This window comes from Rutilus rutilus (genome assembly GCF_951802725.1).
Source record: "Rutilus rutilus genome assembly, chromosome: 15".
NCBI classification, from domain to species: Eukaryota; Metazoa; Chordata; class Actinopteri; order Cypriniformes; family Leuciscidae; genus Rutilus; species Rutilus rutilus.
Window position 1 is genome coordinate 6,646,775 of NC_140220.1, and position 72,089 is coordinate 6,718,863.

A 72,089-nucleotide genomic window follows, 5' to 3' on the forward strand; every position below is an offset into this window, starting at 1 on the left:
TTTTGGTTCAACATATCAGCTATTTATTAAAAATTGCCCTTAACTTGCACCAGAATTATTATTATTTTTTTTTTTCAGGAGGAGAGTATTTTTCCTGAGTAATATTGATTCTTTGGTAATTGATCAAGCATACATTGTATCTTCAAGGTACCCTAATACGTCTTCTACATAAAGAGTAATTGCTGAATTTGTGAACTTTCAAAGGGGGTGTACTCTACAATATTGTACTGTACAATAACAAATATTATAAAATAATAATAAAAACAAGCATTAGCTTGAAGTATGTTTTTAATGTTTTTTTATATATATATATTAAATATACATTCACATTCATTTTATGATGGCATTTTAGCCAAAATACTTCTGAACCATATTTGTTTATAATTAATTTGCCTGTTTATTCTCACCAGAGGAATATTTATATATGTGTACTATCAGCATTTATTCATACAAACTACAGTGAGCCACAGAAACACAGTGCTTCCGAACAAACTGAGTTTGCCCTCAGTAAATACAAAAATAAAAAACATTGGCTGTAGTGACATGAACACAAACATGCTATACTTAAACAGCATAATCATATTATTTCATATTTCATAATTCATAATTCATAACAGGATTCATTTTCTTTAAAGTCCTGAATCACGTACACTACCATTCAAATGTATGATGCGAAGCTGAAATTGTCAGATGATCATTCAGAAATCATTCTAATATGCTGATTTGCTGCTCAAGAAACATTTCTTATTATCAATGTTGAAAACATTTGTGCTGCTTAATATATATATTATTTTTTTTGATGAATAGAAAGTTCAAAAGAGCAAAATATATTTTAAATAATAAAGATTTTTACACTGGTACAAAAGATCTCTGACACATTTGGTGAATTTAATAACTTAATGCATCTCTTAATTTTCATTATTTAAAAAAAAAAATCTTACTGACCCCAAATGATTGAAGGGTAGTCTGTATAGAGAAACACAAGTTCATTCCCGCTTTGTTCATTTAACAACTCTCTTTCATTATCACTTCCTGAGTATTACAAAAGAAGAAAGGTTTGTTCTTTGTAAGCTTTGCACTTAAAGCATTTCATAATCTTGCCCTCAAGATTTGGCTAAATTCAAGCATTTTTATCTCTGTTTCGAGGTACTCCAATGAGGAATTTGAAGTTCTTCCCACAATTCCACCAAACACAACTTCTGGTCAGTCCATCTGTGGCTGAACCCACTCTAAATAAATAAGATTAAATTGCTTTTCTGGGCGAATAAATTATTGTTTTATCAGGGAATAACTAATATTCCATAATGTACTGTTTTATTAGGAAAGGATTTGGCGAACATATTTAGTGCAGTGAGTTTACACACAAAGACTTGATGTGATAGGACAAGTGATGCTCCAAACTCATTATCAAATATGCATGTTCATCTCAAATCTGAAATAGAAACAGTATGTGAAACAGCGAGTTTAAAAGCATGATTTGCTATGTGTCTGACGTAACAAATCAAATATTTATGTTAAGCTCTAAATGCTGATATTAACCCTAAAAGGTACACTATATTACTTTTTTTCTGTTCAAAACTAACAATTTAAACGAGTTAATATCATCAGTCCTTCTTCCAAAACATGTTTCTATCTTACCCTGCTTAGCTAAGCCTATGTTTTTATATTTTAGACCTGTCAGGATGGTTTTCGCTAGAAATTGTGTACATACGTCACTCGCCTGTCCGGCTACTCTGATGTGTGTATGGTGTGGGCAACACAGTCTCACTCCCTACTCGTCAAATGTCTGACGCATGGTCAAGGACCCCTGGCGTCAAGTTTCAACGAAAGAGGTGTACCCTTGACGTCGTTTTTCGACGCGGGGATCCGTCAGATAGACATTCATGTTAACAAAGAGGTGTACCATTTGCGACATTTGACGAGTAGGGAGTGAGACTGTGTTGGTGTGGGAGCGGTTTAGGTTAGTTGTCACTATGAGCGAAAAAGCTTGGGAATCACCCGTTTTAAACAAACGCCGAACAGAGGAGAGTCTGCTGGCAACAGAGCTATAATAGAACAAGAATCAACATTAGCTTTGCTTTTCGGAGATGTTTTTTTATTATTATTATTCAACTGGTGAGTAATGTTTTTTTATTGAGCAGGTAAACTGCCATATGTATCTCTCTAAGAGATCATTGTAAAGAATTACCTAAAAAAAAAAAATCTTTTCAAGGAAGTACCATGTCTATTAATAGGTATGGTAACGTCCTCAGCTTGAGATCCTTTCCATCTAAACTGGTTCTATCTTTTAAGCCTATAGTGAATGTTTTATGAGGTGCAGGATAACCATATTCATCCACACAGTCACACAGAGCAAAAGTATAACAAAATAATGTTCTTCCACAAAAATCATGCAGTTGTGTTTGTTTAACTGCTAGAGGTTACATAGTGTACCTTTAAATATTGAAAACTGGGTCCCTGCAACTACTCTGGCACCAACGTCCACTTTTTAAGGTTAATATTCGTATTTTAGGTCTATTTGTTGCTTTCATTAGATTTTTAATTATTATCAATGTTGAAAACAGTTGTGCTGCTTCATATTTTTGTGCAAACCATGACATTTTTTTTTTTTTTCAGGTTTCATTCATGAATAAAAAGTTTAAAAGAACATGATTTATTTGAAATAGTCATCTTTACGTTGTAGATGTCCTTATGGTCACTTTTGATCAATTAAGTCCATCATTGCTGAAGAAAAGTGTTCATTTCTTTAGAAAAAAATCTTACTGACTTTTGAATGGTAGTTTATAAAGTGTGAAATTGAATATTTTACAATATTTTAAAGGAAATATAAAGTATATATACTTAAATATAAAGGAAATTAAAGGATATATATTTATGTTTCTTCCCAAGTTTTAAACACAATGAAAATGTTGTTTCATAACAGGATATCATGTGCTTCAGCCTGCTGTGTGAACCAGTGCAGACACTCTCATCAATGGTGGGAACCTATACCTGCATAACAGCAAAGTGCCTGTTCTTTCCCACTGATGAGATAAACGTCCCACTGATGAGATAAATTACCACAGTCTTTTACAACACCCCAAGATACAAACAACCCGGTTCTGGCCACAGTAGAGTCATTCAATCACTGTTTATCAAAGCATCCACATGATTTTCTTTCTTTCCAGAGGACGGTTTAGTTGTGCTGGGTTTCGACAGCTTTCAAAACTAACCACCAAAATCAATCAAACATTTAAAAAGTTTTCATTTAACATGAAAATAATTTTGGACCACTATATGACTTGAAATTTACCCGAAAATGAAGATTCTGTCATAATTTACTCACCTTCATATTGTTCCAAAACCTGTGACTTGAAACTCTGAAAACTGAATAAGACACTTATGTGATCTTCAAGTGGAGAAGGAAATATTGTTATTAGGACTTTTATTTAAATTTTACATGCTGTATTTCAATCATTTTAAAGGTGTTGTGATGTACAAAACAACTTAGGCCCTGTTTACTCCTGGTATTAAGATGTGTTTTAGTCGATCGGATCACAAGTGGATGACTCTAAATACAGGTGTATGGGGTCTAAAATGTTTTGGGCTTGTCCACTTTCGATCACTTCCAGAGGTAAACACATTAGATCGAATTGTTTTCGTAGTGTAAATTCTCATGTGGTCGAATGTGTTTGAACAGCCACAAAAGTCCGTCTGCTCTCCGTCTACTGACCTAATGCAGAAACAGCATGAGAAGCGCACTACACTGAAAAAAATTACCATTTAAACTAACTTAATTCAATTATGGGCAGTGGTTCCACACAAGCAAATTATTTAATTATCAAATTATTTTTTATTAACATTAATGGAATTTTTTGAATCTGTGAACTGAATGAGAACGAATCTATGTGAAATAGTAATGTCCAACCAAATCAATGGAATTGCTTCCCTGTAACTTAAACCGGTTAAGTTTAGTGAACATGCTTTAGCATATTTAAAACTGCACTGAAAAATAAAAATGTGTAGGATTTACATGATTTCTCAAATGAATTTCTAGACTATAGCTAGCTATTAGCTAATTATAGCACTTATTAACATATTAAATGCTAAGATTTATATGCTCCTTCAGCCACAACTTATTTGAATCAGTCCACGTCCTAACCAAATGCTCCACTCTTCTCCACAATGGTAACCCACTGTAATATAAATGGTTCTAATAATTCCAATGTAATTGTACATTAAAGGGGTGGTATAATGCACTTTTCACAAGATGTAAAATAAGTCTTTGATGTCCCCAGAGTGTGTATGTGAAGTTTCAGCTCAAAATACCCCACAGATATTTGTATATAGCATGTTAAAGTTGTCAATTTTTTAGGGTGAGCAAAAACGCACTGTTTTGTGTCTGTTCCTTTAAATGCAAATGAGCTGCTGCTCCCAGCACAGGGGGCGGAGCTTTAAGAGCTTGCACTCACACAGACATGCACTGAAAATTTCAAAAACTTTCAGCCTTTTATGTTCAAATCGGATTCAGACAATGATGGAGAGACTCAAAGAAGAAGTGACGACATGTAGAAGCAGCAGGACGTTTCTGAATGGTTAGTTGATGAATTTATGTAGCTTATGTGTAGTTATCTTCTAGTCATTGATTAGCATATTCTGTCATGATAATCTATAAATCGTGTTCCGGGGTCGGAGTTTATGTAAATTCTAGGGTTGGTGATGTCACTAACCCGGGAGAAATGTGGTGTAGTCTCTACCAGCCGTTTTTTTGTAGTCCTTAAAAAGTGATTTATTTAAAAGAAAATATCTCCCTTTGCTTTGAACTTTGAGCGTTGTAACTTTGCAGATGTTTTTTATGCTCAAACAGCAGCATTACACACTAACTAAAGTTACAAAAGTGAAATCATAATCAACCACCCCTTTAAACGCAATTACACACTATCAAGTCTGCTCCTTTCCTCATTTTCTCAAAAACACATAAAATAACACTTAATTTCAACATTTATTCTCTCTTAATTCAGCTATTCATCTTCGCACGCCGTCTTCATCCAATACGTTGGAAATCGTCACATCCGTTGTTGTTTTAAACGCGAAATTAAACCCTTTACATTTAACGATTGATAATTAAGTATAGTGGTAAATGTATACAGGTTAAGGTATTAAACGCAATACAATAGCGTTTGGATGGTAAAAGAAATAGATGTGTGTTTATTTGGGTAAAAAGAACAGTGCCACAAAACCTTTTTTTTTTTTTTACTGTAGCCAGACGGGAGTTAAACTGTCGGCTGAAGACCCAAGTTTGATTTGAAGACAAAGAACATAACAAGAACAATGTTCTCTCAACATTCCTGATTCTAACACACACTCACAGCGTTCAGTGTGGTCTTACAGCTGTCAGAGCAGAAACAAAAGTTGATGCTCTCTGTATGTTTTTCCATCGTTTTCGGGTCCTTTTATATGTAAATTGCACAAGCTTATTTTGTCCATTAGATCGAAAGATCTGAAAAAACCCATACATTTACCCGCCCATAGAACCTCCCCTCGAAGAACTCAGGACACAAGTGGTTGAAAGTGGACAAAAGATCTTAATACCAGGTGTAAACAGGATTTTATAGACAACAAGTGTGTTAATCACTTTTCATGGTTTGCTTTATGTAACATTTAGTTTTGATACCATGTGTTTTTAATGCATTTCCTCCTAACAACGAAATCCTGACTCGTAGGTACAAGCTTCTAAAGTGCACTTGAAGGCAGCATAGAGTGCTGCAGTAATGATATATTTTTAGCCAACCCAGAAGTTTGCATCACCCGGGTTCCCTCGACGAAAACCCAATAGGATTTTTTTTCATTGGTTTTTGGATTATTGCAGAAAATAACAAAAGTTTAAGATTCGTACATGTTTTGATCACCATTATAATCTTCACAAATGAACACAGCTTTATGAATTTTGAAGCCTACATACAATCGGCAGAAGTAAAAAGCTAAACATAGGCTACAAATGAACTACACAACTTTGACATCACCATCACTAAGCTTCTGTCAACTCTTCTGACAAAGTCTTTATTTAAAAAAAAAAAAAAAAATCCTTGAAAGTTCGAGTTAGAATAGTTTGCAAGAGCTTGATTATAACCAGAACAAAGCTGTAAAAGTAAACTAGTGAATAGATGAATTTTCCTGTTTAGCTGATGACATTTTTAATGTCCCCGACAACCTCTGTTGTTAAGCAACAACCTTTTTTCAAGACAAGTAAAAGCTTTAAAGAAAATCACAAGAGGGTATGTAAGTGTATGTATTTTATGTCATAAATTAAAACATTTGAATATCTTGAATATCTTATTGTAGACATTTAACCAAAAACCCATTAAAAAAAAAACCCATTGATTTCAGGAAGATGGAACTGGAAGTGGGTTTTAGCCTACAAAAATATATCATTCCTGCAATACTCTATTAGCACTGGGTTTAAATACCCTGACACCATTGACACTACAGTACTGTCTCCTGACACAACGGTACTGTATTAGTTTAGAAGGCTTGGAGTATTGTGCACTGGTCATATTTTGACTAGTTTTATGATACTTTATGAGTGCTTTTTTGTCCGTTATGGTGTTTAGATCCACAGAAGAAAGACATATAGGTTTGGAACAGCAAAATGCTGAGTAAATAATGATTGGATTTTCATTTTTGGGTGAACTTTTAGAGTAAATATCAATGGTCTTGAAATATATTTGAGAGTACTTAGCATGAAACAACAGACTGCAAGAAATTGTAGTCTGCCTCGACCCAGATTCCACTCCAAAATATATTTTAGAATGAGATCATCCCCAAAATGGCTTAATTATAGAGATGAAAGCAAGTCAAGTTATATTGTTTCTTCACCATTTGGGTTGATCACATCCTGAACAAATGGTCAATTGTAGAATGGGGATGGGTGTGGGACACAGAGAACCATCTCAGACTTGGGGTGTCACAACTTCATTAACATACAGACCACAGCTGTTGCAACAAGAGCAACTTCATTTACATTAAGAGTGGTAAACTAACAGGATAAAAGGTTTAAGATTTGGATGTTCTGGGTTCATTCTGACGCCGATGAACCAAATGTGCTTTGTGTACCTTAATAAACTTCATTTTGAGATCTTCGACGTCCACATCCTTTTTTCTTACAAGACTATATATGATATCTCAATGAAATGCCCTTTATATAAAGCCATCACATAACACCTAAACCCCATGATAATACGGTGTCACACAGCAATGTGCTATGCCATACGTTGTGATGATTTGGATCCGTATTGCAGCTTGTGGAATAAATAAAAAACACACACACAACGAACCACTCCATGTGCTATTGAAGTCAGCATGAAATGGAAGTTGTGATAGTCTTTTTGTCCCCAATGTGACGTATATCTGAGTTAAAAGGCTTCTCAAACAAGAACAATTTTAGGGCAGGACTTGATTTTTTTTAGCAATGGGAATTGAGTGGATTGTTGGATGGTTGTGGTTTGCTATTGGTGGATCTCATGTGAGTGACAGGTTGTCCCGCCCTCATGCCGACTCACACGTCACCAGAGAAAAGAAAGTTGTTACTGCAAGAGGGAGGGGAAGTTATTTTGATTAAAGATTATGAGCTCACATGAATAAAAAAAAAATTATGATGTGCACAGAAAAATCATTTATAATAAATATTGCAATATTACATAAAAAAAAACAAGTCAATTTTGATTTCATGGTGACTTTAACCAGGCAAAAGTTCCAGTTAACTAATGTTCTGTACATATTCATTCATAAGAGCGCAAGAGTCACAGATCCTACTGATTCGGCATCAGTTGAGTCTCATTCTCCTCGCTCTTCTCTACTGTCGGTTCCACCGCTCCAGGTTTGGACTTGTTTGGGTCACACACCAGGAAGATGGTATTGTCCGGGTCGATTTTGGCATCGGATGTACGACAGATGTTGGATCTCCCGCAGAGGCGGCTCAGCTTGTTGACTTCTCGTTTGAAGTTCTTGCTGAATACATAGTAGATGAACGGGTTGTATATAGTGGACGTCTTGGCGAACAGACACGGTAGCATGCTGACCTCAGGAGGGATTGAATCACCAGGCCGGTAGATGGACCACAGGCTAATGATGCCATACGGCGTCCAGCAGCCGACAAACCCAATGCTGATCAACACAGCGATCTGTAAAAGCAAAGAATAACATGCTGAGATCTGTTTTGATGTTTGTTCCTGGCCAACATTGCATGGTGGGGCCAATATGGGCTTGAGATATGGGCCCTACATGGGTTTGTCCATGGGTTCCATGTTGGCCCAGCATGGGTTAATTCAGATAGGGCCGAAATAGGAACCATTGCCAAACCCATTTAGGGCCCATACTGGGGATAATTCAGATACTGCCAACATTGAACCCATTGATAAACCCATTTAGGGCCCATACCGGGGTTATTTCAGATAGGGCCGACATGGAACCCATTGACAAACCCATTTAGGGCCCATACTGGGGCTAATTCAGATAGGGCCAAAATAGGAACCATTGGCAAAGCCATTTAGGGCCCATACTGGGGCTAATTCAGATAGGGCCAAAATAGGCACCATTGGCAAAGCCATTTAGGGCCCATACTGGGGCTAATTCAGATAGGCCCAACACAGAACTCATTGACGAACCCATTTAGGGCCCATACTGGGGCTATTTCAGATAGGCCCAACATAGAACTCATTGACGAACCCATTTAGGGCCCATACTGGGGCTAATTCAGATAGGACCGACATGGAACCCATTAACGAACCCATTTAGGGCCCATACTTGGGCTAATTCAGATAGGACCGACATGGAACCCATTAACGAACCAATTTAGGGCCAATACTGGGGCTATTTCAGATAGGGCCGACATGGAACCCATTAACGAACCCATTTAGGGCCCATACTGGGGCTAATTCGGATAGGGCCGACATAGCACCCACTGACCAACAGATCATTATAAATAACACGGCCTATTTAATGTCTAGCAATGCTACAGTATAGTGATTGGCACCTCTTTCTGAATACATTCAATGCTATGAAAATATGAATGCTGAATGTGTCTGTAAACAACCTTCAGGTGATGTGAAGCTTCTGCGTACAGCAGCTTTGAAATGGTCTCATGTGGGTAGAACAATCACAGATAAGAACATGGGAAAAGAAAGCCAGTGATAATTTAATCATTTACAGTATTTTGGAATAACTGTTGCTTTCGAAAGCTCAAGGGCATTAGGGATGAATAGAGCTCAGTTTTGAATGAGTATTATGAGTTCCAATTCATACTACAGGGAGACATATCCCTCAGCGTCATTACACTAGGAATAAAAATGTCCAGGTTGAGATTGCTGAAAGAATCAGAGTTTGAGTGAGGTGTGATGTAAGGATTGGTAACTAAAGGTTGAACCCAATGTATTGTTTTTTCTTACGCTTGTCAAGGCTTTCCTTTTCCATATACTGACAGGAGACAAGGGAAACAGTCAAGCTCTTTAAAGTAGTCCATACAACTGTTTCACTACTCTAACTCCATACAACAGCATTGAGAGTGGAAACAAACTGAAATGAGTTTTCACATTGTTCACAGGAACTCTCATTAGTATGTGCACAACAGTCTTATTTTAGTATCATTGATTTACTATTATAGGTTTTGTTAATACAAACCCCATTTCCAGAAAAGTTGGGACATTTTGTAAAATGCAATAAAATCCACAATCAATGATTTGTTAATTCTCATGAATCTTTTTTTAACTGACAAGTACAATGAACAGTTTTCCAAAATTTTCTGACCAACATAATTGTATTTTGTAAACATTTGATTTTGATGGCTGCAACACACTACAAAAAAGTTGTGACAGAGGCAAAATAAAAGTGAAAAGATTATAGAATATCCAAGTTAAACTCTGAACTCTTTTGAAACAGTCCACAATTATCAGGTGAATAGGTAATATGTGAGGCCCTTGCCTGCTAGTTAACCTCACCGTGAGGGTTTGTGATTGAGTGTAAAAGGAGCATCTCAGTCTTTGCAAGCAAAGGTGGGTCATGGCTCACCACTTTGTGCAAAATATCATGAGAGAGTTATCAAACAATTCAAAAATAACATTTCTCAATGCAAGATTGCAAAGAATTGATGTCTTTCAACATCTTCCATACATAATATAGTGAAAAGATTCAGGGAATCCAGAGAAATCTCAGTCTTTGTATAGGGCAAGGCAGGAGACCTCCGTTGAATGTGCGTGACCTCTGAGCCCTCAGGTGGCACTGCATGAGAAACCGTGTTAAATATAGCCACATGTGCTCGGGAGTACTTTGGAAAACCATTGTCACTTAACACAGTCTGACGCTGCATCAAGAAATGCAACTCGAATCTCAGTTACGCAAGGAAAAGGCTATACATCTGTTCGATGCCGAGTTCTCTGGGCCCGAGCTCATCTCAGATGGTTTAGAAGACTGTGGAAATGTGTGCTGTGGTCAGATGAGTCCATGTTTCAGCTTGTTTTTGGAAAAAAACGGACATCCAGTTTTCAGTCCTAAAGATGAAAGGGACCATACAGACATTCATCAGCGACAGGTACAAAAGCAAACATCTGTCTTGGAATGGGGGTTCATCAGTGCAAGCGGCATGGCTGAGTTGCATATGTGAAGGTACCATTGACGTGTATGGATTGTGCAGAGACATGTACTGCCATCAAGATGACATTTTTCCTGGGAAGCAAGACCATGTCAGGCCTCATCCTGCACATGCTACAACACAGTGGTTTCTAGACACTGCCTGCCTGCAGTCCAGATTGGTCTCTTGTTGAAAATACAGTACATGGCCCAAAAGGAGAATCAGACAACGATTGCCACAAACTGTTAAAGTGGATGTCTTATATCAGGCGAGATTGGGTGTAAATTCCACTTGCAAAACTGCAACAATTAGTATCCTCAATTCACAGATTATTAAAAAGTGTAATTTAAAGGAAAGGTGATGTGACACAGTGGTAAACATGCCTCTGTCCCAACTTTTTTTGGAGTGTGTTGCAGCCATCAAAATCAAAATTAGTGTATTGATTTCTGGCCATTGTGACTTAAATATCATGACTAAAGATAAAAGCTAGAAAGCCTCTGACGTTCTTGGGTTTCATTTCACGTTCAGATGAAAGCTTAATGTGCAGATCTTATGTTTCACGTTAGCAGTGTAGCTGGTACACACTGTAAATCAAACACACTCACCACCATGAGCCGCCGCTGCATCTTAATCATGTTGGGTATGTGGTTGCTTTCGTCCATAGACTTGTAGGTGACGTATAGTTTCAGAGCGATACCAGAGTAGCACGACATGATGATGATGGCTGGGAGGATGAGGTTCATGAGGAAGATGGTAATGACAAAAGACTGGCTTTGTTCCTTCATGTCCCTCCAGGCCAGAGTACAGGACAGGCCGAAGGACTCTGGGCCGTATTTTCCCCATCCAATCAGAGGGAAAAGAGCCCAGAGTAGCGCGTACAGCCATGTGGTTGCCACAAGTATCGTTGCGCTCCTTTTGCTGATTTTCTCTTCTATGGACAGAGACAGACATTTCTAGGTATGAAAAGGGGATTAAAATGAAAAAAGTATGTATCATTTAGTTCTATGACCATTTTTCATGCTATGATTTTGAAGCTGTTTTTTCACTGTCCCTGTAATGAACTTGCAATTAGCTTGTGAAGTGGCAATCATTTTTCATTCATCTATAGGAGTGATTGAATGAACCCATATGGGTTGGTTGTTATGTAAATATAAATTGAATAGTTAGACAAACAAATAATATAATAATAATTAGGAAATAATTGTTGTGCTCATGCATATATTTTTAATATGTTTCATATATGTAATCATTTATTTGATTTGGTCCACATTGAATTCGTTTTATTTTTTTAAACAACAAAAATAATCCTGTTTTCTATTCAGTATGTTCCACTTATTTTATTGGTAGATACTCAGACATTTATCTTTGTAATGGAATCATTCCAAGACAAGTTAAGGCCTAAAGGCCTCAATCTCTGTAGCACATTTAGCCTACCCATACACAAAAGAAATATATGTAAATATATTTTAAAGTGTCAAAAATATATGTGGCATATATTCCAAATACATTGACGTTGACCACTTATATTGATCATTTTGAAATATATTCTGAAATATAACAAAAATATATGATGTTAAGTGTGAAATATATTTACATTTATAACATGTAATGTAAAATACTTGACAAAATATATGGTCATAAAATGTTTAGCTTGCTAAAGAAGGGTTGAAAATGTATTTTGATCATAGTAATTCCTCTACCTTTTCCCCTATACACAACAGTAGGCTACCATAGTTCACTACTGTATTATGACACACAGCTATAATAAATACTGTACTTACATTTAATTGACTGCAATGTAAAATGACAGAATGCTTTCCTAGGACTATTAGGCCATATCAGGTGGCACGTACCTAACACTAAGTGCAATTATTAGATTTATTGTTGTTTTATTGACATCTTTCCTGAAGTCATTTAAATATTGAAAATATGCACAATATTTATGATGCAAGTATAACAGTGACACTCCAACAGTGAAGTGCACTTAAACAATAGATAGAACTCAGTGTCTAACACTGCATACACACACTATTAAATATCTGTATTCAATACTGTAAAAATAGGAAAAAAAACTCTGCATTCTGTGTGTTGTTTCCTACATAAAATTGTCATTTTAGGCCAATTAAGTCAGTAAAGGGGCAGCCGTGGCCTACTGGTTAGGGCTTCGGGCTTCGGGCTTGTAACCGAAGGGTTGCCGGTTCAATCCCTGACCAGTAGGAAAAACGTGGGTGCGTGAAGTAGAGCACTGCTCTTCCATGCCCACATCAATGGCTGAAGTGGTCTATCTAAAAAATAAATTGAAAATGTGTTGTTTGTTTGTGAAAATGTTGACTTTTTAAATTTCTAAATATATTTACATATATTTAACTAAAATATATTTATTGGGCCAATTTCAAATATTTGCATATATTCCAAAAATATATTCTGAAAATATATTTCAAATACATTTCTTTTGTGTATGGGTACTGTAAGTGGTTGAACAATTATTTTGCTTACAAGCATCATCAAGAACACTAATATAAGGGGAATTTACAAACCGACCTGTATAACTGCCCTCATATTAAGCTGAGTTCACACTAAATGCCACAAAAATATGGGCAATTGTGTCTAGATGTGCCTGAACTTGGCAGAGAGAGCGGTTTGAAACCACTGCCATGTGTTTGTATGCTTCATTAAGACAGAGACAGAGCTGGAAACGTACTGTGCATACTGTGTCTTTTCCTAGAAAACTGTGGAATGTGTGATTTTCCAGATTCCAGATACACATCTATAAGCTTCTGCCAGTAAACTAACACAAACAAGAGTCTAGATCCTTTCATTTAGGGGGAGACCGGGGAGTGTTTTACCATGGGGTCAGTTGTAATAACTGAAGAGCTATGGTGATGTCATCAATATCATACACTCCCATCACCTTTTTGAGCTCACAGGAGAAGTGGCATGTCAAAAAAAGTAATTTTCAGGAATGAAAGTGAATTTTTTGCATATCAATCATTGTATTTTAGGCCCTGTTTACACCTGGTATTAAGACCACGCTGAACGTGTGTGTGTTAGAAATCAGGAGTGGTGAGAGAATATTGTGTTTAGTACGTTTTTAGTCTTCAAACCAAAGTTGGGTCTCCAGCCAAAGTTTAAATCCCGTCTGGCTAGTGCGCTTCTCATAATGTTTACGCATTAGGTCAGTAGATGGAGAGCAGACGGACTTTTGTGGCTGTTCGAACACATTCGACCACATGAGCATTTACACTACGAAAACAATCCGATCTTATCCGTTTTCGACTACCTCTGGAAGTGGTCGAAAGTTGACAAGCTCAAAATGTTTTAGATCACTTGTGATCCGATCGACTAAAACGCATCTTAATACCAGGTGTAAGGGCCTTAAGGCTGATTTATACTTCTGCGTCGGACCTACGCCGGAGCCTCTACGCTGTAGGCAACGCGTTGGTTTTCATTTATACTTCTGCGTCGTTGTCCGCGTTCACGCGCGCAGAGGGAGCATGTGAAACCCGAGGGAGCGGTCCTAGCAGACCAATCACAGCGCTTGCGTCCGCGTAGAGTTGACGCGTTGTTACATTTTTGGAGAGGTGCACGTCAGGGTATGCCGAAGGGTACGCACGCTACACACAGCCTAGCTACGGCGTAAGTTCGACGCAGAAGTATAAATTGGGCTTTAGGCTACGTTCACACTGTCAGTCCAAATCCGATTATTCGTGTATCCGAATGGAATCTGATCTAAAATTATTGACTGTCCACATTGTGTATCGCAACTGTTCAGATCCGATTTGTGTCCATGCCGCTCCATCGTTTTCCGGAATATCTGCATTGGTCTCTATAGCGATGGCGTTGCGTTGGTAGGTATACGCCAACAGCAACAACCGCACCATGGAGGGGTTTGCAATAGAGATGTTGTCTTATTTACAAGTGACAACATGTAGCCGCCGTGCTGGACTACTGCATCTTATGAGGCAGCGTTTGACACTTTGCAACACAACCTTGTTTCTACAGCCACTTTCAGCATGTTCCCTATTACAACGTCTCATGTTTACATTTTACGTGGCGTGAGAAAGTCACATAAACCACGCGAAATCTGATCAGGGCAGTCAGATTTCCAGAAATACAATTTGAATTTCAAACCACATATGAATGTAGCTCGAAACGGATTTGTAAAAATTGCATTTCATGTGATTTTTTTTTTGCCGTTAACACTTTCTAAATCTGATCGGATTTCAGTCAGATATGCACAAAAATCAGATTTGGACAGACAGTCTGAATGTTCCGGGACTGATCCCAGCTATGTTTCTAGGTCCCCATCATGTAAGGGTGCTGCTATGTAGTTGCTAGTGTGTTCTGGATGGTTGCTAGGGCGGTCTGAGATGTTTCCATAGTGTAGGTGGTTGCTGGGATGTTCAGGGTGGTTGTTAGGGCATTGCTAAGCAGTTGCTAGGGTATTCTGGGGGGTTGCTAGGGGGTTGCCAGGGCATTGCTATATGGTTGCTAGGTTGGGTGGTTGCTTAACTCAACACCGCCTACTGAATGAGCTCTTCTGGTGTCGTATCTCTTTTAGCTCTTTTATCAGGATTTGTCTGGCTACAAGAACAAACCAGAGATCCATTTATTTCTCTATACGGCAGTTTTCCCATGCCAAGTTTCATTTCAATAATTCAGTGTTTTTCTCCCGGGCATGAGATAGCCAAAAAACTAGATTAAGTTAGCTTTCTGAACTGTCATGTTGAGTTTGTGTGTAAATGACAACTATGTGCTGTAACAGAGTTCCCCAGCAGCTCTCAGCGTGAACACAACCCCTTACAGAGATGAAACCGGATCGCTCCGTCTGTCAAACAATTCCTGGATATCGAAACCTTGTTTTGCTATTGTAGTGGAAAAAATCAGAAATGATTGGCTGTTTGCACAACCTATTTGGAGGATGTCAGATGTGAGATATTATTTTATATTGTACTCTTAGTGGTGATCTCATTTGCTTTCTTTGCTGGGCTGTTGAAACTGTAGGAGGGAAGTACATTTGTCAACATTTAAAGGACAAGTTATCGTCATTGAAATAAATATTCGTTATTTAAATATGTTTGAGACTTATCAAAATGTATATATTTTTTAGTTTGTATTGGCCTACTAAATCTTCCTCCATGCTCTTTGCAAAAACAAAACAAAAAAACTCTGAATTGTAATATTTGGTGTATAAATTAACTCTCATGTTCTGTTTGAGGTCTTATATACCTCAAGGCTCATTTTAATAGCTTGAAAATTATGGTCAAGGGAATATTTCAGGTTTGGTACAAGTTAAGCTCATTCGACAAGCATTTGTGGCATAGGCTTAATGTTGATTAGGCTATAAAAATAAAAAATAAAAGATTTCAACTCATTTTTATTTTTTATACAAGCTTATAACTTTATAAAAGCACTTTACTTAGTTCTTCTGTGTATTATTTTGAGCTGTAAAGTTGTTTAAATCCTTTTTACAGTCGTTTTAGGGTTTTAGAGTTTACGGTGTTGCGTTTTCATGGCGACAAAGTTGTATAGAACTCTACACAGAAAAAGTTTGCGATGATTGATTAATAATAAAATCACATATTATTTGTCTTGTGTCTATACTGTTGAAACAGTGACATTTTATTGTAAGCGCCGCACTGAAACTCCGATTTTAATTGGAAATTGTAATAATTATTATATCAAATGCTGTTGATTAACCTTAAATTGTACTAAACTTGGAATATTCATTTAATACCTACAGATATTTACAAGATTTTTATATGAGAACAGATTATAAACAAAATGTCAGCTAACACGCATCAACCACCTTCCACGACAATTTGGGATATGTATTGGGTCTTATGGAAACCTGCATTACATTCTAAGATTCTTTGATTTATTTTACTGTGTTAATCTGCAATTTGCTTTAGCTAGGGTCAAACTGACTCCAAACAGAAATAAGTTACTAGAAAGGATATGAGTTACATTTCTGAAAAGTGTATGTGTGCATGTATAATATCTATAAACTGAGTTTGATTAGCTCAGATTAATGTATTGGAAAAATGTGAACTACTACCAATCTGAAACATACATCACTGTCATTCTGACCAGAACATTAAAATGGTAAGAAAAGGCAATTCATCTGTATCTCAGCCAGTAGCCTTGAGGTTGTATCACTCAATAGGAATCCATGCTGAATTCAGAATAGAAATAGGTCTAAGGATAGACCCCTGAGGAACTCACTGGGTGATTGGAGCGTCAAAGACACGATGAAGCGAACAATAGCCATAATTGTCAGGGTCATCATGCTAGCTGCTCCAAAGAAAAATCCCATCAGGCCGTAGTACACACAGGTGACGTCTCCACCTATCCAATGGTGGTTCCAAGCTGAGGCTACAGCCAGCGGGTACATTGTGACGGCTGCTCCCAGATCTGTCACAGCAAGATTCACGCTAAGAAGCTCTGGGGGCTTCATGTGGTTTGACCGCTTGTATGCCATCACAAGAACCATCAAGTTCCCCACAATGGAAAGAATTGCTGCATATGAAAAGATAACAAGGAGAAATATACATAAAAAGAATTAGGTGTGTACATATAGCAACATGTCATTCAACCGGTTTTACTCATTTGAAACAATGCCTTGTAATTGACTAAGAATCACATTTATAGTGCTTTGTTGGCAAAATTGGATATGGTAAAATATTAATTTTTCACTTAAAATAAATATTTCTGCAAGGCTGCATTTTTTTTTTTTTTAAATACAGTGAAAACTGTAATACTGGGAAATACTGTTACACATTTTTTCAGGATACTTTGATTAATAGAAAGTTCAAAAGACAGCATATATCCATATATTAACCATCCCATTTAGTTATATCTGTAATTCTTGATTCTGATTGGTCAATTACTGAATTCTGTTCTCAAATATTTTTGTATTGTCCGTGGCAAGCATTCTCCAACGTACCTGTAGCGGCAGTTGTGTCTTAGAATCACTTCATTCTCTAAAGTGACATGTATTAAATCAATAATTCATTTCCATTTATTTACTATTTATTTTGATACAAAATGAATGACATATTGCGTCTGGGTTTTGATTTTGAGATAATGACCAGCTGACTGTACATGTCCCTCTTTATTACTTACAGGATCTCAATGAGTAAACCGATGCTGTATCTAGAAATTAGTTCTATTTTGACTTTAAAATGTTTATTTCAATGCATATTGTGTATTGCATTTACATTTTTATTTATGCATTTGGCTTTTACCCAAAGTGACATGCATTGCCTTTAAGTTTCATTTGATCAGTTTGTCCATTTTTCCATGTTCTTGGCACTGCTTGGCTCTCCTCTACAGTTTAAACCACACTCCTCTATTGTATATTGTGTTTTGTTTAAAGTCAGGGGCAAATCCCAGACGAATTCTTCTGCAGTCTTATGTAACCCCATCTTCAAACAGTCTCTTGTGTCCTTTCTTTGTGTCTTCGACCTCTCTTTAATCTCAGCAACCAAACAGTATGTAATCTTGACTCTTTGATAACCTTCCTGTTGTGCCCTTCGGCCATGTACAGTTTCACACCGAGGTGTCGAGGTGCTTTATCGCCAAGTTATACAGGTCTGTTCCATTCATAATCAAACTGGAGCTTTTATAATAGTGTACAATAGCTGTGGGACTTACATTTACTGTGTGCATTTGGCAGATACTTTTATCCAAAGCGACTTTTATTGCATTCAAGGCATATACTGTAAACACTTCATGCATTCCCTGGGAATCAAACCCATGACCAACTCCACTCCACAACAACACTATTTTAATTTGCTGAATGTTACATTTGACTATAGCATTATCAGGTTTGATCTGTGCTGTGCTGGTGAAATCCTTCATCCAGTAGGTTGATCGCAGAGTATGTGGATTACATTAAATACGAGCCATCTGTAGTCATACTTTTAAAAGAATTACACGCAAGATTCTAGGATAAACGAATAGATCTCCCTGCAGCAGAAAAAAAACTGAATACCTACATCTGCTCCAGCAAAATTAACAACAGCTTCCTTTGCAAGGAACAAACTTATTTAGGGAACAGAGGACCTTCATTCAACAGAGCCTTATGGGTAAAGTGTGTATAAGTCATAAGCCATCAGCTTTACCCATTATCCTCAGCTTGTCAATAGGTTCAATGCTCCCAAGGATTCACCAAACACCTGCAGTTTGCTGTGACGTATTGAGGAGATTAAATGTCCCCAGTTGCAAAGACCTGAAAAATGATGTGGGGTATGAACTACTGCGTCAACATCCACAGGCATTTCTCAAAGCAGCCGAATGAGAAGCGACAGCCAAATCAGTGTGAAAGCACCTGAATTTCTATTTATGATGTCTCAATATGTCATTTACAACCCAATTTTCTGAAGTGTGTGGACTTTGAGGCATGAGAAGACTCAAGATTTGAAATGTCATCTGCTTTGGTGACCTGGAGGTCAAATCTGCAAATCGTGTAATTGAGGAGAATTAAATTAACCTCGAACTAAATTGAGCTGAATAATTGCCCACTGTAGAGCTGCTTTACAGCTGAATTGAATTCATTTCATAATTTATTAGCTTTGCAACAATGAAACAGTTACTAAACTAAACTGAATCAACATTAAATTAAATTGAGCTGATTACAATTGTCTTCTGTAGAGCTGCTTTACCGCTGAAATTTCATAATTAAGTTATTTTCTCTTGCCTCTCGAAATTCATGACATGACTCTCAGATTTTCTAAATAAATACTACATGAGTGAATTAAATGACAGGCATTTATCAGTTCAGAAATAGGGTGGACTGGGGATAGTTACACTTTTAATAGCAAATCAATTTCTGCGTAAAATCATACTTTAAAGCAATTGAACAACCCTTACTGCTCAGAAAAAAAGGAAAGTTCATTGAACACACCATATTGGGGAATGTTGTCACAATGGAACCTGCAAGAAAATATAAAGAGCAAAACAACTATGAAACAGCAAAAATGTAAATTTAACATAATATCACTATATCCATTGTTTTGGACCAAAAAAAATAAATATTTTAATTAATTAAAAATTGATTAAATTTAGATTATTACTTAAATGTGACCGCTTCAATTTGACATTTTTGAAAAAACTCCCTAATAAATCCACATTTGTCATAATGGCTATAGTTGATTCCTGATTAAATGTATAGTATGATTTTTTTAATTGTTTGTTTACTTCTATAGCCCAAAAAACATAATGATAATTTTCAGTGTTCTTTAGACACTATCATATCATTCCTGAAATGTATATAAAACCTCTTCCAAAGAAAGTAGAGGTGGAGAAATTACTGTAAGTGATTAATTACCAGCCTGCAAACTTAGCTCCTATTGTTATGAAAAGAGAAATCTCAAGAGAAAATTGTGGTAAAACAGCTTTTAAAGTCAGAGGGTAAATTAGATACTTAATGGTTTGCATATAAGCAAAATCACAGAGGATGCAGTGGTAACACTAATACTGACGCATCTGGATTAGTCTTAAACTATAGATCTGGCTCTCTTTGTGGACTTTACCTCTGCATTTAATGCGATACAGCCAGAGCTTCTACTGACAAAAATGACTCAAATGAAAGTTAATTTTGGTCTTCCAGTGAATTTCTATCAAACACAAGTGACTGTACATAACATACAGATTGAACAAGTGTCTTCTTATAAATACTTGGGTATGTGGATGCTGCTTAATCATGCAATGAAAAATATGAGAAGGGTCTAACATAATCCAATCGAGCACATATCCAATGCACATATAGATTATGTTTGATGTAAGATACAACAACGTTTTTCTGAGGATACTACAGTCATTTGGAGCAAATAAACATATCTTGCTATTGTTTTTTTAATCTATAATATAGAGTGTTATACAATATGGAACATGTGCATGGTGTAAGCTGTCTCTCTCTTCAACTTAAAGCTCGATTGGCTAGACTGCTATGTATTTGTTCAAAGATTGTGAGCCAAATGCTTGAGTCAAGTTTTCATATTTTCATATTTCATATACTAAAAAAATGGCAGGTAAAATGATGTCTAACCCTTCTCATATTTTATATGAGGAATAGCTTTTGCCATCAAACAGAAGATTTAGCAAATGCTGGAATGAACAGATTACGGAAATCTTTTGATCACCAGGCTGTTAACTTAATAGAGGTCGTGATCTATAGGCCTCTGGGTTCTGAAAACATAGAAATGACTAAACTGATGCACTGTAGCCACAGGTATTGTTTTGTGTTGTTTAGTCTATTGTGATGTATTAATTGATGTGGTAGGCCTATTGATGTGAGACAATAAACGCTGTAGGATGCGAGACATTTTTTTGGAATAAAATCCAATAATAAAGTGAAATTGAAAAAAAAAAAAAATTTAAAGGGAAAATTTCACAAAAATGAAGTTAATTCAATAACGCTATTTGACAACAGAGCCATTGCTAAAGAAAAAAGCAATTGTGTTGTTGGGCCAATGTTGATGTTTAAAAGCCTTGTAGTTGCTGAGATAGGCTATATTTAGACCCCATGAGAACTTCTCGCGTGTGACAACTAACACCGGTTTCTCCTATATGAAAGTAGGCTACCGACGCATCGATTGATAATCTTCTCTACAAACTCGTTTTCGGAATAACACATCCCTTCTGAGTCAATTATGTAAGAAGTTAATTTCAGTAATCTGGGCACCAAATCTACGCACCAGAATCGGTTACCAAAAAAGTTGGAGATCCACAAACTCAATCTTACCAATGAGCAGCAGGAACGCCCCAATTCCATAATCCACAGCGGGTGATAGTTTAGAGGAATAAATATCCATGAGGACAAGTGAGGTGTGCTCTTCAGCGGGAAGAGATGATGTTAATTAATTCCCAGAAATGAACGTGCTCGACATGGATCAGTGCAATTGGGAAAAAAGTTACAGAAAATATACGCGCCGCGTAATGATCCACACTGCTGTCATGTATTAGAAACATCTGTTGTCCAATAGAGATAAAGGACGCGATTAAATGAAGCTTCGACCACACCAACAGACCGAGAGAATGAAACGATGCCGTTGTCTTTGCTCAATAAGGAGTAAAACAGAAGAACACACCATGAGCAGTTAGTGGTGCGCGTTGGACACACTCACTCCAGCGCGACTGATATAACATCTCTACAAGAGTCCGCTTCAGTCAAGTCCTCAACAGACAACAGGAGGGGCTTCATAATCACTGGACCACTCTTGCGATTAGATAGATAGATAGATAGATAGATAGATAGATAGATAGATAGATCTGCTCCATCAAAATTAACAACAGCTCCCTTCCAACAAACTTGTTAAGGGAACAGAGATAGATAGATCTTTTTGAAATAAATAAACAGAGAAGAGTGAGAGATGAATGAGAGATGACCTTGATTCTCCCAAACAGATTTCCCTTATTATATATTAGTGTGTGTGTGTGTGTGTGTGTGTGTGTGTGTATACACTAAAGCTGTAAATTGCAATCATGCAATCCTCACAAAACACACTTGATTACAGAAACACAGTAAACACTGTATGAAAGAAACAAGTGGATTCTTCTGACATATATAGAGGAAATTAAATCAAATCAACAAGCATAAGTTGTAATTGTAATTTTTTTTCAAGAGTTGGGTTTCAAATTCCAACCCTAATTAAATTTAATGAAACAAACTGGGACTTCATCCCCAAGTAAAATATGAATCATTTACTATACTGCATTATCAAAACTGGAGCCATTTTGAAGTGCACTAAGACAATTATGTTCTGCTCTCTTTGATGTCTCTGAATGAAAATGAAAACTTAAATCCATCAAGAATAGTCAAACTGTGAGATTGAGCACATAAGCAGATAAGGTTTGTGTGCAGAGCAGAAATTTGTCAAATTATGCAATTAAAGCATGATGCTCTGAGGAATTTGAATGGGCACAATAAAAGCCATATGTTCATCTGCAATCTCATTTCGATTTCTTCAGCTGTTTGTTCTCTTACGTGAGGTTCTCTCGTATTGCGTAAGTTGCTTACGCTACGGGTAAAGTCATCTTTTCTCGAGATATGAAGCCAAAAAATTATCCTTAATTTTGTATTTATTGTCAACGCAGTGCGGCAGCCAGCAGACCATAGCAGGCTGTATAAGCGTGGTCATTGGCTGTCCTGCGGCAACTGCAGCAGCCTACCACTGAGCCCTGCGTGACGTCACGCCCAATGAGCTTGGCGCCCTCCACGTGTCACAGCCTGCCAGAATGGGTGTGGCTTAGCGTATATAAGGAAGGGCTCAACAGGCTGAACTCTGATTTTCATCTCTTCAGCGAAGCTCTACGCATCGCTGGATCTTGAGAAGCCGCCGCCGTCGAATCAAGCGACCAGCAAGCTTAGGAAAGCGACTTAGGAAGCCGGCCGTCTTTACCGCCTTCAGCCATCCGTGTCTGCCGCGCTATCCGGCGACAGTATCCTTTCTCTCTCTGTGTGTGTTCGCCGCTGCAACACACACTTACTATCTAAAAGAGTGCGAGGCGTTTTTCTCAAAATGCCTCGCTCTTCCTGTGGCTCGTGCCGAGCCCCGCTCAGCGCTGGAGACCGCCATGTGTTCTGGGCCGTGAACATGCAGCCATCGCTCTCTCTTCGGGCAGCTGCGCCGAATGCGAAGACCTTTCAATGTCGACCCTGAGGGCTCGACTTGAAGTGTTCGACGCCGAAGCTGTCACTCCGCCTGTCTCTGCTGGGCCGCGCAGAAAGAAGCGCCGCTCCCAGAGGCCACCGGAGACCGATGTGGCATTCAAAAGCTCGCCGGAACCTCTCCCTCGAGCTTCTCTCTCTCCTTCTCCGCCCCCCCTCCCGGACGCGCAGCCGCTGGCTCCCGCCCGCGCCGCCGCCGCCTCAGGGGATGAAGACGCCGCCGCTGACAGCTGCTCTATCCTGGCCTCTGACAGCGAGGAATGGTCCGGTTCTCACCACTCTGCCTCCTCGTCAGTCCAGGAGTCCGGCCGTACTCGGGCCGGTGTGGATGCAGAACTCCTGCGCCTCCTCACCAAGGCCGTCGACCAACTTGGCCTCGAGTGGTCACCGCCTAAGAAGCCTGCGCCTAACAGACTCGACGGCTGCTTTCTCCATCGCCGCCGCCAAGCGCCCGCATCCAGAACTGCACCCTTCCTGCCGGAGCTCCATGCTGAGCTTTCTAAATCTTGGAATGCACCATTCTCCGCGAGAGTCCACTCTCATGTCTCCTCTGCGCTCTCACAGGTTGACGGCGCCGCCGAGAAGGGGTATAACTCTATTCCCCCAGTGGAAGAAGCGGTTGCAGCGCACCTTTGCCCGCCCTCTGCTGGATGGCGCTCAAAGGCTGCCCTCCCGTCTAAAGCCTGCAGGACTACATCAGCCCTCGTCAGCCGCGTTTTTGCCGCCGCCGGACAGGCTGCCTCAGCCATGCACTCCTCCGTGAACTGGACGAGAAAGGCCCGGATCCTGCCTCCATCACGGATTTGCGCAGCACGATGGATCTCTCCCTTCGCGCTACTAAATCCGCTGCCCAGGCTTTTGGAAGGTGCATGTCCTCGCTGACCGTCACAGAGAGGCACCTCTGGTTGACGCTCGCCGACATGAGGGAGTCTGAGCGAGCCATTTTTCTGAACGCTCTGCTCTCCCCCACCGGCCTCTTAGGCCCAGCGGTTAACGGGATCGTAGACCGCTTCTCGGAGGTACAAAAGACCACGCAGGCTATGAACCTTTTCCTGCCTCGACGCTCGAGCTTCAAAATGCTCACAACCAGACAGATCCTCATGCAAATTCACCCGGGGGACTGGTTTATTTCCCTTGATCTGAAAGACGCTTACTTTCAGATTCAGATAATACCCTGTCACAGGCCATTCTTGAGATTCACCTTCGACCTTCAGGTATATCAATACACCGTCCTGGCGTTCGGCCTGTCTTTGGCACCCCGAACATTCACGAAGTGCATGGACACGGCTCTCGCTCCCCTGAGAAATCAGGGCATGCGGATTTTGAACTATTTGGACGATTGGCTGATTCTAGCACAGTCAGAGAAAGAACTTATTTCTCACAGAACAGTGCTTCTCAGCCACCTGAAAAGCCTGGGTCTCACGGTCAACTGGACCAAGAGCTCATTACTGCCCAGTCAGTCAGTCTCTTTTCTGGGTATAGAGCTGGACTCTGTGGCAATGACGGCCCGGTTGTTGACACAGCGCGCGCGCCGTGTTCAACGCCTGGCCGCGTCTTTCCAGAAGGGCAGCGTCGCTCCTCTAAAAACATTTCAGAGGATGCTGGGTTGTATGGCATCAGCTGCAGCAGTGCTTCAGCTGGGTCTACTGCGTATGCGCCCGCTGCAATGCTGGTTGAACGCTCGAGTGCCTCACCGAGCCTGGGCGTCCGGCGGCATGCGAATCAGAGTGACTCAGAGCTGCGTTTCAGCACTGAAACCCTGGTCAGCGGCCGACTGGTACCAGCGGGGAGTGACAATGGGAGCTGTCTCGTACCGAAAGGATATCTCGACAGATGCCTCCAACTTAGGTTGGGACGCTCTTTTCGAGGGCAGACCGGTCTTTGGCCTGTGGTCAGACCAGGAGAAAGTCCTTCATATAAACTGTCTGGAGATGATAGCGGTCGAGAACGCGCTGAAGCGTTTCCTCCCACACATACGGGGCCACCATGTTCTAGTCCGCTCGGACAACATGTCCGTGGTGTCCTACGTGAACCACCAGGGCGGTGTCAGATCCAGGAATCTCTGCAAACTGACAGAACGCCTTCTCAGGTGGGCTCTTCACTTGTTGCGCTCGCTGAGAGCCGCGCATGTGCCGGGCCACAGGAATGTCGGCCCAGACAGACTGTCCAGGGACAACATTCCCCCAAAAGACAACGCTCATTGCCTGAGGTTCCTCTCGAAGAGCGAGGACGCGCTGGCCCAAACCTGGCCCAGCTGCCCACTGTACGCTTTCCCTCCGATCTCGCTGTTACCACAGGTAATCAAGAGGATCAGGGAAACGCGCCACTCAGTGCTCCTCATAGCCCCGCGATGGGAGAACCAAACCTGGTTCCCAGAGCTGGTGAGGCTGTCGCACGTAGCCCCATGGCCGATCCCGGTTAGGAAAGATCTTCTCTCTCAAGCCGGCGGATCGATTTGGCATTCCCATCCAGAGCGCTGGTCTCTGCATGCGTGGATAATCAACGGATACCCGTTGCCTTGCCAGAAGGGGTCGTGAACACGATCACACAGTCTAGAGCTCCTTCTACGAGAAGACTCTACGCGTCTAAATGGTCAGTGTTCTCCAAATGGTGCGCTGAAAAGAGCCTAGACCCACGCACGTGTGGGGTTTCATGGGTGCTTTCCTTCCTTCAGGAGCTGTTGGACGAGGGCAGGTCCCCCTCCACGCTCAAAGTGTATGTTACGGCTATTGCAGCGTTCGCGGAATCGACGCGCGGCCGAGCAATAGGAAGGAACGAGCTCATCATCCGCTTCCTTAGAGGAGCCAGGAGGATGAATCCCCCGCGACCCCCTTCGGTTCCTATTTGGGATCTTTCTTTGGTCCTAGAGGCCCTGAAAGTGTATCCCTTTGAACCGTTAGAATCCGTGGACCTAAAGTACCTCTCGCTCAAAACCGTTTTTCTGATAGCTCTGTCATCATTAAAACATGTGGGGGATCTACACGCGCTATCTGTTAGCCCCGCGTGTCTCGAGTTTGAACCAAATGACTCTAAAGTTATCCTCAAACCGAGACATGGTTATGTCCCCAAGGCGATTGGCACTCCCTTCAGAGCGCAGATCATCTCCCTATCGGCTCTGCCAACATCCGATAGTGAGGGCAGTGATAACCTCCTCTGCCCCGTCAGGGCGCTGAGAGTTTACATCACGCGCTCCGCCGCCTTCAGGCGTTCTGAGCAGCTCTTTGTTTCGTTTGGTGGGCGCACCAAGGGTCTCGCCGCCTCGAAACATAGCCTGTCCAGATGGATAGTGGACGCTATCGCAGCAGCTTATGCGTCAAAACACCTGCAGTGCCCTATGGGCGTCAGGGCCCATTCCACTAGAGGCGTGGCCTCGTCGTGGGCTTGGTCCAGCGGGATTTCTATTCGTGACATTTGTATGGCGGCAGGCTGGGCCTCCCCCTCTACATTTGCTAGGTTTTATAACCTGGAAGTTCCCGCCTTGCTGGCTAGACTTTTATCAGTCTAAGTGGTGTGTATGTTCTGCCCAGTTTGTTTGTGTGCAGGCTACTCTCACGTGACTATTAGCTCTTCTGGTTGAGCTGCACTAGGGTGATATTCTCTATACATAGACCGGCAGAGCCGCTCTGTATTTCCCTATAATGTGCTTATGTACATGTGCTGCCCTGCGTTGCTGGCCGCCTGTTTTCCCACACGTTTATACATAGACCGGCGGAGCCGCTCTGTATTCCTATGAAGTGCTTATTACATGTGCTGGCCCGCATTGCTGGCCGCCTGTTTCCCACGTTTTGTGTTCCCCGGGTCTCCCTGGGACTCATGCAGTGGATGCTCTGCGCGCACGCGTTGACAAGGGGTTCCCGTAGCGTAAGCAACTTACGCAATACGAGAGAACCTCTCGTAAGAGAACGTACTCGGTTACCTAACGTAACCTTGGTTCTCTCTGGAAGAGGGAAACGAGTATTGCGTAACCTGCCGTGCTCGCGCTGCGAGCTTATTCGCTTCAGTTGATGAAAACCAGAGTTCAGCCTGTTGAGCCCTTCCTTATATATGCTAAGCCACACCCATTCTGGCGGGCTGTGACGCGTGGAGGCGTGACGTCACGCAGGGCTCAGTGGTAGGCTGCTGCAGTTGCCGCAGGACAGCCAATGAGCACGCTTATACAGCCTGCTATGGTCTGCTGGCTGCCGCACTGCGTTGACAATAAATACAAAACTAAGGATCTCTGCCTTTACATGCACATGAACGTTAATCTCCGCTCTAATTCATCCCAAAGGTGTTCTATTGGGTTGAGGTCAGGACTCTGTGCAGACCAGTCAAGTTCCTCCACACCAAACTCGTTCATCCATGTCTTTATGGACATTGCTTTGTGCACTGGTTCGCAGTCATGTTGGAACAGGAAGTGGCCATCCCCAAACTGTTCCCACAAAGATGGGAGCATGAAATTGTCCAAAATGTCTTGGTATACTGAAGCAATAAGAGTTCCTTTCACTGGAACTAAGGGGCCAAGCCCAACCCCTAAAAAACAACCCCACACCATAATCACCCCTCCACCAAACTTTACACTTGGCACAATGCAGTCAGGCAAGTACTGTTCTCCTGGCAACCGCCAAACCCAGACTTCATCGGATTGCCAGACAGAGAAGCGTGTTTCGTACTCCAGAGAACAGAGTCCAGTGGCGGCGTGCTTTACACCACTGCATCCCACGCTTTGCATTGCACTTGATGTAAGGCTTGGATGCAGCTGCTCGGCCATGGAAAACCATTCCATGAAGCTCTTTACGCACTGTTCTTGAGCTAATCTGAAGGCCACACGAAGTTTGGAGGTCTGTATTGACTCTGCAAGCGCTGACCCCACTCTGTGACTTTACATGGCACACCACTTCGTGGCTGAGTTGCTGTTCCTAATTGCTTCCACTTTGTAATAACACCACTAACAGTCGACCATTGAATATTTAGTAGTGCGGGAATTTCACGAATGGACTTCTTGCAGGTGGCAACCTATCACGTTACTATTCTTGAATTCACTGAGCTCCTGAGAGCGACCCATTCTTTCACAAATGTTTGTAGAAGCAGTCTGCATGCCTAGATGCTTGATTTTATACAACTGTGGCCATGGAAGTGATTGGAACCCAAGTATTTCCCAGTACTTTTGGCAATATTGTGTATAAAGACACTGCAATTGCATAACCGGCAGCACATGTTCACTGAATACTCATAAACTCTATTTGCCACTATCTGTGATTATTCTCACTGAAGTGCTCTCAGCCTCATTCACTGCTGCACAATGCTTCCCTGTACGTGGCGTCATTTTTCTGATGGCACGAGAGTTTAGCCTTGGGGTTCCAGTGACCTTGACTGATGCTGACAGCAGAACTCAACCATCAGATCCCATGCCTCACTGACCATCTTTACTTGGAAATCAGTCTGTTCAGGTTGGATTGGCTGTGAACGTGTCAAGCTGCAAAGAATTGAGTCTCCGATATCTGATTGGCTTTTTAAAAACCATTTGCGTTTAAAGTAATGCTGAATGTAAATTCAAAAGGGAGCACATCAAGTCACATATTATTTTGTAACCTTAATTGTCAACTGAGTTTTCTCATATCTCTTCCTGTTCAAAGTGTTGTAAGATTTATTGACAAGATCAGCATGTTTAAACATTTCTGTGTCATATATGCAGTCACTACCACCTCAAAGGACACTTAAAATGCTCCTTTGCCTGTAATGTTGTTGTTTTGCCTTTCTAATAACACATTTGCATTGCTTATTTAGAGTTGTCAATACCTTTGAATTATTCATAACTCTTATCTCTGAATTCATTTGTAATAGTTGAAACAATTCTAATTAGGATTTCACATCTTTCATCTGTTGCTAAGGAAGACCTAAAACACTAAACTAATTATGAACAAGTTTGAACATGCTGTGCCATTAAAAAAAAAAAAAAAAATCAGGGAGCAATTCCAGCTAACAGGGAATTTTCTCAGAATGTTCTGGCTAAGTTTTCTCAAAACAAACATTATTCCTGAAACGTTTGAAATGTTTGTTTAAAGTTATCTGGTATTTAATAATGTTCTGAAAATGTTAGCACAAAAGCATTATTTATAACGTTCATGGAATTTTTTTTCTTCCTTTTTTCTCAGCAATGTTTAATTCCATATCCGGTCAGCACAGTGGTGTTTCGTCCTGAATGATTCAGCATATTTGAATGAATCTGGTGGGTCAATGATTCAATGCCCCATTCATAAAGACAGCCGCTTGCTTCCTTCCTTCCTGAATTGTTTGACTGACTGAATGGATCAATGACTCACTCATTAAGACAGTGACTATAATGTCTAAATATTCTAATTGTATTTATTGAATACATTTAAGAATTTACATGAATGGGGTGCATACATTTAAAAGGGTTTGGTTAGAAAAGTTGCTAATAAAGGTATGAAATGGCTCTAGAAATCAACTTTATAGGGGCAAATATCACCCCTTAACGGAAAAATAAATTTCTCTGCTTGTAGGTTTGGCATTATTTTTTTTATTATCGCTGAATCCTGCAGTGCCCTCCTTTTGGTGTTATAGAAATGGCCAGACTACATAGCTACTCACATTTCATTTAATATGTTAGTTTGGTTGCAATTGTGGTTTGAGTAATCAGATCGCATGTTTACAAGAGAAGACTGGACCCTATTCAATCCAGTATAACTCTCTCTGTTTGTAAGCCCATTTATTCCATCTGAATTAATGCTTCATCGTAATGATGTCCATCCCACTCATCATAGTTTCCAAACTTCTGAAAGTACTTGTCACTTTAGACTGAAAGTACATAATGGCCACATTAATTCTGATGTAGCTCTCTTGAGAAATTTGAAACCCTGAATCCGAATGTGATTTACAGCTCTGAAAGTTTCACAAGGCTCAAATGAATGTTATTAACATTATTGCCGGTGCAAATTGTCAATGCTTTGTTTATCGCTGCTTGCATACACATGCGATGTAATTGATGCACTCAAGGTAAATTTATAGGTGAAATTAAATACTTATACCAGTTTTAATATTCAGAGACTGAGCTGTCCAACGTGTCCACTTCTGGCTCAAACAATGGCAGACGTATATAGGTCGAGGTTTTTATTATTTATTATTCCTGCAATTCCGTTTGGTGACGCTAGTGTCACAGAAATGACACACTTCATCTTTAACTTTTAAGTCTCTGATAGATGCAGCTTGTCATCAATGCTGGGTTCTGAAGGTGCAGTTCTCTTCTGCATACTGAATATAATGCTCACTTGGTGAGTCATGCATCTGTTTAAAATACATGGAACACTTTTAGGAGCACACCAGCATATTGATTGCCAGTATTGGAGGAGGTAACGCATAAGTAATGTGTGTCTCGATCACCAGCTGGAGTGCCCAGGATATCCTCCCCAGACCATTGTCACTCCAGCATGAACTGCATTTCCCAGAATCCTATATATATATTGATTAAAAAACATAAATTTGTGATGATGGTGTTTTGGCAAGGATGAATGAATTGCTTCAACACACCATGCAATCAAAGACATTGCAATGTTCAGACATATAATGAACATTATCCTACATGTCCACTTGTATCCATTTGCACTTCTCTAATATTAGTAAAATAATGATGGGAATGGAAAGCTGCTGGGACATGTGTTCTATGTGTCCTGGTCAGCCCTCTTCACTTTGATCTGCTTCCTGATTCAGTAAGACACTGCCGACAAATCAGAAATCCCACAGAGAGTTGATCCGCAGTGAAGCTATAGTGTCATGAAAGGCCATGGTCGGGGGAGAACCAAAAATATATATGTTTTCATCATTAACATTAACTCTCAATGTATTATATTATATTAAATCTTATAAATAACATTTGTGATTTTAAAATTGTAAGTCTGGGACATGGCTAAAACAATCAAATATGTACATAAAACGCATTTGCAAAGTACCGCAAATACAAGATGAAATGTTTTAATAAGCTAAAAAATGTGACCAGCTGATGAAACAACCTAATGCAGCTTTTAAAGGAGCTGACACACATCAGACAACTCTGATTGGAAACACAATTCCTGTAAATAGTGTTCATATAATTCTTTCTAACAGTAAGATACCATCTGTGCTTTATAGCTTGCGTGACTTTTTTTTAAATCAAGTCTCAATGGAGTTTTTGTATTGAAGGAGTCATGCAAACAGCCTTCAACAGGATCCTTCTTTCAATCTTTATGTCACCTGATGATCAGCCTCTTTCACTGGTAATTGCAGTTTTGAATGCATTAATGTGGCACTAAAAAATAAATAAAAATTCACATAGATTAGTGAAGAACAAAGAACACAGGAGGGAAATACAAAGAAACAGAGAGTGTGAAAATGGTTTTAATGGAAAACAGGTTCAATGGAAAGCTGAAAGGAACATTCTGAGACATAAAATCAATGGAACAAAGTTTCGCAAAAATAAAATCTTCATAATGATTGATAAGTCAATCAAACAACCATTCTATCTTCTTAGAAAGCATTTTTCATAAAGGATTTCAATCGCTTTTATCTCACAATGATCTGACGAAAGCGAAAAGGTTTGACGATAAAAGATTAGATAAAAGGACAAAAGAATAAGACATTGCTCAAACAGATAAACATGGGATTGTCAGTGAACAGAGAACACAAGGGAGTGTGTTGAATTCATGCTGGATCTCAAATCACCAACAGTCTTTGGAATATCTGGAATGAAACTATATGAAATATTTCCAATAGTTTAAAATAACATTTTCTCAGGCAATTGCTTCATTTTGTGTCCTACATTCATGCAGTGCTCTACTGTGTTCTGTAGACACAGACTTGATACTGTTGAAGATGCATTAGCACACCAAGACCAAGTGTTTCTAGGATGCAAACCATCCGGCAACCTTTCTTTCCTTTGATTTATTGATTGGAGCTTATCTCCTCACCTCTCCAATATATTTTTAGGGGTGACCTCTACCATTGTGCGTTCACTCTTCTCCTGTCTTTTGTGCCCCGCTATTTTCCTCTGAGCGTTCTCCTCTTGTCATTTTGCTCACGGCATCCCAGCAGCCTTGGTAACAACCCATCCGGATTTGCCGTAGCTCTCTGCGGAAGGATTTGCGGAAAACGTAGTAAACAAAAGGGTTGTACGCCGTTGAGCATTTTGCGAAGAGGCAGGGTAGCAAGCTGACAATGGGCGCCATGCTGTCTTTGCCTTCGGAGTGAAACATGGTCCAGAGACTGATGAACACATAGGGCGTCCAGGACACAATAAAGCCAGCGCTGATCAGGATACCCATCTGAAACACAGGAGGGAATCTTGAACTGACAACAGAAATCAGTTCCGAGTGATTCATGTTGGACAGGCTACCGCTGTTGTCTGGAGGAAAGGGCACTAATGCATTCATTCAGAATGATGGTTCCACATGCACCATTTACAACATTGTGCTTAAATATCATAGCTGGCAGGTACAGGGAAAAGTTTTCAGAAATACCTGATTACCATTTTGCCCTTACCTCCAGGAGGGACAGCCTTAACAACACACTAACAAAACAATGACAAGCGCACATGGGGCTATTTCTTGGAATCTGTTTACTTCAATTAGTGACATTTAAGGAGATTGGATTGGATTGGATCTTGACCTTTACCCACTTCTATAATTGGGGAAACAAGCAGCAAAATATTCCTCTTAGGTTTATGATTTTAGATTGGAAACCAGCTGAGCAACATTTTTTTGTTGTGGCAGAAGACGGAGCAGGGGTGTGAATCGTCGTCTGTCACTGTTGCAGGAAAAACTGTTAAGCTTCCAGATGTGTGAACGCTCCAGGGTTTGCGCATACTGTGACCCTGCGTGTTGTTAAACACTTAAAAGGACAAGTTTGCAGGTTTTTGACCAGCTTTGTGTTGTTACAATGGAGAAAGAGTAGCCTATAGATTGTTAATTTATAAACTAACACTGTAACAATACAAAGCAGGTTGAAAATCTGCAAAGGTGTCCTTTTAGTGTTTAACAGCATGCAGCGTCCCTGTACGTGCAAACCCTGGAGCGTTCACACATCTGCTGGAAGCTTAACAGAAATCAAAAACACAAGCTTTCCAAGTAAATGGCTCTTTAAAAGAGAGAAAAAAAACCTACCCTTAATTTTGTGTACATATTGAAAATTTGAAAAGTAAGAATGGAGCTTAATATATTTTTATGTGCAATATTGGATGGCCCTTACCAGGGTGACTTTTCTCTCAACGGCCCCAGAGTTGGGCAGGTTATCATTGCTCTGGATGGACTGATAAGCCTTGTGGAGCTTCCAGGCGATGCCAGCGTAGGAGAACAGGATGACTCCACATGGGATCAGGGTGCACAGGATGGCCAAAGACATAATGAACGAAGAGCCGTTTAAGGAGTGCTGGTACTCGGCCCAGTCCACAGAACAGGCCAAACCGTAGGGTTCCGGCCCATATCCTCCCCATCCCAGAAGAGGAAACACTGCCCACAGCAGTGAATAAAGCCAGATGACACCAATCCATATACTTATAGTTTTTCTTCGAAACTTGCTTCCTGGAACAGATTTGAAATAGAAATTGAGTCTAGTCATGCCTATGAAGAAAATCCAAGACAACAAATTGCCAATAACCTATTTTTCCTTAGAGATTCTTTGTAAATGCAGGGCAGATTTGAAGTTAATTAGCAAGTTGGTAAATTTGAAAAGGAAAACAAAACCTGTCTAATTGGAAAATCACAGATTAACCATCAGTCTGTCTATATTCCCCAATGACCTTTTCATGCATCATTCAGGATTTCAAGCATAATTGTTGTGCTTGTGTTTCACGTTAGTACAAATTAATTAAAAAGTACATATAGTTAAGAGTCTACATATTCAATTCAATTCAATTCACATTTATTTGTATAACACTTACACATCGCTTCAAAGCAGCTTTACAGAAAATGCATGTGTCTATTTTCAATTTAGAGTGATCTAAAGTTATGTATTTCAGAAATGTACACATCACGCAGTTAGCTAACAATGTACACATACATACAGAACATTTTCAAAGCTAATTTTGGATGATGAATCATACAGTCATATATAAAAATGGGACATACAATGGGCTGAGCATGTCCACGAAATGACAGAATAAAATGTAATCAGCCAAAGCTACCTTTTCTGGAAAGTTTACATAGAGTGTTGTTAATATGAATATATTAAACTATCTACTAAAAATAACTATTTATTACAAGAACATATATTTCTTGGAATTAAAAACAGGACCCAATGTGTTAATATAAATGTGTTAATGATTTTTTTCACCGGTGTTTTTCCCATATTTTGAATTATGGACTGCATTGTGTTTTAGGGTGAAAGGAAATGTCTGTTAATGGATAATGTCCTGGCAGAAAATGATATTTTTACAGAGTTTTTCTTACAGTGTATTTTCTAAATGCATAAATGTCATAACTCAATCTTCCAGTGAAACAATATGCTTCAATCATTAGTCTTAAGATTGACTGCAAGCTCACATTGAGATCTGCAACCATACAATCAACAACCGATGGAAAGAAACGAGTCTTTCCACCTACATATTTCAATAATCTATTTCACTTGGATATAGAAGAAAATATTGTTTCTTGTTTTTTTCTAAATCTTTTCATCAACTATTGAAAACTTTAATTTAACAAAGCACATAATGGAACCCTTTATATTCCATGACTTCATGCCATTTGTGGTGACAATGTATTATTTGTGGCTTCCTGCCTTTTATAATCTCGTTTTATCACCAAACAATAGAAACACAGTGATGTTTCATCTATTTATTCTTATTTTACTGTGATTACATTGTATGTCACTTGCTAGTACAAATGGGGTTTTCAATTTCTGTTGTGTAAAACCATACGTTTTATAGGGGAGACCAGGGCTAGTTGTCACACTTTTTACAGTGAATATTTCTCAGTGTTTAGTTTTGACACAAATCTTAAAATTTTGACTATAAAATCTATTGAACATTTCCACTGTTATTGCCCAGGATATGTAAAAAAACAAAACAACAGTTCATTAACCACACATTGACCTTTTGTGCTTGGATGGATGCAGTAAATTAAATGAAATATTGTATCAATAAAGCAATCAGTGTTTCTTAATCTCACTTTGGGACCTAAAGCGATCAGCGGTACCTGATTTCGGAGGGTTTCCTGTCGCCAGATATCTCACTAACCCCATGACGGCCAGAGTCACGATGCTGGCCACGCTGAAGATCATTCCCATCAGGCCATAGTACAGGCAGGAAGGGTCACCTCCAATCCAGGCGTGGTTGAAGGCAGAGGCGATTGAGAGTGGGTACATGCTGAGAGCCATACCAATGTCAGTCACGGCCAGATTGACCGTGAGGAGCTCAGGAGCTTTGAGAACACTGTGACGCCAAGCGGCTGCTACCAGGACGGCTGCGTTGCCCAGGATGGAGAGGAAGGCTGGAGAAAAATTGGTGTTAGTCAGAAATGCCAAGTTGCTCCGGAATATCAATCAATTCCTTCTATCCTGGGAGACTTTTGCTATTGATTTTAGATTAGGAGGAAATTCTGATTAATCATCTGTTTACAATAATTGAAACTGTGACTGTGTTATATATATATATTGTATATTTTATAGTTTATATATTTTCGTATCATTTAATCATTGGTTTGTTAAATATGCACAGAGCGTTATTTCTGTTTTATAGCACAGTATCTCTTCAGTTAAAATCAAAACGCACACTGTCTACTCAAGTGGACATCTGAAAATCTCTTTGAAAAATATGTGTAAAAAATAAAATAAAAGTTAATATCTTGTTTTTCATGCCGTAAGAGCAATAAAAACATAGGGGGGGGGGAAATCCTGACTGAGATTGCCAATTCATGCATGAAAGGGTTAAGTATCAAAATAATCGAATTATAAATTATTTGAATTAACTTTAAATTGAACAAACTATTATTATTAAAACATATTATTAAAATGTTAGCAGGAATCAAAAAAGCAAATCGATCTACTTAAGTATGAATGTTATTTCAGCTACGTGCCATATAGTGACGTCGAGGCACGTGCACTCTGCAGGACATCACAACACGAAAATCATCTCCCAAAAATGATGTTCAAAATTATGTAGGCTATGTAAAATATTATATGTAGGCTACATAAAAGTATACTCGCATTCTGTTTGTTAGCTACTTAAGGGGAGCGCACGCGATCCTATAAAATAGAATTGTCACAGAAATTGTGTAGAAATAATAAACCCCCAAAAGAATGAAAGATCCGTTTGCCGAAAGCCACCTACTCAAAGTTTGACAATGTGATTATGTTAATTAGCAGACATGGGGACTTGTGACTTGGTGACTTGGACTCGAGTCGACTCGAGTCGCTATTTTTATGACTTGTGACTTGACTTGACAAAAAATAAAATACTTGAGACTTGACTCGGACTTGGAAGTTAAAGACTCGGGACTTGACTTGACTTGAGACACGATGACTTGAATGACTTGAGTGTTAATCACATAATTTTTTTCAGTTTGAATATAAAATATATAAATTATTTTAAAAAATAAAGTTGATTACCCAGCTGGAGCGCAGGCTGAGAATAGCGTGGTCATGACTGGATCACTACACTATCATCAGTCGCGCCCTCTCGTACCTTGCACACCACGCCCACTTAGATCAGATATCACATCAACATGTCAGCCGGAGGGGTACTGAGGGTCATCGCTTTCGGCTTCGAGAATTATTCACAAGATGGCAAAAGACGAACAGCGCTTTGCAAGACATGCACCATTAACATCGCGGGCGCGGCCAACTCTCACGCATTCACCGTGAGACACACGCGACACTGACTTTTCACACGCTCTCATTCATTTTCTCACGCACAGAAAAATCGTGACACAAGAGCAGGTTACGATATAAAAAAATCTCAGCTCTCAGATTCTGTCATTTTTATTACGAAATTCAAACAATAAATACCGTTTTGGCGCTTGTAAATGTGACGCAGATCCCTAGCGCAGCACGTGAACCGATCATCTCTAGCTAGTAAATAAACACGAATGAACAATGTTGAAAGATACAGTAGCCTACAGCTGAACTTACCGAAATGTATATTCCTCATACATAATATCGACCAATCAATCAAACAAATGGGTCAATAAAACAGCTGGAGAACAATTATGTCACATAACATTTACCTCAGGAAAGCCATTTGATGACCATATAGGCTATAGCACGTTAGTTGGCTAGAAAAAGTATTTTGCTAAATATGTGTACTATATTACATATTTATTATATTTTTACTTATTGTAACCCACGATTCAGGTCAGTGTAACCGATAACTAATTTAAGTAGCTATGAATTAAAGCTGGCTATTATCAGAAGGTCTAGGTACGACTACGGAGCCTGAAATAGTAAAAGAGTTAGCAGAGAACAGACAACACAAATCAGGTAAATTTGAGAAATGTATTACACAAAATTGAAGACAGTTATTTACATTCCCTGCCTATCTAAGCCGGCTTCCTGAGTGCACAGTGCACAATAAAATCCCAAAATAAACAACTCAAACAAAATGGAAGAGTCCATGGAAGTCCTTGGTGTGTGTGTGTGTGTGTTTCTTGGAGTGTGTATGCTCTTTTCACTACCCGGGTAGGTTTACGTGTGTTCTTATCTGAGTTTCAAATGAAGGCACAGGATGATGATGGTTCCAAAGATGCCACGGCTGGCCACACCAGGCTCTTGGTTCGTTCACTTCTGTGGTTGGCTCGCCACTGACCACCAGGGTCAGATTCAGATGGTTTATCCCTTTCAAAAAAACCAATCTATACATACAGTACAGAATGCATTAGTTACTATGCCTCATTTCGGTTCAAATCTAATCAACTTTTCTCCATTCAAATGTCAAATCAAATATAACCAATTGTAAAGGATATAAATACTCTAATCATTATGTAAATGAATAGGTACACATCACACCACATAACATAAGTCAGTTCCATTGAACAACAATCAATCATGTACTTCCATCTCACAGTATAGATATAAAATCATGGGAATTCTGAAACCGGATATTTATGTTTTTTAACCTTTTAAATCTATTTAAGCATCTTAATAACATTGTAAACATCACATTTTAATATATTTATTCTTTTTAACAGTTAAGATGAACTTCTGCTCCTCATATACATATCAAATATGTATATTGGCAATTAAATGAACTAAATCGCCCTTATATGACATATGACAAACAAGAGGATAAACACTCCTCAATTAAATGACTTGTAAGTCAACAAAACAGGGTATAAAGTCACCTTTAGCCATGTGAATACCATCAAAGATCTGCTACAGTGGTGACTAGTCTAGCTGAGCTAGCAGCAGAGCTAAAATCAAAACACATTCACATTTGAATTGCCCGCGATTAGCACGCGGCTAGCGCGATTAACGATCTTTTACGAGCATCTCAAACAACATAAAACAATCTGAATCTGTGTCTATATGGTATCAAACAGCAAGAATCAGGGTCACAACTCCGATTGGTTTTAGAAGAACAGTATTTTGCACCATAATATGCAAGCTAGCACAGTCAGCATAACACTTAGTATTATCATCCTTACCGGAGATTTCTCGAGGAGATCACAAAGATATGCGGCTTAATTCTCGCTCAACTTTCAACCTAATGGACACACAATATTTTAATATTTAATAATATTTGGAGATTTATCTTTGAATTTGTTTCTGTCAGAGGATATTTTTCATACCAGTCCTTGTTGCTTTCTAGCAGCGTCTTCACCGGAGGAAAGGTGTATTGATTATTATTAAAAGATTCACTGGGGGTGTACGCGCCACCCTCTGGCGGAATAGAGGGTTGCACTCCAGTAACCTTGTGCGGGTTACACTCTCCCCTCCAAACTTATGCACGTCCCTGTGCATGGCAATGTTCAAATGGTTATCACCGGAGGGGACAGAACAGGGGGATGAGCCGACGCATCAATCTCACTCATGATGTCGTCCCACACAGTAGTCAGCCCTTGAAAGAGTGATTTCACCACTGTGACTAAGGGGGTTCCCAGTTCAGTGTAGTCCAGCCGCCTAGGTGGCTGACGGTTCCTCTCAGATCTCCTGATCAGGTCATCAGTATCTGTTTGTTCCTCTGTCTCCTTAATCTCCTCTTCTCCTTCATTTTCAAGGACATTTGTCTCATCACATTCTGGCATATCGGAGAGGACTGGAAGTTGTTCAGGATAGTCCTCATCTGAGCCGTTCACAAGGTCGTCATTTCCAGGTGAGTCTGTCTCTCTTTCCACAGGTTCATTTCCAGGTAGGTCTTTTATTTCCACAGGTTCATTTCCAGGTAAGTTCAGGTTCAGTGTTACTTGGTTGACTGGAGTAACATCAGGTAGGCTATTCGAATTTGCTGGAGCATCATCAGTCACCCTGTTGAGGTTTGTCGTCAGATTCTCTTTAGAATGGCTTGGATCACGGTGTCTTGGAACATCTCGCGAGACAATATATCTGGTTACCTCTGGAACTGGTTCTTTTTGGGACCAGGTAACAGGAATGATATCATCCTCATCTGAAGACTGATCAACTTCTCTTGGGTCACTTTGAATGGTCTGGCGTGTCTTGCGGCGCTCAAGTGGTTTGGGTTGTTGTTCTGGTGTTACATGGAGGAACCCACATGGGAGCAAGAGGTCTCGATGCAGCGTGCGCCAGGGGCCTTCTCCGGTCTCTGGTTTTACTGTATAGACAGGGAGGTCTCCAGCTTTCCTCACTACCACATGGACGGTGGACTCCCATTTATCAGCGAGCTTGTGCTTTCCACGAATGCGTACGTTCCTGACAAGTACTCTGTCTCCAATGTCCAGAGCAGAAGGAGTCACACGCTTGTCAAACCTTGTTTTGTTCTTTTCAGCTACCTTGGCAGCACTCCTTGTAGCTATTTTGTAGCTCTCCTCAAGGTGGGATTTGAGGTGCTTTACATACTGGGAGTGTGACTTCTGTTGTTCTTCTTTGACAGGTAAGCCGAATGCAAGGTCGACTGGCAGGCGTGGCTGGCGTCCGAACATTAACTCATACGGTGTGAACCCAGTCACTTCACTTCTGGTACAATTGTACGCGTGGACCAAAGGCTTCACGAAGTCCTTCCAGTGTGACTTATCCTGGTTTTCCAGAGTGCCAAGCATATCTAACAGGGTGCGGTTAAAACGTTCCACCGGGTTTCCTCTTGGGTGGTACGGAGTTGTTCGAATTTTCTGTATGCCTGCAACTTCACACAGTTGTTTGATTAGCCGCGACTCAAAATCAGGACCTTGGTCGCTGTGCAGTTTCTCTGGAATACCATAATGGACGATGAAATTGTCCCATAAGCACTTTGCAACCGTTTGAGCCTTTTGGTTTGGTGTTGGAATAGCCACTGCGTATTTTGTGAAGTGATCTGTGATCACGAGAATGTCCTTCGTGTTACTTCTGTCCGGTTCAATGGACAAGAAGTCCATGCAGACCAGTTCAAGCGGTCTTGTTGTCATGATGTTCACTAAAGGTGCTGCCCTCTCAGGTAAGGTTTTCCTGAGCACACACCTGTTACACATCTTGACTTTCCTCTCAATGTCAGAGGCCATCCTCGGCCAGTAGAATCTGGCTCTGGCCAAGTCCAGCGTGCGGTCTTTTCCCATATGACCCATGTTGTCATGCAGGCTCATTAAGACTGTCTCACGAAATTCTTCAGGTAAGACTAGCTGGTACTGTGTTTGGCCTTCTTCTTGGCGTGTTCTATAGAGGATGCCATTCCGCAGTTCAAGCCTGGTCAACTCTCTCAACAACAGAGGTAGGTCTGGAAGCAAAGCTCTCACAGTGGGCGGTGGTTTCTCGCCACACTCAATCTGGGAGATGACATGTTTAATGCACTGGTCAGCTCTCTGTTTGTCTCTGAGATCTGCCTCTGATAAGTGTGGGATGATGGGAAGCCCTCCAAGCTCATCTTCCTGCTCAAAGCTGTCAGGTACAGCATCTCCAGAGATGGCAAGGCTCTCGACGAGGGAAATACTTCCATCTCCGCCCATTCCATCATTGGCACAATAAATAAGTTGTCTCTCACAGATGGCATGAACAACCCCCTGATCCACAGCATTAACGTTATCTGGATCTGATAGATGGTGTTGTGTGAACTGGCGGATCCTGTCCCACTCTTTTCGAGATGAGGGGTCATCACGCAGGTCGCCATGGGGACGTCGCGATAGTGCGTCAGCATCTCCATTCTGCTTTCCGGGGCGGTACTGGAGCTTAAAGGAGAAGGTAGAGAGAGCAGCTAACCACCTGTAGCTGGTTGCATCGAGTTTGGCTGAGGTAAGTATGTAGGTAAGGGGATTGCTGTCAGTGACTACTGTGAACTGATTGCCATAGAGGTAGTCACTGAACTTCTCCGTTACAGACCATTTCAGCGCTAAAAACTCAAGCTTGTGAGCTGGATAACGGGACTCACTACGTGATAACCCTCTGCTTGCATAGGCGATGACACGCAGCTGTCCCTCCTGCTCCTGATATAAGGCCGCTCCGAGGCCGGTGGAACTTGCATCGGTGTGAAGGATGTAAGGGAGTGCAGGATTTGCGAAGGCCAGAACTGGGGACGTTGTCAGCTTGCCGATGATCATCTCAAATGCCTGTTGACAGGCGGGAGTCCAACGGTTCAGAAATGGTTCTTTGGGGTGGTAGTATTGGCCACTCCTTTCCTTGGACTTTGGGTGCTTCCTTAGAGGTGGGTAACCAGATGTTAAGTCGTTCAGGGGTTTCATAATACTTGAATAGCCTTTAATGAACTTCCTATAATACCCACAGAATCCAAGGAAGGCTTTCAACTCTTTTAGATGCTGAGGGACTGGCCAGGTCTTTAGTGCTGCAATCTTTTCCGGGTCGGTCTCCACCCCCTGCTCTGAGACCACATGCCCCAAGTACCGGACTGAGGACTGAAAGAATCTGCATTTTTCCGGGGACAGCTTGAGCCCATACTCCTTCAGGCGGTTGAGGACCTTGGTGAGTCTGGCTTCATGATCTTCTAAAGTTTTTGAGAAGACTATCAAGTCATCCAGGAAAACGACAACTTCCTTCAAATTCATGTCTCCCATGCACTTTTCCATCAGTCTCTGGAAGGTACTTGGGGCGTTTGTCACTCCCTGAGGCATGCGATTAAACTCCCAGAAACCAAGTGGGCACACGAAGGCAGTCTTTGGCTTGTCAACCTCGTTAACTTCGATCTGATAGTAGCCAGACTTTAGATCGAGGACGCTGAACCACTTGGAACCGGAGAGTGCTGTGAAGCTGTCATCCAGCCTCGGAAGTGCATAGGCGTCTTTCACCGTCTGCAGGTTCAGTTTCCTGTAGTCAATACAGAGGCGTACCTGGCCATTCTTCTTCCTGACTACAACGATTGGAGAGGAGAATGGAGACTCACTTTCACGGATCACCCCAGCATCGAGAAGCTCTTGAAGATGTTGACGAACAGCTTCTACGTCGTGTGGGTGAATCGGCCGAGCTCTGAGTTTGAATGGTGTTTCATCGGACAGTTTGATGTGATGCTTGACTTTGTCTGTCCTTCCAAAGTCAGTGTCGTTCTGGGCGAAGACCTCAGGCATGCTATTTAATTTTCGAGTAATTCTGTCTTTCCATTCTGGAGGGACCGGGGACTCACCAAAATCAAAGGTTAGGTCAGCTGCCTTGGAGCGTTCTGGTTCAGATGGATTGGTCACGCTCTGTCTGTGAGACTGAATGGCCTGGATTGCACTGAGCTCAGCAATCACACACTTAGCTGGGATGATGATGTTGTGTTCTGACTCATTTGAGACCACAACTGGTAGTCTTCCTGGTAGATCAACGAGACAGGGCTTTACTAGCAGCCCCCCAGGCAGAGAAGAGGATGAAGGGTACTCCATGATAGCAGACCTCTCAGTATGGAACTCTTTAACTGATGCCACTCCCTCCAGAACAACTGTTCCTCCAGCTGGAATGAGTTTTCTGTCTCTGCCTTGCATCCTTACCAGTCCGATGTTACTGTCATGACTTTGTTCCTGTCGCAGTTGAAGTACTTTCAGCACAGTCCTGTAGCCGTTTGGGACAGGATGGTGGCTTGCTGGACTTTTCTCTCTGCACATACCATACGCTACATCGAGTGTGTTTGTACCAACCAGTATCTTGTACCCTGAAGTGCTGCTGTCTGGAACAACCAAGGCCAATGTTGGGACTTCATATTCAGCTCCAAGGAACTGTTTTGGGAAGGTGATTGTGACTTTGACATATCCAAGATAGGGAACAGATTGACCATTGGCCCCTTCAACTTCCAGAAGGTTATAGAGTGGTTCGATCTGTTGCTCAGGTAGGTATTCGTCATAGAAGGACTTGGTGACTGTGGTTACTTGCGAACCTGTGTCAAGGAGACAGTTGAACTGTTTGCCCTGGATGGTAACTAGGCCTGTAGTTTTTGTGCCTATAAGTTTTTTCGGGACTCTGAAGGGGTGTTTTCTAACATTAGATTGGTTCAAAGCAGCACTGAACTTGGGCTTGGCATCACTTTTATCTTTAGCAGGGCGTTGGTGAACTGCTTCAGCCTCAGTTTGCCCTGCAACTGAGACTCCATCTAAAAATCCTTACAATCTGGTGAGTGTTCTTTAGCCTCCCAGAGGCGCCGCTTTTCTCTCAATTGATCTCTTTTTTCATTGACGAGAGTGGGGTTTGGATTGTTACTGCAACCTGAGGAGATGTGACCGTCCTCGCCGCAGTTGAAGCAATACCAAGGTCTCGGCTGGGTGCTTGTCTTTAAGTTGGTAGGTTTCCAACTTGGTACTCTAGGGTCAAGTTTAGATGCTGGCCCACCTGACGGATGCTCAGTGTTCCCCTTCGTCTTCGGGGCTTTCTTAACTTTCTTAGACATCAGCGTGGTGAGTTGGCTCTGCAGAGACGCCACCTGCTGTTTAAGCTCTGTCAATGGATCAGACTCAGGCTGGAATGCTGCTTGTTGACTGCAGACGCATGCACTCTGAGAACTTGCCATAGCCCGCTGCCGGTGTGAGCCAAGGTGCTTCTTCATACGTGTAGCTTTAGCTGCCTGCCTATCCTCCTCAGTGCGGATTAATAACAGGAGCTCTGAAAATGCTGGTGGGTGACTTTTCTTATCTTCGAGGTTGAGGTCAGAGAGCAAAGGGTTGTCCCAACACCCGCGACAAAACTGTTTGAGGATGTGTCTATCTGCTTCTCCAGCAGCAGCTCCTCCTCTCTTAACAGCAAGGTTCAGGGCAGCTTGAAGGCGGCAGAGGTAAGCAGAGGCCTTTTCACCGGGATCCTGAAGAGTATTCATAAATTGGGCGTAAAGCTCCTCGCCGTCCTCAACGGTTCCAAAGGCTGCGTCCAGCAGTTGAAGGTAGGTTTCAGGAGTAGCTTCAGGGCTCAATCTTTTGACAATGTCTGCTGCAGGTGAGAGCAAACTTTCAAATATTTTCCGTGATTTCTGAAGATTAGACAGGGTGGGGTCTTTCCTGAGAAGCTCAACATGTGAACGCCATGTGTCGTAGTCTGTCTCACTATTGGGTCTGGGGAGCTTGCCTGAGAATGAACGAAGCTTGATGGGAAAGTGTGAATGTGTGTTTAATTCATCTCTCCTTACAATGTGCTCAACAATGACCTTTTGAATTTCAGGTGGATTCAAGTCGCTCTCCACAATGGACAGACTTCGCTTCACATCAGCCTGTGGGCATGGCTCAGCACCACTATGAATGAACCTTTCCCGAGAAGAATCTGGGAGCAGCTGAGGGTGTGGGGGTTCAAATGTGTCAAGAGGCGTGCTGAGCTGTCTGGCTCCAAACTCATCATCACCACTGCCATCAGTTTCGATTGTCTCACTGATCTCTGACATCATGTCTTTCAGCACCTCTTCGAAGCCTCGTCCACTCAGTTTCGCTAACTTCTTTATTTCATCAAGGTAGGCTTTGGTAACACTGCAGCCAATTTTAGTGGTGTACACACTTGCCAGAGCTTGAACATAGTACTTTACATCTGGACGGTCCTTAAGTTCATGTGTGTAGGGCAGAAGAGGGGCTAAGGCTTCAATGGCAACACCATCTTTATACTCAATAATCAGGTTTTTATAGAACTCTGAGTTAATGTCAGTAACTGGGACAAGTCTCATGGAGCCATACTTCTTGAGGAAGTCTATGATCTCCTCATCTTCTGGTGATTCAAGCAAACCACTCACCATTACTGCATTGGGGACTTTGATACCTGAGCTTGCTATGAACTCCATGTTTAGTAAAGAGTGATCTATAAAAAGATAACAAAGAGCTCACACACTAGAAAATAGTTTCACACACGTGTAATGTGGTTCACTGCTAACACATAACCAGACTCCTGGCTGGCTCGCCACATGTAACCCACGATTCAGGTCAGTGTAACCGATAACTAATTTAAGTAGCTATGAATTAAAGCTGGCTATTATCAGAAGGTCTAGGTACGACTACGGAGCCTGAAATAGTAAAAGAGTTAGCAGAGAACAGACAACACAAATCAGGTAAATTTGAGAAATGTATTACACAAAATTGAAGACAGTTATTTACATTCCCTGCCTATCTAAGCCGGCTTCCTGAGTGCACAGTGCACAATAAAATCCCAAAATAAACAACTCAAACAAAATGGAAGAGTCCATGGAAGTCCTTGGTGTGTGTGTGTGTGTGTTTCTTGGAGTGTGTATGCTCTTTTCACTACCCGGGTAGGTTTACGTGTGTTCTTATCTGAGTTTCAAATGAAGGCACAGGATGATGATGGTTCCAAAGATGCCACGGCTGGCCACACCAGGCTCTTGGTTCGTTCACTTCTGTGGTTGGCTCGCCACTGACCACCAGGGTCAGATTCAGATGGTTTATCCCTTTCAAAAAAACCAATCTATACATACAGTACAGAATGCATTAGTTACTATGCCTCATTTCGGTTCAAATCTAATCAACTTTTCTCCATTCAAATGTCAAATCAAATATAACCAATTGTAAAGGATATAAATACTCTAATCATTATGTAAATGAATAGGTACACATCACACCACATAACATAAGTCAGTTCCATTGAACAACAATCAATCATGTACTTCCATCTCACAGTATAGATATAAAATCATGGGAATTCTGAAACCGGATATTTATGTTTTTTAACCTTTTAAATCTATTTAAGCATCTTAATAACATTGTAAACATCACATTTTAATATATTTATTCTTTTTAACAGTTAAGATGAACTTCTGCTCCTCATATACATATCAAATATGTATATTGGCAATTAAATGAACTAAATCGCCCTTATATGACATATGACAAACAAGAGGATAAACACTCCTCAATTAAATGACTTGTAAGTCAACAAAACAGGGTATAAAGTCACCTTTAGCCATGTGAATACCATCAAAGATCTGCTACAGTGGTGACTAGTCTAGCTGAGCTAGCAGCAGAGCTAAAATCAAAACACATTCACATTTGAATTGCCCGCGATTAGCACGCGGCTAGCGCGATTAACGATCTTTTACGAGCATCTCAAACAACATAAAACAATCTGAATCTGTGTCTATATGGTATCAAACAGCAAGAATCAGGGTCACAACTCCGATTGGTTTTAGAAGAACAGTATTTTGCACCATAATATGCAAGCTAGCACAGTCAGCATAACACTTAGTATTATCATCCTTACCGGAGATTTCTCGAGGAGATCACAAAGATATGCGGCTTAATTCTCGCTCAACTTTCAACCTAATGGACACACAATATTTTAATATTTAATAATATTTGGAGATTTATCTTTGAATTTGTTTCTGTCAGAGGATATTTTTCATACCAGTCCTTGTTGCTTTCTAGCAGCGTCTTCACCGGAGGAAAGGTGTATTGATTATTATTAAAAGATTCACTGGGGGTGTACGCGCCACCCTCTGGCGGAATAGAGGGTTGCACTCCAGTAACCTTGTGCGGGTTACACTATCATTAAATAAAGTTGTTATTATAATAAAAAACGCATTATATCTCTCTGTATGATTACAGCATTAGGTGAGTTGTTTTTTTCTTGAGAAAAATTAGTGCCTATCTTGTGTAGCCTACCTAATATTTATCCAAATGAGTCAATATTAAGTCAGATCACAATAATTGAATTGAAATAATAAAAAAGCGTAGCTTACCAGAAATTGTACCATGTAAACATTGTAACATGTTGTCACTAAACCGAATACAATTCAGTTTAGTTACTAAAATGTTTTGACTATTACAATACACTTATTGTAAACACAGTTTACGTACAACATTAAACTTTGTTACATTTTAAACACTGTTGGCAGAAGTGAAAAATAATTAATTTTATGAAGTTACAATTTTGCTTGATTCCATGATGTATTTTACTGAACATGAGTATTTACAATGCAAATCCAAATTATTGTAATTTATTGACAGTAACTGATATCTTGTCTTTTCACTTTATTAAGATCAGATTCTGCAGGTAAAATTACAATAATAAGGTGACTTGACTTGGACTTGACTTGACCTACTACAGGACTTGACTTGACTTGACTTGACATAGCCTGTGACTTGACTTGACTTGACTTGCCCAAGAAAAAAAATACTTGGGACTTACTTGAGACTTGAAGGTTAAGACTTGAGACTTACTTGAGACTTGCATATGTATGACTTGGTCCCATCTCTGTTAATTAGTCTTAGACTTAATATATTTGACAGATCGCACTTGGATTACTGGGATTTTGATTTTTTTTTTTTGGATGTTTGTTAACATTCCATCAAGAGCATTTTAAGGTAAGGTTTTTATTCACTCATATCAACGGCTTCTTATAATCTGGTGTTTTTGATTGAGCTGTATGTGATACATTTTCATCTGTATCGCGCGCGAAGCTTTCTTACGTAGACCCCAGAACTTTACAGCCAAATTCTTGTAGACTTTTAAATGTAAAATACATCTTTAATAATAAATTGGGCAGTACGTAGGCCTATGCCTTGTCGATGTACTTTTTAGCCTATTTGTTTGCAATTCTAATCTGTTGTAGTTGCTGTTGAAACGTGTAGCCTACTGTATAGAAGGCCTACTTGCGAATACATAGGAATATTTATTTTAAAATACGTATTTTTATTTTACATATTATTTTGACTTTCTTTGTGTTCAAGTTTCAACCCTTAACTACTTTAAAGGGTCAGACTCTTGAATTAGCCTATTTAAGTCGCAAATAGGTTGTAAAGCTATTAGAGATACAGCAGATCTCAGCAATGTATGACCAGGTCATCTCTGTTTACAGTAGGCCTATATGCATGCCATTTTTATTTATTTTTTGTTTATTTAAGAAAAGAAAAGAAAGAAAGACCACTAGCCTATCTGAAAAATCGAAATGTCACTAAGCAATCATGGTGACTCTTCAACTGAAAAGATATGTTCCACATAATCTATGCTGGGATGAAAATCCAACCAAAGATCAATTTTGCAGGGTTGAACAGTAAGGCATTTCACGGCAATCTAGCCAACGGCAGTAAAAAAAAGCAGGCCAGAAATCTGACTGATTCCCTTTTGTGGTCAACAGTGTTCTTGGGAATGGTCTTAATTCACCCAAAAATGAAAATTCTGTCAGTAATCACTCACCCTCATGTTGTTCCAACCCCGTAAGACTTTCGTTCATCTTCAGAACACAAATTAAGATATTTTTTGATGAAATCTGAGAGCTGTCTTACTCCTTCATAGGCTGCGAGGTATAATTTCATCTGCCGGCCCAGAAAAGTTAGTCAAGACATCGTTAAAATAGTCCAAGTGACTACAGTGGCTCAACCTTAAAGGAGAAGTTCACTTTTTTTTTGGGTCCCATTGACTTCCATAGTATTTTTTTTCCTACTATGGAAGTCATTGGGACCCAAAAACTGTCTGGTTACTGATAATCTTCTAAATATCTTCTTTTCTGTTCATCAGAAGAAAGAAATTCATACAGGTTTGAAACAACATGAGGGTGAGTATATGATGACAGAATTTTCATTTTAAAAGTGAACTTCTCCTTTAAGTTTATCAAGAGACGAGAATACTTTCTGTGCGCAAAAAACAAACAAAAATAACGACTTTATTCAACTATTCATTTTCTTCTGTGTGGGCCTCTGACGTGAGTTCACGAGAGCGCCAAGACGCATGCGCGAGATGGGTCTCGATGTAGTGTTTAAAATGGTTCTAATGTGTGCATTTCCTGGATGTCTGAATCGTGAGAAACCAACGAGAAAACGTAAAAGTGCCTTACCAATGCTGCAAAATGAATGGCTTACCTTTCACACTTTCCCATCAAATGATCGTGAGCGTCATCTTCTCAGTTCTCGCACATGCGTCGTGGCGCTCTCGTGAACTCACGTCAGAGGCCCACACAGAAGAAAATTAATAGTTGAGTAAAGTCGTTATTTTTGAGCACAAAAAGTATTCTCGTCGCTTGATAAACTTAAGGTTGAGCCTCAGTAGTCACTTGGACTCTTTTAACGATGTCTTGACTAACTTTTCTGGGCCGGCAGATGAAATTACCTAGGCTAGCAGCCTATGAATGAGTGAGACAGCTCTCAGATTTCATAAAAAATACCTTCCTTTGTGTTCTGAAGATCAACGAAAGTCTTGGAAGGTTGGAACAACATGAGGGTGAGTAATTACTGACAGAATTTTTATTTTTTGGTGAACTATCCCTTTAAAGGCCCCCTGAAAACAAAATGGAAGTTTTTTGGCTTTTTAGTATGAATACGTTAGCCTTACTGTTATCTATAAGCTAGTGTGCTCCAAAACAATGAAAAAATTCGCATTTAGAGATAAGCATTCAAAACGTACAGTCTCTCACTTCCGTCAATATGGATCAATGATTTTGATGACATCACTCTGCAGCTTCTCATCAGATTTTCTATCCAATCAAAATGCTCTCTGGAATCTACAGCCCCCGTCACCCAAAAACACGCATTATAAATATATGCTGATATTGTGGCTAAAATCGGTCACTTTTTCACACACACACACACACACACACACACACACACACACACACACACACACACACACACACACACACACTGCACATAGTGCACTAAATAAGGAATAGGGAATGATTCAGACAGTGTAGATATGCTTTCCATTTGGGCGAATGAAGTCTGGTTTCACTTTAGTGTCACGCGAACCGTGAGCTGAGTGATGTTATCAAGAACGCTGCTGTTCCATTTTTTAATTTGCGTACTTGGTATTGAGAAACGCCTACGATAGCACAGAGCGGATCATATGCGTGAGTTGGCGCAGACCAGAAAACGTATCGGACCCATTTGAATTCTGCACAGAATGCTGTGCGAGATGGAGGAGATTAGAGGAGAAATGGTTAGAGATTAGGAGGAAACTGTGGCTTTACCGAGCTCAACAGCTCTGGATGAGCTGTGATATAAACTAAACGCTATTGGCTATTTAAAAAAGGCGAGGAACTGTTCAATATGTCCCGCCCTGTCTTCCTGTTTCAGAGGAAATGACGTCAACACACTAATTAGTGCTGTGCTTTTCAAGGCACTTCAGGAGGCCTTTGAGAAAATGTGTCTTTTGAGAGATGGCATCTGCTCTTGCAGATCAGCTAATATTCAATTTAATGTTATTCGGTTCCCAGCGGCTCCAGTCATGCTGCCTGAGGCGGGAAAAAAGGTAAACATTGCAGGTCATACCACACTGTAGTATTTTGCAAAGAACCGTGCGGAAATAAGTCAATATTCTGCTAATTGTATAGGTATGCTAGGGGAGTTTTGCAAAAATGTAGGCAGAGGCACGATTTATTATGGGTTGCAGCCCATTATGAAATGCAAATGAAACAATTCTCAATTCAATGAGCTAGTTACGCAATTAATAGCTTGCGCAATATTAAAATTCTATTGAGCCATGTTGACTTATTGTTAACTCATGGCTGATGTGTGGCGAAGGCAGGCTTTAGAGATTGTGCTTTATCTACAGTATAGTTTGTTGGAAGCAGGTCTTTTCACATTAGCACACTTAATGTCACATCACTGACATTTACCTATGTCAACATCTGTTCATGTTGTGTTCATAAATAGATGTATAAATACAGGCAGGGACATTAACCTTATGACAGGGTTAAAACAGATTCTCAGAAACAGGTATTCTTTGAAGCTGTCGCTTAACAACAGATGCACTCTGAGATGAATAAATCATCTTGCATTAAAAAACGCAGGCAAATGCTAATTACAAAAATAATTACAGCATGATTTTTTTTCTGCAGTCTGATTTTTTTGCCAAAAAGTAATTAAGCAAAAGAACAATATTGCTTCCTATCCTCTGTTTAATCTCACTCTAATCAGACAAAGCGCTGACATGCTATTGCGTCTTTGGCAGAAAAGCATTAAGTTAGTATTTAATAGTGTACTGAGCAGTTAAACTGTTTACACAACTAGATTTAAAGCTATCTCTAAAGCCATGCATGTTTTGTTAAACTCCTGCAATTGCATGTCAGACAGCAATGGGACAAATTCATAAATCACTGTCAGATATTTCTTGGTGCATTCTTAGGGATTTGCATGGCTCTGGTGTAAACGGTAAACACACTCAAGTGAGCTGTCTCTGAGAGCATTTAAAGAAGTTCATCAACTCTGATTTCCTCAGCTCAGTGGAGCGCAGTCACATTCTCTTGAGCACATCAGGAAACGCTGGTCTGTCCTCCACTCTGCTCACAACTGTGTCCGAAAGCTGAAAAATGCTGCCATATGCATGCTGTTTAGATTATATCCTATTCAAATTCCATAATGTTCAGTTTTTAAGTATCTTTACTTAAAATATATTTTTCAAAGTTAAATAATACAACAGATTATTGGAGTACTTTTTACAAGAAAATACCATTTCAGTAGCCTGACTTCGTCATACTCATATTCTACCATTTCAGTCTTTCTACTTGCCATTTCTTTGTAATTATTTGTGAAATTGAGCAATTTCTGAGTATAGTAAATCTTATAGTCCCTTTTTTTGTGTGTACCAAAAGATTCGATTTTTTTCCCCAGTTTATTTCTAGAAATATAGTCACTGACACTGAAATTGAACTTGCTCTAGATCTTTTCAACCAAAGGTCTATGAAAATGATATCTATATATAATAATCATTACATTTCGATAAGGATGCATGATAATAATTGTAATGTTATTGCTGATAATTGAGTGCAAAAGTGTCCAATGTTAAACATTCTGAAACATTTTGACTAAATATATTCAAAATGAAACACTAAAAACTAAAATCAAATGTTTTAAATGCTGCAAGTGAATTTAGACATCATGCACAGTATGAAAAATGAATATTCATTTTGAGATTTGCTATATTTAATAGTGTTCTTAAATTATTAGTGAACTATCAAAGTGAACTTTCAGAGATGAACTATAAGTGAGCATTATAGGTGACAGCAAAGGTAATCTAAATGTAAAAGTGGAGGAAATGAACATGCATTGCACAATAAATATCAAATATTGACAGATAATGATTTAAAAAACACTAATATCACCAGATAATTGATAAGGTACTGCTATATCATGCATCCCTAACATTAACTAATAATCTAACAAATATTAATGATAGGCTATATAACAAATTTTCATTTTTAGGTAAACTATACTTTGAAAAAGTAGCCTACTGTTGAAACCTGTTTGAGACCTGAAGCCGTGTCTGTTTTTACTCAAATACTGCATATTAAGTTGTTGTCTGAAGGAGCATCGATGCAGCTATCATAAGTTTGGGACACAGCCGTGTTCTCTCATTCTCTCCTTCTTTTCTCACCATCTGCAATGATTGCGTGGACTGCTAGAGATCTAATGTAAATGCACTGCAGTGCCACTTATCTATACTTTAGATATAAACATTTGTTGCATTTGTCAAACAGGGACATTCAGAGAGCACATATACTGTAATACTCCTATTGTGTTGACAGAAGGTTATTTTGTGTGCAAGTGTACTGTACGTCTAACCCTCCCTGAGGGCATAGGAGAAACATGTTCATTGACCTTATTCCTCTGACCTTCAAATGAGATAGAAAGAGCATTTCTTCAGCTTCACAATATGATCTAATGCATGATGCTTTCATTTTATTCTCATGTAAAAAAAAATCCCCCAGAGTTGTATAGGTATCTTCTGGTATTATACATGAATTGATTCTCAGAGTAAAATTTTTCATCTTTGTGCATTGCATAACCTGAGACAGGGAAACTGCAGATAAATATCAAAACAGATATCCAGAGGTAGCGCTTAATTTCATTTGAAATATATTTTGAAATTTAAAAAGTTAACATTTTCACAAACAAACAACACATTTTTAATAAATTTTTTAGATAGACCACTTCAGCCGTGGATGTGGGCATGGGAGAGCAGTGCTCTACCACTTCCACCGCTCACATTTTTCCTACTGGTCAGGGATCAAACCGGCAACCCTTCGGTTACAAGCCCGAAGCCCTAACCATGCCACGGCTGCCCCTTTACTGACTTTATTGGCCTAAAATGACAATTTTTATGTAGGAAATAACACACAGAATGCAGAGTTTTTTTCCCTATTTTTACAGAATTGAATACAGATTTTTAATAGTGTGTGTATGCAGTGTTAGACACTGAGTTCTATCTATTGTTTAAGTGCACTTCACTGTTGGAGTGTCACTGTTATACTTGCATCATAAATATTGTGCATATTTTCAATATTTAAATGACTTCAGGAAAGATGTCAATAAAACACAACAATAAATCTAATAATTGCACTTAGTGTTAGGTACGTGCCACCTAATATGGCCTAATAGTAGGAAAGCAACTATCTGTCATTTTACATTGCAGTCATTTAAATGTAAGTACAGTATTTATTATAGCTGTGTGTCATAATACAGTAGTGAAATATGGTAGCCTACTGTTGTGTATAGGGGAAAAGGTAGAGGAATTAATATGATCAAAATACATTTTCGACCCTTCTTTAGCAAGCTAAACATTTTATGACCATATATTTTGTCATATATTTTACATTACATGTTATAAATGTAAATATATTTCATTCTTAACATCATATATTTTTGTTATATTTCAGAATATATTTCAAAATGATAAATATAAGTGAACAACAATGCAAATATATTTCAATGTATTTGGAATATTATGCCACATATGTTTTTGACACTTTAAAATATATTTCAATTTTTTTTTTCTGTATGGGACAGTAGGAATGTTGGCATACTTGGAATAATTTGATGAGTTGATATTGACATCTCTGATTTCAAACTTTGGTTGAAATTGTTGAGATCTCTTCTGAAGATTACTGTGGACTTTTTCCTCAGAAGAAACATCTTAGAAGAAAGGGTCAGCATTTAATTTTATTGCGGTGTAGGAGAAATGTTTGAGATTACAGAGATGTTTTGTGATTTTTCTCACAGTTATTAGTATGTTGTGGAGAGAAGAGTATTTTATGTTGTAAAGAGCATAAAATGGTCCTATTCACATCTTTGTTATTGAGCATGGGGATCGTGAATGTATGTCGAGGGAAGATTTGAAGATGAGAAGCACATCTTTTTGAGCATGTTGCGACTGTATTTGCATGCAGAAGCGCTGGTTGCTGTGTTAATCTCTGATTATTCAAGTGATTTTGATTTATTAACCCACTTGCGTAGTGGTTTTCAACACCTGCTACGTTTAAATGCCTGGGAATTTATGTAACTTGTCCGCAATAAGCCATGCATGGGCCTATAAAAATAGACTTTGTGGTTCTCTCTCTTCCATGGCTCTCTGACTTTGACATTTATCTCTGTACATTGTGGCTAAAAATGGTGAATGACTTAATATACCAATTACATTATCTCCATCTAGATTATAAAAAATTATCTGAATGCAACTTGAAAGGGATTGAACAATGATCATTTCATGTAGCTTAATGAGTGATCAATCTGTCCTTGAGGCTTACACCGATCTATGAATGAAATCATGGCTAAAAATTGAACTTTGCATTCTTCATCTAGTTGGTCTGAGATCTAGTTTGATTAATTAATTGCTACCTTGGAAATCCAGAGTTCTCGCGAGAGCACAAGTTGAATTTGCTCAGCGAGTTACTCTGGCGTCGAGTAATTATGCTCATTAACTATGCCCTTGTATCCGAGCTGCACCAATCACATCGGGTTATCTGATATAGGCGGGCCAGAGGCGAGCTAAACAGATGGCGACAGCGCTGTGACGTCGAAGTCATTAGTAAACATTGCAAGATGGCTATGGATGAACACCAGTTGTTTGAAACGGCTTTGGCCGCTACAATGAACGAGTTAGACTTGGCTTTTTATCTAAAAGAGGAACAGAAGACGGCGCTCTAATCGTTCCTTTGCAAGAAGGGCGTTTTTGCTGTTTTGCCGACCGGATACGGCAAGAGTCTAATCTACCAGTTAGCTCCGCTGGTATCTAAGCGTATGGGGCTTGTTGTGATTGGTCGTAGTGTTATCCAATTGCGTGCAGTGAGATTTTCAAATGCATGCTTGGTGCCGCCCCTCGAGCTGGCCGATTTTCATTAGTCGATGCCAGATCATTAATCTTTCAGATTTAGGTCTGGATTTCCAGGCTAATTAATTAAGCATCAAATCCCGTCACCATTTACTGTGTGCAAAATTTACAAGCAATATTGTATAATAATATTATAAATAACATTTAATTAGTCAGTTAACTATGCATGGATGTTTTGGATCAAACTGGTTTTGTTCTTGTATGTGGTGGTCATTAGCTGGTCCAAGCTGGTATTAGTTGGTTTACCTGCTACCATGTTCCTTTAACCAGCTTGACCACCTTAAGCTTGTATAATCAGATGGAAACTTATTCCTGATCCAAGCACTAACTTGCATCAGCTATGATGTTTATTTAATAAAGTTAACAACAAGAAATCTGTGAATAAAAAAAAAAAATCTTTCAATGTTTTTGAAATAAGTCTCTTATATTCACCAATTTACTTAATCAAAACCCAGTAAAAATAGTAATATTGGGAAAATAGTATTACAGTATTTTATTATTATTTTAAAAATAAGTCAAATGAAATTGTTCAACCAAAAATGTATATTGAGTTAAAGGAACGTAATAATTTGTAACATAAACACACATTTTTAAGTTGGCTAATACAGAGCTATCATAGCAAATGTTAAATATAACTTATTTAGCATGTATATTTAATGAACATCACTGGCGACTTTTCATTATTAGTATTAAAGTATTAGTATTATACTCTTCTGCACTCTTCATGGTAACAAATAACACTTAATTTCAACATTTAATCTCTTTATCTGTCTTATGCAAAGCATACTGGGAACTAGAAACAAAACATACGTGGGCTTAATTTTTACGATTTTCAAGTCGGCAAAGAATCGCTTTGGAATCGCTTTGTGACTCCCAGACCTCCCAGTTATGATTGCTGTCTATCAAGCCAGACAGTCAAACAGTAGGTTGTGATTTGCTGGCATGCGCCTTCAATGTTAATTTGAATGAAATGCCAATGTCCTCCTGACTAAATCGTGAACAAGGAAATTACTGGTGTCTAGGAAATTACTTGAGTCTAGTGATAACAGTGGCTCCACACTGTGGCTCTGGGGTAAAGCAAATGAAACGTGATATGTTTGCCAATCCCTTGCATATAAAAGTCACCATACCTGACAGAATTTATGTACACAGTCAAATGTAAGATAAAAAAAAGTAGATCAAACAACTGCAAAAATTAACTAATGGATAATTGGATATGTTTTGTGTGAATGATTCATTTTCTCACTCAAACGCCATTTAAACTAAATGCATATTATCCAGATCCTTCAGAAAATATTTTTACAATCATTGACAATCATTAGTATTTTAAAAAGAACTTGGAAGGAGGTTATGAAACTTTTTTTTCACCCACTTTCTTCATACATTAAATAATTCAGAGAGTTGTCATTAATATTGAAAATGTAAAACCTTGTATATTTCGATAATAGTATGAAAAATCAGCACTTACCAACCACCAGCAAGTACGTCCCCGCACCATAATCAACAGCAGGAGACAGTTTAGAGGTGTATCGATCCATTCCAGCTTCTCAGTCTGAATTGTCTGCAAATGACATCCTGGGGTTTTCAATTTCTCCATTCTCCATTTCGCCAGGAAAAACACTCCAATTCGACATCCTGTAATCATAATCATTAGCACAGCGCACTTAATTTCTCCCTCACCTTTTCATTCAGAGTAATCCCTCTTCATACATGGACGACCACACAAACTCATTCGCTCGTGTGCTACTTGAGCTTGCATAAGAATTATAGAGACCCATCCTGTTGATTAGGATTGCAACTCAGTGGTGTGACAACGTGACAGTCTGTAGCGTCTAAACTGTCCACCTCATTTCATGCAAATTCTTCAGTTTAGCAAGATAATGGCAAGAAATTCTGGGATGTGTCACTATTGCAAACTTACCCTTTTATATATTGCAGAAGATATGAGCATGAAACTCAGCGTTATGTAAGTGCATTATAGCTATACTTGCCTAAAATGCTCAAGTATACTATTTTGTATTAACAGAAAGCTGTTCTTGCAGTCTATTTGATAAGATTTTATATATTCAGTGTGCATATTTAATATTCAATCACCATTTGCATTTTGCATGATTAAATTCCAAAATTGCTCAAAATTTAGCATCAGGTTGGGGAATTTGTGTTACTGGTAGATATTATTTCATTCTTAGAGACAAAAATGATCAAAATGAAATAGTCTACAAACCTACATTAATATCAGTGGATCACACAACAGTCTTGTCATTTTATTACAGACCCCTGTGTGAACTGTTCTTTTGAAGCATTATACTTTATTTTTAACGCTATGTTATTGTGTACCAACCATCTCATTTGGAGCTCTTCTGACATCATTTTGCACATCACCTTGGTTCTCTCAACAAAAACCCAATAGGATTTTTTTTAATTGACTTTTGGAAAATGAGCTTTGTGACTGACAAGTTTATGATTCTTACACATTTTGCTCATCAAAATAATCTTCACAAATGAACACAACTTGAATTTTGAAGCCTAAATGCATTTGCCAGAAGTAAAAATCTAAAGTTTGGCCATAACGAGTATAAAGGCTATGAAAGTGGACTAGCAAGTACATCGTTTACCTGTTTGGTGTTATTACGTTTAATGTCCCCGACAACCTCTCTAGTCCCATTTTGCCACATTTTAGCAAGTGACTTTTTCAAGACACGTAAAAACGTAAAATCCCGAGCGTATTTGTGATGTAACCATATGGTCCACTCCAGGTTTTGTCCCCGTTCTTATAAATTACTTTGTTCTGGGTTTTCATTTTGTTCGATGACTTCAATCTAAAACTGTAAATGCAGAGCATGCAAAAATAACAACGACATTAAGATCGTTAATATTAGGGTATTACTGATTTCTGTTGTAGAGTAAAACATGGAAATACAGTATCTTGAGCTTGTGTTCACCACAGACCTCATTTCAGACATTTAATCAAAAACCCATTCAAAAAACCATTGACTTTGGGATGATGAAATCAGTCATGTAGGATCATTGGGTTATAGGCATGAGTATGTCTTGGGTTATCGCTCCCTGCCATAGGAGTCACTCACTGAATTTTATTGCACCTAGAATTTCTTTTTTTTTTTTACCTTACCATCGATCTTTCACACTCTCTATTCCAAGCAAATGTCACTGCTTTTCTTCATTATCAGCTGTAATTTCCAGAGGTGTGACTGTAGTATTCAACAATCAATACCACCAACTATTAAAGCATCATGCTATTTCACTGAAGGATTTACAGTTACCTTCATACCTGACTTTTAAGCCAACAGAAATCAAATCTGCCTGATTCATATTCGTGTTTGCGAGTTCTTATCATAATTCCACTGATGCACACAAAATATGTATTCATTTAAAAGATTAAAAAAAGTGGCTTGCTCAGACATTTTTCATAGAAAAATCATTTGGTCACTATCATTCACCTCCGTTATTCATGTCCATCATTTTCTGTTCATAATTTGAAGGACATTTTGCCCTTTTTGGATGTGGTTCCTGATGGCTTTCAGTGGGTTGAAATCTTTATTTTGTTCATGGGCAATGTCTAATGTGGCAGAAATATATTAAAATATTTGATATGCATTTTTATCATTCAAACCGACAAACTTGAAATTTTCCTGAGGCGGTCAGACTGTGCGTTATCTAGCACTGACATTGAAAGCAAATTATTGAAGTGGTGAATAGGTTTTCGGCCCTCACTGTGCTTCTTCACTGTCACTGTCCCAGTTCTTTTAGTGTGCCAAAATGGATAAAAGTGCAGCTCTTGTAAAATTTTAGTGTTTTGCTTTGATTAATGGATGTCTATAAAACTCAAACAAAGTGACAACACAAATTGGGAGCAGGCCTGATTCTTCACGCCACATAAAGAGAAACACTTTACTTTCTAGGTCACGCCCTGATTGGTCAAACCTTGCAGTGTTTATATCAGGCTATATTAATATGTAATACAGGCTATTTCTTTAAAGATGTGTGCGTGCATGTGTGTGTGTGTGTGTGTGTGTGGATATGCATGTGCACACACACACACACGTTGTGTTTTCATGTTATGTGTGGACATTCATAGACAATGATTTTATTTTTAGGGATGCACGATATATCGGCTACCATATCGGTATCGGCTGATATATGTTCATTTTTGGTGTTATCGTTATATTAAAGCCGATAAATAATGTATTATTTCCTTCAGCTGAGACATTTCAGATGTGCACTGTTCGCCATGATGGTTTTGAATTGCTTGATATATGATTGGAATCTCTTAAAAAAAATGAAGTCAAATAGGCTACATAAAATTATAATGAGAACATTATCATTGTGTGCTTGGGACGTGGCTTTTAATGGTGAGACTTTTGCTTTTGTGATCAGGCTCTCAAAATTATATTAAAAATAGGATTTAGATGGCACGATGGCGGATGAGGCAAGAGAAATGGCAGCGAGGCAGCTCAATAGATTTTGGTACAGGTCTCATTTCCCAGAAATATCTAGGCATTGTGAATTTGCACAGCAAAATCCCCAGTGTTAAATTAACACTCCTCAGTGTATATATGTGTCCAGACTACAGGGTGTTAAAATTAACACTGAAGCAGTGTTGAAGTTAATGAGATAATTAAGTGATTAATTAAGTGATGATTGGCCATTAGTGGTGACACCTGATAACAAGTCTGATAACTCGCTGAAGTAAAGAGAAACAACAAGAACTACTGACTTTGAACCATTATTGCACTTATTATTTTACCAGTTTGACTTTATTTCTGTCATACATCTACACACGGCCTTATTTAGATTTAACAGAAGTTTAGATGGTAATGTTTTATGGAATGTTTCGTTTCGTGTCACCATTATGGTGATCAGTGTTTGCTTTAGTTGGGCTCTTGACCCTTTCCTTTTTAACATTAATTAAAAATGTTAAGGTTGCTCCAACTCTTTGTTTATAGAGCACATTTGTTGTGGCAAGAGAAACTGTGTTTCCCGAAAGCATCGTAAGCCTAATTTAATCGTACAGACCATTTGTTGCAGTTGGTTTGCGATCAAGTTAGGCTTAAGATGCTTTTGGGAAACGCACTGGTTGTGTTTCGATGATGAAATTACTAGTGACCTGATTCACTGATCTCACCCAGCATTATAAACTGATTATGCAAATGCTTTATTAATCTTTCTCTAGAGTAGCTACTTCCAGCAATGTTTTAATGATCTGAAAGTTTTAAAATCACACACAGACATCAAGAATCTACATACCGTAAATCCTCTAATAGTGGCCTGTATTCCACTCCATTGGCCGGTCTCGCTGTTGGCGGAGGTAAATAAAGGCCGGTCTCTAATAGTGGCCGGGGCTATTATTAGATACAACGTTTTTCTGGGCAGGCCACAACATTATGCTTGTGATAGTAACATGCAAATACCACAGGGGGGCAATGTTTGCTAATGAATCCAAGCCATAGCTATGGTAGCCTGGTCATGTCAATCACTTCGCTCTTGACTCGCACGTGAGAATTCAGTCACCGGTAGGCTAATGTTGTTTACCATGGCAGCTGCGGAGCCAAAGAGGATTTTTGGCGAAAATCTTTTTTTTAACCCCCTGGGATCGACAATCGCACTGGCGCGATAGGCTCGCTTTTTTTCTTAAGTGCAAACGAGTTTCAAAATACTCTGTTGACTTTGATCTCTTAATTACGGAGAGCGCGCGTTATTCAAACGCAAATAATCTGAGGCGATCCACGCAAACCTGAACACCCACAATCAGCTGGATAACACACATCTATCTAAGTAATAATAATCCTGGAAAATTTACCTCAGAAGTGCTTGGAAGTATTATTTCGAGGAGCAACGGATCCAGCTGAGAAATAGGTCAGTTCTATTTGCTTTGTTCTAATCGCAATAGTGTCTGTAAGTTACACGCAAAAAGACACGCGTTTCTAGTTTGTGAATGAATGAATGAAATCAATGAATGCACAGATGCGTGCTGTTGTGGAGCTAACGTTACTACTGCTGGAACAAATACTGTTTCAAAATGAATCATTGCTTTTCACAAAAAATATGATTTATATTATATTTATTTGTTGTTAATGTTCTGTATGCATACCATAATGTTATATGGTAACTAACTGTACGTTTTCAATAAATTAACCTAGTATTTTATAGGTTAAAATAGACACAAAATCTCGTTTTTATTCATTCTACTGGTAGTCCGTTTTGCTCAAATACAAATAAAGGCCTCTCTCTAATTATGGCCTCCTTCCAATAAAGGCCTGGGCCGCGATGCGCTTGAGTAAAATAAAGGCCCGGGCCTTTATTAGAGGATTTACGGTATGAATCTCAACAATGGTGACAATCACACAAATGCTTCATGTTTCAGTGCATGATGGGAGCCACCAATCAGAACGCATCAATGGCTCACATCATGCATTGCAGCATGAATAAATTATGCAGCTGAATTGTCCTGTAATTTCGTTTCATTGTTTTTTTCTGTTTGCTTTTATTTTGCTATTGTTTTGTTATGACTTTAGTAGCTTGTTTTGTGATGTTCAGAGTTGATCTGTTTGTCACTAGTTTATTTATTGTCACCATTGTTGAGATTCATATGCTGATTCTTGATGTCTGTGTGTTTAAACACAATAACTTCTGTGCACAAAGTATTTTCAAAATGGTTCATATTGCTGTTGGATCTCAAACTGTAGAATCTCAGGACTACAATCACCAATACTAAAACGAGACATCAAGCATATAGTCAAAGATTTAGACTCTGCATGACATCAGGGAATCAGGACACTACATGCTGATAATGTCATTATCATCAAAACATATTGTGAGTAGGTCATGTTTTCTCTTGCAGTAACAAATGTGATTTATAAACACAATGTTGGAACAGTCAGAGAAAAACCAACATTAAAAAATGAAAAGGGTCAAGAGCCCAACTAAAGCAAACACTGATCACCATAATGGTGACATGACACGAAATATTCCATAAAACATTACCGTCTAAACTTCTGTTGCATCTCAAGAACTTTTGTAGATGTATGACAAAAATAAAGTCAAACTGGTAATAATAAGTGCAACAATGTGTAATGACTCGAAGTCAAAGTTGTAGTTCTTGTGTTTCTCTTTTTTCTGTTCTTGTTGTTTCTCTTTCCTTCAGCGAGTTATCAGACTTGTTATCATCAGGTGTCACCACTAATGGCCAATCATCACTTAATAACTTAATTATCTCATTAACTTAAACACTGCTTCAGTGTAAATTTTAACACCCTGTAGTGTGGACAATTATGTACACTGAGGAGTGTTAATGTAACACTGGGGATTTTGCTGTGTGCTTTGAATGGCTCAGCCAAGGTCCATGAAGAAACAAAAGAATCTTTGTGATTTGTCAGTGTTAACTCAATGAAAGCACAATTGTATTCATTTGCAAGACTTTGAGTAATGAACCGTACTCTGTACTGGACTGTGGCTTTGAATTGCAATTGAATTGAGAAATTGATTTCTCCGCGACTCTCTGCTCTATAACATTAAATAAGAGATGCAGGTCTTCAGGGATATTGTCTTGCAGTTCTCAAGAAACCCTTCTCTTGACCAGCGTGCCTCACCATTGACCTCAGTTGATCATGTATTTACCTTTACTGTTCTTCAGCATAAAGACTTTTCTCAACAGCCCCAGTCAATTGATTGTGGTCTTTGAACCAGTAAACATTTTTTCATGGCCCGTGTTATGATCAATAGAGCTGATGAATACCACGACTTTCCAGGGGCTTTTAGGCTTGAGTTGTAGATGCATTAGTGACTTAGTACAGCACAGTGTTGAAACAGATTAACCGATGCTAAACAGATTCTGTAATTACAGAGTGAGCTATGGCAGCTGTGGACGTTTGGATCTCGCTGTCACAACCTTCAGTTTCTTTAAGCACTGTTTTATTTAAAAGCTGCCAGCTTCAAACCTAGTGAGATTCTAAGAGCGTAGTAGACTCGTAAAGTGTTCGTTCACTGAGCTAAAAAATGTACTAATCATTAGAATGGATAATTATTACATTGTTTAAATTAATACCTTTTTCGCTAACTGTGATTGATTTATGTACATTTCTTATATACATAACTTAGACAGTTATCTACGATAACAGATCAATCTAAATTGTAATGTGGACTCATGCATTTTCTGTAAAGCTGTGATTATATTCTGGAAATTATGGTTATAAGATAAAGTAGATGGATACCAGTAACATAGTCAAACGTTTGGAATATTTACAAATATTTTTGGAAAGAAGTCTCTAATGCTCACCAACGCTGCATTTATTTGATAAATCCAGAAAAACTGTAATATTGTGAAATATTATTACAATTTAAAATAACTATTTGATTTCCTTCAGAAATCATTCTAATATGCTGATTTGGTGCTTAATTATTACAAATTATTCTTATTTTCAGTGTCTAAAACAGTTTTTGCGGATTAATTATTTTGTGGAAACTGCGAAGGATATTTTTCTTTCAGCATTGATAATAATAATAAATGTTTCTTGAGCAGCAAATCATCATATTAGAATGATTTCTTAGAAGGATCATGTGACACTGAAGACTGGAGTAATGATGGTGAAAATTCAGCTTTGATCACAGGAATACATTACATTTTAAAATACATTCAAATAGAAAAATTAAAGATTTTTTTTTTTTTACTGAATTTTTTTACTCCTTTCAAAAACATTTAAAAAATCTTAACTATTTCAAACTTTTAAGTGTATTCATGATTAAATAGAGGAGGCTGACTTGCAGAAATGCCGTCTCTCTTCCAGCGAGTCCCTCAAGGATATTTTCAGGCGTTTTTCTTTAAAGCTCCCCAGATGTTCCTTAAATGATTTAAAACCTTTCCTTGCAGTCCCGTAAACAACTCAGCCTACATTAATTTTAAACTAAAATATCTAATTAATTTAACGAGACCCAAAAAGAGCATCTTCGACTCATCATATTCAGCCTGCTGAGAATCATTTACATTCAGCGAGTCAGCGCAAAGCTTTTATTTTTATTTTTATTATATGCCAGATCTGTCTGTGTGTTTTAGATGTCTTTCATATTATGTATGAGGTCGGGCAGCGCACAGCTGTAAGAGTCTTATGCTGTCAGTCCAATTGCTGCGCTGTCGAGCACAGGATTTACAGGCTGTCAGAGGAGACAGGTCTCCCGTTAGCTTCACGTACACTGAGATGGAGAGGTAGAAGACCTAAGAGAGTCACAAACAAACAGAGTAGCTAGACTACAAGTATAATAAATACAGTAAACACCTAGTGACTAAACAACAGCAAACAGCTGCCATTGTAGTGAGTGAACAAGGTGTCAGGGTTTGGAAGGTTAGAATGGCCCCTGCTGGCGGATGCCGTTACTACACCGTCTTTTTCTTTTTTTGTCCATATAATACACTAAGATTTCATCATAATATAGTATAAAGTTGACCAGTTTCATAAATGATGCATCCGGTTCTAATTAGACAGAGCATTCCTTTTGCTGTATGTTTAATGGGGGCTTTGCTTTAATCTTTAGAGAAAAAGACGATTGAAGATTTAATCGTTAAATCTTTTAATTGTGTTCATGTTTTAATCAGAAGGAAACATTAAAGAAGTTCTTCATTTAAAAAACAAACTAACAAAAAAACAAGGCTGCATATGTTTTACGTAATAAATTTGTTTTGGTTATATTTTTTTGTATGATTTATAAACCCTTTCAAAATAAAATCTATAAAATCTTTCTTTCTTTGACAATAACAGCTTAGTTGGAAATGAGGCACTATATAGACAGATATATTTAAGCTTTATATTTCAGATAAATGCTGCTCTTTTGAACTATCTATTCATCAAAAATGTTTCTTGAGCCTCAAATCATCATATTAGAATGATTTCTGAAGGATCATGTGACACTGAAGACTTGAGTAATGATGCTTTGATCACAGGAAAAAAATTGATTTATATATTCAAATAGAAAAGTTATTTTAAATTATGATAATATTTCACAATTTTTTTTTTACTGTATTTTGGATGAAATAAATCCAGCCTTGGTGAGCAGAAGACACTTCGTTAAAAACCTTAAATCGAACAGTATATTAAATATAACTGGTTAAATGATTTTTTTACTTTACATGTTTCTTTTTTTCAGCTTCAGGCTCAAACTATTTTGAAGTCTTTACCAAGAGAGAGCAGTATTGCACAACCAAATGGAGAAAGATTCCATGATTTACTTTATAAAAACTCTACGTTCAAGTTTCTTCAAGGCTACATATAACTAACCAGCAAACCATCTCAGATCAGAGAGAGGCGCTTGTATTGGGTCTGTACATCTATACAATGATTGGTCATTCTGGTAAAAACATATCAGAATGAAACCTAATAAAGTGATTCTCTGTGAGATGAATGGTTTAAAACATCATTCTTTGGCACAGTGGGTTTAGTTTTAGTAATATGTTCCTGAAGGCCCGTGTCCATGTTTGAAGTGTGTGCCAAAGGCTACTACTCAGTCTAGTGGCAGCTCTGGGCAGCATGCTTCACTTATGAACCCTACTGCAAAACTGTCCAGTCATGGAAAACTGAAACCTTCAATCAGCATATGCCTGTGAGTTAATGAAGGGGGAACAGTCCTTTGTCAAAGTTTTTAAGAAGAGGCTGAGATTATGCTAAGTCTGTGGCTGAAACCCTTGTTGGTTTTTCCTCCGTGGAGTTTGGGTGGTCCAGCAAAAGTGCTGCTGGGCTCAGTGTCTTGGCACAGGTAGCAAAGGGCTTGGATGACCGAAAACAGTCTCCACGACTATGTAATACAACTTACCCCACTAATTGTGGGTGTTTCAGCAATTAAATTACAGATGATATGTTTTTTATAAGCTCTTGCCAGGGACAATCATGACTGGTAAGAAGTTTAAAGCAGGAGGAAAAATTTAAATCACAAGCTGACGAGGTCTTATTTTTCCAAATGTGTTTAATGTATATATTTCCAGTCATATCATGCTTCATGTCACGGATGATTTAAAATTGTATAAGGAATAATTCACCCCAAAATTCAATCCGGTTTGACTTTCCTTTTGTGGGACACAAAGTAAGATGTTTTTAAGAATCCCTGAGAAAATCCCTTAAGAAACAAATGCAAATTGTGTGATATATAAGACTGTAGTGATGTGTTTATGGATATTTTTTTGTGTCCTTTGTTGTGTGACAGGAGCATGGATATCTGCAAAACTTTTTATTCTGTGTCCCATGGAAGAAAGAAAGTGAATTGAGGTGAGATATTGCCAATTTTTAAAAGTATTAAATATGATTTCATGATTTAAATAGGGTTTCAGTATAAAATGTAGGGTGATTGGGACACTTTTTGCCATTGAGATGACTTGGAAAAAGTGTCTAAATCAACCTGAATTCACCCTATTTAAATTTCATGACTTGTTTTTACATTTTGAGTCTTTGCTGCAACAACCCACTGCAAGGACCCTAGACATGTTGAATTTATGCTGTATGTATAACCAGCTACACACAATCTTTAATTTGCCACCCAGCTAGGTTATGAAAATAATGTATATTTCAGTTCCAGCCTGGACTAATAGGAAACCTTTGGCCCCAAAAATGTCAAATAGTAACTGAATCCTTGTTGGCCGTTTATTAATGGTGGCGTTCCACAAACACAGGCCTCGGCTTGTTCCAGGTCCTCGTATGTGTCCACACTGAGAGTGTACAGTATAAACAGCTTGTAGAAAATTAGGAGTATTGAATTCCAATGAAATGAAACCACAAATGGGTGCTGTACAGTGTGTAAGAGATGAAAGTCCTAATTAGGACTACTTACTACATGGTGTCTCGCAGAAATTGCTGTGAAATTGGGCCTGGTCACAAGACCAAATGAACAGTAATTGCATTTCCTGTCAGCCTTTGAATCTTGACACACTTACAAACCAAATAGAGATTTCCTTCTCTCCATCCCATTCAGAGGAAAGTCCAGTGGAGTTGAGCATCGAGTTTGACAGAAAATTGAGAAAATATGTCAACCTACACCCAATTTCTAAACATGTTTTCGACAAATACTGGCTTCAGAGTCACAGTTGAGTGAGGCACCCCAAAATCAACACCTAGAAATCGCAGTGGAGACTGTTGTAACATATTTTATTTAAATGGATGAAATATTTGGAAAAATATTTGGAAAATTTACACACACACACACACAAAAAAAAGAGTAAATTACATAATTAGTACATTTTAATAAAAAGTCAATTATATATTTTAATTTTTTTTTCAAACACAGTGAATATTAAGATAAGTTTGATGTCTTATGTAATTGTTGATTAGGAAAGTTGTAGCTTAAAGTGATAGATATATCTATATATCAGTATTTTCACTGTGTATATTTACATTGTGAATATATGTATTTTAATTAGTGCTGTCAAATCGATTAATCGCATCTTTGTGTATGTACATGTATACATATCAAAGTCCATAGTTTCCTTTATCATGGTTTTTTCTTCCAAGTCAGTAAAGAATCACATTTCTTAAATACAGCATAATCCTCTTGTGCAGCAATGTCTTCTCAACAGCTTATTTGTAGAGGTACTATATTTGTGTATTATGATAAACGGTCAAAAGCTTTGTGTTCTCCCACCGTGCATCTGAACTTATTGCATGTGTGTCAAAATGTTCACTTGCGCTTCAAAAATGGCGTCAATGAACATGCGTAGTAAGAACAAGTATAAGCCAAAGAAATATATTCAACAATAAATGACTACTTAACAAAATAATTATTTGAACAAATTTACATCATAAAAAATGGGAAAATATGAATTCTGAAATATGAAATACGGCTCTTACATTTCCGGGCCCCAATTAACAGGCAGGCAGACTGATGGTAATTACCTTTTCAACAAAAAACAATGGAGTCATACTGATATAATATTTACATCATGCATCACTTTAGAGACTTAAGTGTCCATTATCTATTTTCTGAAATGTCAATATTCTTTGTACGGCAGAGAAACACTCCTTGATATTTGAGGAAAAGTTAGAAGGCACAACTTATCAACAGGCCTTTCCAAGGTATTAACCAACACGCGTCTTAAGTCTTTTTATTATCTCGAAATACTTTCATGTTTCTGCCAAAGACCAATGAATTTCTTGGGAAAGAGTCATCTGTTATCAGGATGACATCTCCAACAGAAAGATTTTTCTTTACTTGAGTCCATTTTTGATGTCCCTGGAGTAAAGGGAAATATTCACCAGAATAGGTCATCAAGATACTGAATCTGCTTCCATTTGCTACGTGCAGATATGTCTTCTTTTTTGAAAAGTCCAGGAGGTAAGGCTGTTTGCCTTTTCATTAAAAACAGGAGATTAGGTGTCAAGGGTTCAAGATCTGTGGGATCATCTGTTGTAACGGTAAGTGGTCTGTCATTTATCATTGCTTCCACTTCACACTGTAAGACTGTATGCAAGCTCTCATCATTAAGTGTTTGTTCTTTCAGCACAGATCTTAGAATTTTTCTGCCTTTCCTGCATTCTGCTGAAATGAGATCCAAAAGGTGGGTTGAAAATCCACTGTATTCCCTTTCGCATGAGAGTGCTTTTAATTTTTGATTGGTTCCACTGTTGAATAGCTTTGTGCTGTTCAATCTCAGCACCTATGAAATCAGTACCGTTGTCACTTCTCATGACTGACACCTGAGCTCTCCTGCACACAAACCGTCGGATGGCATTTAAACATGAGTCTGTGTCCAGTGTATGTGCAACTTCAATATGCACGGCTCTTGTTGTCAGACACCATATCTTTTAACATTACTTCTACCTTGTCTGGTTTCAAACGGTCCAAAGTAGTCTTCCACAACACTGGTTGATCTGGTATTATTCTGTCGTGTGGCAGCTCTGACATCTTCTGCTCTACAGCCTTTGCTCTGATCTTTCTATATGCCACACATCTGGAGAGAAACTTCCTCACAATGGAGTTTGCAGAAGGAAGACAGAATTTCGTCGCAACTTCAAAAGCACATTCCTTCCACAATGTCCTATTCTCTCATGAATGCCTCTTAAGATTTAAGTTGTGACGTGAGTTTTGGGGAATAATGATTGGATGCTTTACATGCTCAGACACCACCAACTCTCATCAATCCATCCTGAAGTATTGGATCCAGTTTAGAAAGGCAACTATTCTCTTTTTGCAACATGGAAATTTCTTCTTTGAATCTTTGACTTTGAGTGAATTGATGATTTCGTTTTCAGCCCTTGTTAAGTCTTTTTTAGTTGGAGCTCTGCAGTTTTCTGCTGTGGATTTCGTTTCACAACTCTGAATTTATCTGTCTTTGGCTGTTTTTTGATTGCTGCTCTGTATATCCTTGAAATTAAGGATCCGTGCCATGGCTGTCTCTAATTTGTACCAGTCAGAGTAATAATTGATCAATTTGTTCAATGTTCACAGCATCTGGGCCATCCATTGCAGACATAAGATTCACTGAGGCTGAATGTTTAAACTCACTGTCATCCACTTTTGTTGATGGGTCAGGATTTGTCTCAGGCCACTTGGATCCAGACCATGGATCCAGCTCACGTTTCTCATGAACCTTACACAAGTAGGTCCCCTGGACGCACAATCAGCTGGGTTCATTGAAGTAATGGAGTCATTTTCAGTGTAAGTTATGTGTTCTTTTACTCAAGTATGCTTTTCAGGAAGTCTTTACACCTCTGATGTATATACATACATACACACACATAGTCCAAAAGACAAAAAATAGCTGAATTTATAAAAATGACCCCGTTCAAAAGTTTACACACCCTTGATTCTTAATAGTGTGTGTCATTACCTGGATGATCCACAATTGTTTTTTGTTTTGTGATTGTTGTTCTTGAGTCCCTTGTGTGTCCTGAGCATTTAAACTGCCAAATGTTCTTCAGAAAAATCCTTCAGGTCCTGCAATTTCTTCAGTTTTTCTGCCTATTTTGCATATTTGAACCCTTTCCAGCAGTGACTGTATGATTTTGAGATGCATCTTTTCACACTGAGGACAATTTAGGGACTCAAACACAATATTAAAAAAGGTTCAAACATTCACTGATGCTCCAGAAGGAAACAAGATGTGTATGTGTGTGTTTGTGTGTATATAGCACGTTGTGTTCATATTCTGGGCACATGTGTTCACTTGTAAATAATGTAGAATGCATTATATATATATAATATATATATGTATGTGTGTGTGTGTGTGTGTGTGTGTGTGTGTATGTGTGTATGTGTGTATGTGTGTATGTGTGTATGTGTGTGTGTGTGTGTGTGTGTGTGTGTGTGTTAGTCAATCAATCAGGCGTGCCTCAGAAATCCAGATTAGATCGGCTAAAAGAACCATTACTCTGAAGCATCCGTCGCCAATGATGGCAGCAATTACAGGGAATTATTTCCGTTTAGGCATCCCTTATTTTATAAGAGGTCGCCGTGAAAGAGATCTGCCAGGATCAGTTTTGGCATGACGCTGAAAGTTTCTGAGGTTTCAGAGCTCATAAAAAGTTGTCACTTAATTTCAAACAGCAACCACAGTTGAATGGACTTTGTATCCTTCTGGAGAAGCCATCAAGAGCTTGAGGTCTGCTGGTTATCGATGGGGGGACGGAAGTGGTTAGAGGAAACTTTTATTCTTCTGTTGTCATTCCAAATCATTAGGACTTTGTTTGACCCACAAGCCAATGGATAATTAAGGGTTTCTTTCGCTCGACTGCTATAGCGAACGCGCCTGTCTGGCGTCACTTGTCATTCTTCTGAGTAACGTAAGATTATTTATGAGTCCAATGGTGCATACCTGACTAAACTGTGATGGTTGCAAAGTAGCCAAGACATAATCTTAAGGCCTGGAATTACATACCGCGCTGTGATATGCATGAACGGTTAATTCTTTTAAGGTTGGTTTACTTAGGAGGCCACGTAACCGAGAATAGTACTGAAATTAATGTTATTGTAATTGACATTCATAATATTTTCTGATGTAAAATGTTCTGATTCACTATCAGAAACTGTTTGAAATATGCAACATGGTAGTCGGTTGTTTAATGTGTTGCAGTTTATTGCTCTTACAGGGATGTTTTGGCACATTCGGATCCATTGATCTGATTAGCATGTTGGACTGAAACAGAGGTTCGGGTAGCTGAAGTGTTTTGGAGCTGCCAGCGCAGTGGCGCTACATTGTGAAAGCAAAACAAAACACACGCTCAAGTGAAAACATCTGGTCTCCGTACTGTAGAGCGCTCGTGCTGAGTGCGTTTTTTTTTTTTTTTTTTCACGATT

The 72,089-nt window shown here is 39.1% G+C and overlaps 2 protein-coding genes across 2 annotated transcripts; both read right to left on the reverse strand.

Annotated features, from left to right (window-relative positions):
• Positions 1 to 6,662: 6,662 nt before the first annotated feature.
• On the reverse strand, positions 6,663 to 21,746 carry opn8b (opsin 8, group member b). The gene is made up of 4 exons (XM_084431865.1): positions 21,348 to 21,746; positions 16,826 to 17,119; positions 11,206 to 11,531; positions 6,663 to 8,159 (listed from the first exon to the last, which is right to left on the reverse strand). The coding sequence occupies exons 1-4, from the start codon at positions 21,415 to 21,417 to the stop codon at positions 7,788 to 7,790; spliced, it is 1,062 nt and encodes a 353-aa protein (XP_084287991.1). The 5' UTR covers positions 21,418 to 21,746; the 3' UTR covers positions 6,663 to 7,787.
• Positions 21,747 to 31,621: 9,875 nt separating this feature from the next.
• On the reverse strand, positions 31,622 to 57,633 carry opn8a (opsin 8, group member a). The gene is made up of 4 exons (XM_084431866.1): positions 57,277 to 57,633; positions 35,432 to 35,725; positions 33,489 to 33,820; positions 31,622 to 32,566 (listed from the first exon to the last, which is right to left on the reverse strand). Exons 1-4 carry the CDS (start codon positions 57,344 to 57,346, stop codon positions 32,255 to 32,257), a joined length of 1,008 nt encoding a protein of 335 aa, XP_084287992.1. The 5' UTR covers positions 57,347 to 57,633; the 3' UTR covers positions 31,622 to 32,254.
• Between the last annotated feature and the right edge of the window lie 14,456 nt (positions 57,634 to 72,089).

What these genes read in the sequence shown, in the direction of transcription:
- opn8b (XM_084431865.1), bottom strand. Translation starts at nt 21,417, where the DNA reads ATGGATATTTATTCCTCTAAACTATCACCCGCTGTGGATTATGGAATT. An exon ending in GGCGTTCCTGCTGCTCATTG is followed by an intron (nt 17,120 to 21,347) that starts GTAAGATTGAGT and finishes TTTCATATGCAG; the next exon opens with CAATTCTTTCCATTGTGGGG. An exon ending in TGCAGCGGCGGCTCATGGTG is followed by an intron (nt 8,160 to 11,205) that starts GTGAGTGTGTTT and finishes TTGCTTTTACAG; the next exon opens with ATCGCTGTGTTGATCAGCAT.
- opn8a (XM_084431866.1), bottom strand. Translation starts at nt 57,346, where the DNA reads ATGGATCGATACACCTCTAAACTGTCTCCTGCTGTTGATTATGGTGCG. An exon ending in GACGTACTTGCTGGTGGTTG is followed by an intron (nt 35,726 to 57,276) that starts GTAAGTGCTGAT and finishes ATTTTTCTCCAG; the next exon opens with CCTTCCTCTCCATCCTGGGC. An exon ending in AGGAAACCCTCCGAAATCAG is followed by an intron (nt 33,821 to 35,431) that starts GTACCGCTGATC and finishes AATCTGTTCCAG; the next exon opens with GAAGCAAGTTTCGAAGAAAA.